A 68,768-nucleotide genomic window follows, 5' to 3' on the forward strand; every position below is an offset into this window, starting at 1 on the left:
ATTGCCACCTGATGGAGGCTTAATGGAGAAGCCTTTGCAGCTAACCAATGTGGAGGGAGTGGATGACCAATATGTTCTTCCCAGTACTGTGAAAAGGCATTTTCAACTTGAGCACCCTGAAATTTCATAGGGGAGAAATAACAAACAAATATAAGAAAGATAGTAGGGTTTGTTTCATAAAGACGTGGGTGTTCTGAATTTATATAGAGGGAAAAGGAGAGAGGGTTCGTTAAGGGAAACTTGTCCCTTCTGTTAATTAGTACGTTAAATGGCTAAATGTGTCTTTTTGTAATTTCCCAATTTTCCCAATGAATAAAAAATGAATAACTTCTGGTTTATGATACCCCATTAAGTCTTAAAGCAAACTTCCAACTTCCCTATACAGCCGAACTAGTTTTTGCCTTCATGGAGCTGTAAGCCTGTAATGTAGTTATTCCAATGGTTGCATAATGGAGTATGGTTTGGATTGATCGCTTGTCAAATTTCGAAGACATTGAATTTCAAAATTCTTGGTAACAGCATTTTCCTTTCTATTCTTAGCAATCCATTTGTTTTAATTAGCTAAAAAAAAGACTTTGTAAGCATTTAAAGCCATTTTAGTCATGCGGTCATCAAATCCAATAGGCCTTGAACTTGAATTGAATTAAGGGACCTTCACCCCTACCTGCCCACAAATATTGCCTTTAATTGATTTGTCACATGAAAAATATTTGGATGATGGAGGAACATATTATTCTGAAAAGGCTGTTCAATTGCAACATAAATTTTATGGACTTGGTCTTCACACGATCATCCTCTCATTGCAAGGGTTGACAATTCAACTTTGACAGATGTCGGGCAATCATTGAAAATGCAAGGATAGAAACCTTATCAAGGTGGACTACACAATAGAAATGGAGTCTGAAATTTAATTATCTTTACATGTGTCTTATCCAAAGTTGGACCTTCCTGTCCACACACAATCTCAATAGAGGAGCCCTCTACGTGGTAGATATATAGTGGATTTGACTAAAGCGACCACAAAATTTTTATTTTCATTAATGCAATTGGGTATAAGTCGATTGGATTTGCACTTGTTTTGTATGACCTTTAATCATGTGAGACGTTAATTTTTGTGATAGGTAGGCACAGGTATGGTTGGGTAATTGTCTTACCTTTCTCCACTCAACTCTATGTCCAACTCTAACCAATAATAATATTCACATAACTTCAACTACTAGGGCCCCTATGCACCCAAGAAAGGTCATTAATGTCTAAAGAGGTTGCTAACGAAGATATAGATATTGATCAAATTATTAAATTCTTTTTTAAAATTACACCCATTTAATAAACTTTTTCGTTTATAGAAGTACTTTCCAACTAAAACAAGGAAATATTGCAACTATATAAGAAAAGTCTGCTAAACGAAAGAGACCAAACGTTGCCTTAAAAGTTTATGGATCACTTATTTCCTCTTACATTCCGAACTTGCCAAAAATTTAGTGTTCGAAATTTTCTAAAACAAAAACAAGAAAAAGTTGATGTCATGATGTTTTATTTAATTAAGATTTTTTCTTTTTAATTTTTGCCAAGAACCTAAGCCATAGATTTTTGGGGTCAGAATTACCTCCCATATGGTTGGTCTGACTCTTGGAAATTTTGAAATTGTCTGTTTAGGAACCAATTTTTTGACCTTCGGGTCAAAGGGAAACTGGAAATTTAGAAAGTTAAGCATGGCAAGAATTGGGAAGAACAATTTATATGTAGAAAAGATAGCACAGTTGTTATTCAAGAAAATTTTGCCGGTAGTTAGTTAAGATATGCCTAATAGAGCAATAAGCCAAATTTTCTACTTTTAGAAGCTTTTACAGCAAAAGTTTTTTGATTCACAAGCTTTGGAGGGAAGTTTTAGAGTGGCACCAAGTTTTAGAACATGGAAGGGTGATGTGACAGTTTCAACTATATTGATATTTAGAAAATGGTTTAAGGGTTACTAGACACATGTCAAATTTTAAATTTGGATTCAAGCATATACCCTCCTATTAGTCAGAGGATATGAGTTTTCCATTAATTACAATTAGTTCACATTTAATAAAATGCAGCATTAATGAAATCATCTTTTAAGTTTTTGGAGTGGTGGGCAGTATGTTAATTTAAACAAGACTACTCTAAGAGTAGATTACTCTAAAGAGTGGCATAAATATACATTCATGGGCATGGTTCTGAAACTCAGATTGGATCGGTCAATAATGACTGGATCAAAATGGTATCCGATCCTGACCTTTTCAATCTTGATACACATGTGTGGTCTAAGAGTAAAATTATAATAAAAATGATTTTTTTATTTATTTTTTTTTATTTTAAGAAAAACAGAGTAGATCTGTCCAATATGGTATGATTTAGATCGATCCAGATTGGTATCAAAATGATATCTGCCTTGACCGATCCCATTACCATTACCAAGTTTTATAGCATTGTTCATGGGTGTTTTAATTCTCTCCCGAATTCCTCAATTTTGACCACTAGTTTTCCCAACACCATCTGTCGGTAGCACCTCTTCCTTCTATTTTTTCTTCTTCTTCATGCCTATTTCCACTATGTTTATGTGAGTTCTGAAAATTAAATACCCTGGATTCAACAATTAAATCTAACCATAATTTTCTTCAGTTTTTTCCAATTTGTGTTGTTCAAGCTCATGTTGCACTCCAAAATTTTCAATTCCTATTCCCATCTAGATAGAATAGAATTTCATAGATAGAACAAAGTGTTTTTACTATCAGTGCCAAGCTCCAAATCCTTGAATTATATAAGATGAAAACCTAGGTAACATCTAGTAGATGTAAAGATCTTTACAACTGTTGCTAGGTATACATGTTAAACAAATTGTAATTGTAAATCATGTGTTAGTCTAAAGGTAATTATGTAATTGTATCTGATACTTTCTTTCTTTTTTAATACAATCTTATTTTCTAGCAGAAAAAAAAGTATACATATTGCACATGCACAAATTGAAACCCAACCTTTATGCGGTGCCCTGCTAGATATATATATATATATATATACTAGAAAAAATACACGTGCATTTGCACGTGTGGACAAACAAATATTTTGTTCTTTCTAGATTATAATTAATTGAATAGACATTTTAAGTGGTGTAAGTTCCAAGCCTTGCCTTGTTCCGACAGTTGTATGGTGAGGAACTTAAATTGTGTTTTTTTTTTCTCCTAATATTGCCAGGACGTTAAGAAGACTGTAATTGTAAATAACCTTTTTTTTTTTTTTTTTTTTTTTTTTTTAATGTAAGTCAAACAACTTTACATCTCATCAGCTAGAATGCAATTGCCCAATTAGGAAACGATTGAACAAACGTTGGAACTTTCTAGCTATTAATGATACACTCATGCATTATGAAAAATCATGGAAAATTATTAGCCAAAAGTCAATGGGACTAATAATGTCGTAAATCTTTGAAATATCAAATATAAACATAAAAGTAGCTCTTCAAAATGTTGACAAAGGAAAGTTCATGAGCCATTTTTTTTTTTTTTTTTTTGATAACTCATCATATCAACCATTCCCATGATCATCTTTAAGTCGACACTTGTAGCAAACAAGATTACCACCCAAAACTCATCCATCATAAGAGTGGTTGTAATGAAATAAAACTACCCTAAAATGTCTCGAAATTTCTCTAAAATATAATACAACTATCAGTTCCTTCTTCTCTATGTCCTTTGTTATCCAATTAGCATTGACTAAAAAACCCAACATACGATACAGATACCATAGAAAATAAGCACTCAAACGTCAAAATCTCACACAGAGCTATCCAACATACAACACAATAAGACCAACAACAACAAAAACAGTAGTAAAGCCTTATTCCAACTTAATGGGTTCAGCACAATAAACCTAATGACCGAACATGTAACAAATAAAAACAAAACAAAGAAAAAAGTGGTTTAGGAAATTGGATGTAGAATACAAGTAGCAAAATGAGTGACCGAATACATTAGAAATGGATCCAAATATAGACTGAAATCGAAGCGTTCATATCCAACCTTGCTCTTCTGGAGAGGCACACACATGTACAATTTTACATGAGTACCATCTTCAAAGTATGGAATAGAGTCCATTAACAGAAATAGCAAACCTATATCAACATGTTCTACAACAAGATTTTCCGATAGAGAAATACAAAAAGATAAAACAAAGTAGAATATGGACCTATCTAGCTTTGTAAGAGAGAGATTAACGAAGGCATCGATGATCGAGACTGTTTTGCAAGAGGGGTTCACTTCCATGGTGGTAGGTGCCCTAGCAGGTGTCCAAATACGGCACCTGGTTGTAAACACTGAGGGAGTGATCTCTGAATGGACGGCTGAGGAGTGGTGTCCTGCCTTAAGAGGAGCTTGTAGGATACCAGCGGTTTGGGCGGTGTCTCTGCAATCAAGGAAGAGACTCGGGAGAGGAAGAGGCTGTAAGTAGTGTTACCATAGGAAAAGATGAATGCTTTTTTCTTTTTTTTCTTTTTGTTTTGGAGAGACCATTCTTCTGGTTTACTCTTTAGATCGGTTGTATGCCCCCTCCCTTTTCTTTTTAACCCTTAACGTGTAGATGAATACCTCTTTTGTGGTGCCTTCTCCCATTATCATAGTCCAGATTCTGGAGGCGGAAGATGCAGGGATGTGGGGCAAGAGTTGCATGAGTGGAGAGAGAGAGAGTGGGGATCTTGTTAGAAGGGGCGGAAAGTTCCAGAGAGGAGTGCGTTGCTTGGGCTTCATGTGGGGACTACGGTGAGATGTAAGAGAACGTTTTGAACCATGAAGAAGTTTTAGTATGCTGGGAGGGGTAAATAGATGCATGCTGGGTAGGAGGAAGTGAGTTATGTTTGAGAGACGGTGGAGATTGAGAGAGAGGAAAGGCTGAAAGGTTTAGAGGTTCCCTGGTTTCTGGCGCGTGAGAGAGAGAGAGAGAGAGAGAGAGAGAGAGAGAGAGAGAGAGAGAGAGAGAGAGATTAACATGATTATGTGAGGTTGTTAGGGCATTCGGCGAAGGAACTAAACAGCATCCGATGGCAAGAGAAGGCGAGGCAGAGCAATCCGGCATAATGAGCGTCGTTAGGTGTGCATTTTGCAAGAGAGAAAAAGGGCAAAGTGACAGTGAAGGATCATAAGCAGGAGAATCGAGAGAGGTCATGTGTTCTCTTTGATAGAACGTGGAAACCATGGAATGGTGACCAATCAGTAACAGATATCATGAAACGATATGAAATTTTGCCGTTTCATCCGAATTTAGAATCTGATCACGGCACTTGAACCCAAGGGATGCAACTTTTGAGATTCTGGGACATAATTCTTTATATTAGGGGTATTATTGTTCAATAAAAAAGTATATCAAAGATCTAATTTTAATAGTAGTAAGCGATGAATTTTTTTTTTTTTTTTTTTTCTTTTCATCTTCCATTTAGAGGGGTAAGATAATTATGGAGAGTGGGAAGGGAGTGAATAATTATGGAGAGCTTACAATGGTAAATATGGAGAGAGAGAGAGAGAGAAACATGTGAGGATGAGAGATTTTTTTTACAATAATTATGGAGAGATTTAAATATGGAGGGGGAGAGAGAAATTTAAGGAGGGGTAAGTTATTATTATTATTATTTTTGGAGGAGTCAGTTATTTTTTTTTTCATCTTCCATTTGGAGGGATTTTTTGATCATTTGAAAAGTTTTTTTTTATAGATGTCAATGGTCTTTTTGTCTTTTTGAAAAAGAATACCAAAGAAGGTGAGTACTTACTTTTATATAGTAGTATGATAGTATGATAGTATGATATGGGCACGAAATTATTGCCTGGTCACGTAGCCCTTGCATTAGTGCGAGAACCAATGAAAGCATGTGCAAGGGTATCAACACGGATATGATTTTTTATTTCAAAGGAGGTGGGATAGTAATTTCATACGTCCCTATATCTGGCGTAAGGGCTTTGTGACTAGGCAACTTTGTTTTTCTTTTTTCCTATATAAATTTAGAGAAAGGAACCTTGTCCAACTAGCGTAAAAAATGCCCAGAGACAAGGTGTGTGAAACTACCACGCTGCCCTAATGCCCAAGGCATTGAAGATATTGGCACATGTCCTTTAATTGGTTCTGCTAGCTGGTGTTCCTTGTGCCAGCAGGATATGGTTCCTTTGCCCTATTTATATATAGAAAAAAAGCTCTGAGCCTAAGGCCTACAACAACACCTCATCACATAGATTATTATATGATTTTTATTTTCATATTTCAGATAATGTTCTTCGCTTGAGAAAAGAAAAAAAAAAAAAAAAAAAAAAAAAAAAAAAGGTGGCCTACACTAGCGCTTTTGTGTCCGTCTTTAATTGGAAATTAAGGACAACCCCTAAAACACGGGTTCCGAATTAAGGATATAGACCCACCGCTTTCTACTTCTCAGGGAGTACAAGCGATTCGAAAGGACATTGACCACAACTTTCCTATTTCTCAGGAAGTCCGCGCATTTGTACAATCACCTGGTCGTATGTGTAAGCATACAACACCTATCCCTTCTGCTTCTAAATATACCCCTCTACACCCTTATAGTGGCAACAAAAGGCACAAGTGTTGTATGCATGCAGCAGATCCAAACTCCTAACCGGACTGCCACTTCCATTTTCTATTGCTCAAGAAGTCGGGAGTTAAAATAATAGGAGGCAAAGTCATACACACCCGTTTCCTTTGTAACTTAGAAGTACTCCCTCTGCTCACCGATAGCTCATCCAGGCGCTTTTGCCATGGTCAAACTTTTTTGAAGAAGTGCAAGAAAAAATTTAAGCGTTTGCCATCCAGATTCCAGAATCAGGGAATAGTTTGAAGCTTCTTCATGAAGGTGCGCCTCTCTCTCTCTCTCACATGTGATCCGATATTGTGTGATTCATGCTTTCCTTCAGTTCCCTTGAGCAGGGTTGAGGTTTTGTGACATTTACTAAGCTAGGTGCATGTAAAGCTTAAGACTAGGGTTGTGATTAAACACGACGGCGTGTTGACTATAAAAAAGTCGAAACTTCAGGAATGAGAGTGAAATCATGAATCAACAGTCACGCAATTCCCCTGACCACTTTTCAGTTGTTTCTTAGGCTAGGATCGTTACCTGGTCACATGGCCATTGTGCCAGTTCGAGGACCAGTCATGGGAGACGCACATGAGTCCAATAAGGGGCAGGGTGGTCTTTTTGAGATCGAATTTCTCTGTAGCATTACATGACGTGTAGTGCACATCCAATGACCAAGAACATTCATCTGTACAACCCAAGGCGTTCCTGATAGTTGGATGTGTGCTACAGGACATGGAATGCCACAGACGATGTCACCCTAATGTCTAGCATAGGAAGCACTAAGTGGCAATCTTTTTCCTAATTTTCTGAAAAAAAGAACCCAGTCCTACTAGTGTAAGAAACGTCCAAAGACAAGCACAAAGAGGCCACACTGCCCGGAATGAAAGACCCTCTAATTGGTCTCACGGCTGGTGTTTACTGTGCAAGCACAGAGTTCTTTAGCCCAATTTTAATACCTTTTTTTTGTCATCTGGTATAACTTCTCGTAGAACTTAACAATCTCAAATCAATGCAATGTTTATTACAAAAAAAAAAAAAATCAATGCACTGTTTTGCTTTTACTTTTTCTTTTTTATTATGTCCTGAACTTATCTGAGAGATTTACAAGTGTTGTGCTGTGCCACCATCGGTTCATGCTAAGAAAAAACTTTTGGAAAAGACTGAACAGTGAGATTTTCAAATATTATCCTCTTGCCTTGGGCTTGCATTCATGAACATAATTCTTAAAAATGGAACGAAACGGAAAGGTCAGTTTCTGTTGGATCAGAATGATATTGGTGTTGATTGATCCCCATCTTGACTGTTTTAAATGTATGGTATAAGGGTACAATCGTAATAAAAAATTGATTTTCAAAAAGAAAAAGGGGCAAAATCTGTCTGATACGGCTCGATCCAGTCTGTTCTAGAATGGTTTTAGAACGGCAATAGCCTTGACCATATCTGTGATTGTTCTCGAGTTTTAGAACCTTGCTCAATACAGTTTCTCTCATGCAACTCTTGCTATTTTTCTCATCTTTCTTCTCTATAGATGAATGAAGGGAAAAGTGCTCTATAACCTATTTATCACCAATTTTTTTATTTTTTTTTCTTTTTTCTTTTTGCCCTTTGGTCTTATCTCCAAAATGCATTTTATATTTACTATCATTCAACCTTTTTTTGTTGAACATGATGAGGAAACATATTGTTAGGGTTGAGTATGTCTTGTATTATGTAGTTGTCCACACAATAATTGTCGGGTTTGTATTCGTAATTGGGTCGAATTTTGGGTCTATTACATATACAAAATTAATTATACTTGTATGAGAATTAGGACTTTTAGGTTCCTTATATAGTCTCTCTGTGGAAAAAAAAAGCAAATGGAAGGTCACTTTGTGAAGTGGAGAATAGAGAATTTTACAAAGTTAATGAAAAATCTTTGGTTTTCTCGAATGGATATAGGCCTTTGTGCCGAACTACATTAAATTCTCTATATTACGTGATTTTTTTCTTAATTTCTTCCTCGTGGTTGCGCATTCATCCTCAACACATAAGATGGGTCAAGAGTTAAAGACCAAAAAAAAAAAAATAGAGACGCTACTAAAAAAAGTTTCCAAATTTGAAAATAGTTTCGAGTGCCTTATTCTTGCCCCTGGTTAAAACCCACTACTACATACACTAATTAAGATGCAAAGCTCTAACTTCACATGAATGAGTCGTACGGATTAGTTGTCAGCCATCCCCTATTTAATGGTGTTCCCGATGCCAAAAAAATATTGTATCACGTGTTTGTATTTGAAATGTGAGCGTCTTACCTCACATATTATTGTCAGTTGGGTGTAAGTTTGGTGCTATCGGCCCAAACTCTCCTTGACTCTGAGCAGGGCATGAACTGAGATTTTTTACTTTAAGGTGGGATTAGGGTTGAAAGTCTTTGATCTTGAGCTAGGTTTGAACTGAGCCGAGCTGAGCAGGGTTGAGGCCTTGAGTTGTGCCAGCTTGACCATGACTTTATATAAAGATTATATTGTTGACCATTTGACCAATTAATGTATATGACCTCAGATCTCACTTTAGCAATTCATGGTTTTTGGATAACCCTAGAGTCTCTCACCCCTGAAGTCTCTCTCCCATCCTCACGGTTTTGTCTTGAAAACCCTAGACTCTCTCACCCCTGAAATCTCATTCCCTATCCCTCGGATCCAGATCCTCCCCAGGGGTTGGGCTGTCCAAAGAGGCATCCAACGACAGGGAATATCCAGGCATGCACCCCAATCTGATTAGCATATAAAACAAATGAATGTGTATTGATTATAAGAATGGATTGAAACGAGTCACTAAATTGAGTGTGATTAGTTGCAGTATTGTGTCACTAGGATTTCTTCCTCACATATGAGATCTTCATGTTGCCATCAATGGTCTCGCAAGGTTTCTTGTAGTCTAGCTATGCTGTAAATCAACGTTTTACAGTGTTATGCATTGGTTAATTACGTTACTGACATTATTTCTATGGTTACATTTTTTTGGTACTTCGTTTATGGATTTGATATTTTGGAAGTACAATTTTTCATTTTCTTTTTATTTTTCTAAGGCCTCATTTATTTTCTTATGATATGAAGTTTGTGCCTTGGATTTCACTCCAATATGTCAATTTAAAATATTAATTTTCATCTCATATTACTAAGTTTTTATTCTCTTTATTGATGTTCTTAATTAAACAAGGACTAAATCATATATAATTGCACATTCTTCCATTCTTATTTCCATGAAAAATATGCCAACTCTCTTGCTTTTCATATATTTTCAAATGTTTTATGTTCTATCTATTCTGAATAGGTTCAACGACATCTAAATGTGACATTGAGAATCCAGTAATGAGCTAAGTCTTTTTCGAGAACATAAGATGGAAATGGTTGGTATTTAGATGCTCGAGTTTCAACAACATTTTTGCAAATGGGCTCGCATTAATTCAAATGTGGTAAAGATAACATGGTTTGTATTGGACCTGCTTGAGATAAGTCACCAAATTAAAAAAATTAATTAAAGAAAGAAAATTTACACAAATGGATGCTTTTGAAGAATCAAAAAATGATATGGATATCTGGATTTTATTTTCGCAACCTTCTACAATCATGAAAAATTTTCATGCACGGGTTCTGCTTCTTCACTCCTAATTTTGTTCTCAGTTTTATCTAGTCCTGGGCTTACAAGGGACACACAATGCCTACCCTTAAAAATTCAAAGCCAGTGTTAAGAATACATACTCTTTATATTGTCTTTCTGTAATATTTCTCTATATATGTTAAATTACTTCTTCGGGTATAGACATGATTGACGTCATCTGAAGTGTTTTCCCAGTTATATTTTGCATTATAAACACTCATATGGTTTGTGATCTCTATTTACTTGCACATTCAATTTTCTCATTCAAGTGATCATAGGGTCCCCATTTTTAATTAGCAATATGTGGGACTTCTAGTTCATAATGTCTTGTTCCTATTTTGTTATACGTCTTGGTTAATATTGGAAACATTCATCATTGCCATTCCTATTGTGGGTCTCTGATGTTTTATCCCTTATTTTTGGACTGATCTTTTGTTATGTTGGGTTGTTTGTCAAGGTACGAGAAGAAGAAGATCATCTCTTGGAGCCTCTTTTAAAAATTAGCTCCAATCGAAACAACAATAACAATGGAAAAGAGTCCAGTGTTAGTGGAGAGAGTGTAACTCCTTATGCAGATGCCAATCTTCTTAGTACTTTTACTTTCTCTTGGATGGGCCCTTTGCTTGCACTCGGGTATAATAAAACACTAGACCTTGAAGATGTTCCTCAAATTGACAATTGTGATAGGGCCAATGTGGTGTTTGATCGTTTTAGAAATAAACTTGAATCTGATGATAATGGTGGTCAAGCAAACAAACTCAAGCTAGTGAAGGCATTAGTTATGTCAACATGGGAACAAATTCTATGTACAACTTTATTCGCCATTGTATGCACATTGGCTTCTTTTGTTGCACCATATCTTATTGGCGCCTTTGTTCAGTATCTCAACAGTAGTGACCAAATAAAATATAAAGGTTATGTGCTAGTGTTTATCTTCTTTCTATCAAAGCTGATAAGGTGCGTCTCAGAGAGACATTTGTTCTTTCAATTACGAAAGATGTCAATTAGAGTCCGTGCAGCCTTGTTCGCAATAATCTATAAGAAGGGTTTAAGGCTTTCAAGCCAATCAAAGCAAGGGCACACTAGTGGAAAGAATGTTAATTTGATGAGTATTGATGTTGAGAGGATTGGGCTTTTCAGTTGGTACTTGCACGATATATGGAGGGTGCCTATTCAGGTTGTCCTAGCATTATTGATATTGTATAAGTCCTTTGGGCTCGCTTCACTTGTAACTTTGGTTCCCACAATGATTTTGTTGTTAGCTAATGTACCAATAGGAAAACTACAAGAGAAATTTCAAGGAGAATTGATGGATTCAAAGGATCGGCGGATGAAGTTGACATCTGAGGCTTTGAGGAATATGAGGATTCTCAAGCTCCAGGGTTGGGAGATGAAGTTTTTGGATAAGATAATTGAGCTTAGGAACTTTGAAACTAGATGGTTAAGAAAATTACTTTATTCATCAACTATGATTTCCTTTATCTACTTGTCTTCTCCTATGTTTGTGTCTATAGTTACTTTTGGGTTTTGTGTTCTTATAGGAATCCCCTTAGATTCGGAGAAGATTCTAACTGCCCTTGCTACATTTGAGATATTGCAAGAGCCCATTTATATTATCCCAGACCTAATCTCTATGGTGGTTCAGACTAAAGTTTCCCTCGATAGAATAGCATCATTCCTCTGTCTTGATGTTCTTCATCCGAATATAATACAGAAGCTTCCAAGAGACGATGCTAAGGCTGCAGTTGAAATTGTCAAGGGGAATTTCTCTTGGGACCTTTATTCCAATAATTTCACATTAAAAGATCTTAATTTTCAAGTGTACCATGGTATGAGAGTAGCTGTTTGTGGTTCTGTTGGGTCAGGAAAGTCAAGCCTACTTTCATGTATTTTGGGAGAAATGCTAAAGGAATCTGGAGCCATTAAGTTGAATGGGACAAAGGCCTATGTTGCACAATCACCTTGGATACAGAGTGGTAAGATACAAGACAATATACTATTTGGTAAAGAGATGGAAAATAAAAAGTACAGGATGATCATTGAAGCATGTTCATTAAGAAAAGACCTAGAATTGTTTGCCTTTGGGGACCAGACTATCATAGGGGAGAGGGGGATAAACTTGAGTGGTGGGCAGAAGCAAAGAATACAGCTTGCACGTGCTTTGTACCATGATGCTGATATTTATCTACTTGATGATCCTTTTAGTGCTGTGGATGCGCATACAGGAACAACACGTAGATAAAAAACTCAAGCAAAAAGGAAGATCGCATCCCTGACCCCCACCTTCGGCATTGCCATCAGCAGGGGAGAAGGAAGCGCGTTAATCAAATCTAAAGTTGGGTTTGCCCTCAACATCTCTTCTAATAAGATCCTTTATGTGGGCAGGGAAGTCAATATTTGAGGCTGAAATCTCTGTCTTTGCTGCATCTCTAGCTAGATAATCGGCGATCGAGTTTGCTTCCCTTAATTTGTGAGTAATTTTCCATGTTATACCCTCCAAATATGGCTGTAGGAAGATCCATCTCTGTAAGGCAAACCATGGAATCTTCTTTTGCTGGAAAGAGATCGCTACTGCACTAGAATCTGTCTCCACCCACAAACATGTAATACCCAGCTCTCGAGCTCGCATCAGACCCACCATGAGGCCTTTGACTTCAGCTTGGAAGACTCCCGAGACTCCCATAAATATTTTATAGGAATCAAGGATGCCTCCCCTATGGTCATGAAAAATTCCACCTGCACCTGCGCGACCCGGGTTACCCCTTGAGCTTCCATCAAAATTCAGTTTAACCAATTTACCTCAGGCTTGCACTAGAAAACCTCTAAGATCGACTGAGAGGGCGGACTCTGAATCGGTAGTCCAAGCTTCCTGCAGCAAATAAGGTCAGCAGTTGTCGTAACTTCGCCTTTGGTGCTTGGGTTAGCTGATTTTATCTCCTCTAATATCATTTGCTTTACAAACCTTGTCTGTCTTGCCTTGCCATCATGCCTTCTATTACTTCTTTCGTGCCAAATTTGATCAGCCACTGTTAGTAGCCCCATATTCCATGCCTCTTTGCAGCAAACAAATTTTTTGCTTTCTTCTCCACCATTGAAAGAAATCAGACATAGTGCTAGCTTTCTTCCATGCCACATTGAAGCACCCACAGAAAAAGAGCCATATATCCTCCGAGAAAGAGCATTGAAGGAATAGATGAGCCGTTGACTCAGTCTCCATTCCACATAAGCTACATCTAGAGACAAGGGCTATGCCCCTCTTCTGAGTAGCCTCATCCGTAGGTAGTTTGTCATGCACCATTCTCCAACCAAAAATAGACACTCTTGGCTGCATCTTTTTACCCCAAATCAGAGAGAATCATGGAACTTTTGGATTGCGGATCTGATATCCTCCCAGGCAGAATTAGAATTGAAAATCCCGTCAGAAGATAGATTCCACAAACACATATCTTCACAAGTATGAGTGGGAATTTTAATATTCCGAACTTTCTCAAAAATACCATGCAGCAAAGGGGAGTTAACATTTGGCAATTTCCATTGGTAATTGTCAATGAAGTGGCTAACCTTTCCCTTATAGAGAAGATCCGGCTCTCCCGAGAGACTAACCAGCTCTAGGATGGATTGTTCACCCCAACCATTTATCTGACTAGAAATTAATGCTTTTCCCATTTCCAATCATCCAGGCTTCTTTAGAGGACATGAACTCCCACATCTTTCTAAAACCAGCCAAATCGAGGATAGCTTATTAGCTTTTTTGAAAGATCCATCACCCCTCAGGAATCTCGCCCTTAAGAATTTGCATGCTGAGGATTTCTCATGTTTGACCCTCCATACCATATTATAGAGCATGGCTTTGTTAATGTCTCTGAGTCTTCGCAGCCCCAAACATCCTTCATCCTTAGGCCTACAACACACTTCCCATCTGACTGATATTTTTTTTGCAGTATCAATCTCACCTTTCCAAATGAAGTTCTTCATCCATCTCTCCATTGTTGCAATAAGAGATGAGTGCCACCAATATACGACTGAACTATTGTTCATCATGCCCATGATAACAGAGCGGACCAACAGGATTTATAAAATGCTCCAAGAAACCCATCTGGTCCAGGAGCACTATCTGGATCAAGATCCCACACCGCCCCCTTGATTTCAGTGTCAGAGGGCATACCATCTAACCAGCCTCTATCCCAGTCTTCCAAAACATTTGGAATGCATTGTAGTAAATCCATGTGATCGGTCAGGGGAATACCTTTGTGAAAAAGCTCATAATATCCGGTGATGTACTCCTTGATCTGCTCTTTATCAGAGATTAGGGTCCCATCATCCATCTTCAGAGCTTTAATGGAGTTCTTCATTCTCCTCATCTTCACAGAAATGTGAAAAATCTTCGAGAATCTATCTCCTTGTTCCCTCCACCTGGAACAAGATTTCTCAGCCCACAATTTTTTATAATTTTCTATGGCCTTCAAGTACCTAGTCTTGGCATCAGCTTCTTTGGCATAAACTGAGTCACTTATCCCATCCCTGTCAATTTTGGCCTGGACCTCCTCCATACATTTTTTTGCCTCCATCAGGTCCAAATTAAAGTTTGGAAAATTTTCTTTCATCCAGGAACGTAGGAAAACCTTCAATCTTTTTAATTTCTGAGCCACCACTAACATTGGTGATTCAGCAATGTCAGTCTCGCAAGTTCTCTTGACTGAATTTAGGAAGCCATCGTGGTCCATCCAGAACCTCTGAAATCGGAAAGGCCAGTTTTTTGGTCTTTCAAAACCTTCAGACACCACCAGGATAGAAGCATGATCTGACGCCACTAGTTGTAGGACAAATTGGTGACAATCCTGAAAAAGCGAAATCCTGGAGTCATTGGAAAAACTTCTGTCGAGCACTGCCGACACATGCCCCCTTCTCCTATTATTGGTCCTGATGAATTTCCTTCCTTGCGAAGGCACTTGAATCAGCGAGCACATATCCACCATTGCACCAAAATCTCCAGCTGACCCTAAATTGAAAGTTCCTGGACCCCTTTTTTTAGAGGAGAGAAGAGTCGCATTGAAGTCGCCAAAGATCATCCAAGGAATATTCGATCCAGGATGGGTTGCCACCAGGTCAGCCCACAACTCTCTTTTAGCAACTCTTAGACATTTGGCATTCACCAATGATAAGATAAAAGTTTCCTGAACCCATTGCATAGAGACAGAAATGTGTTGTTCAGAGGATGACAGCACCATTGGCCTTGCCACACCTCTTTGCCAAAGCAGCCATAAATTTGAGACGCAGCCGACTCACTCATTATGGGTGAAATCACAGTCAAAACCCAACTTGCTAAAGAATAACATAGGAAAGGCATCGGAAGGAATCATAGGCTCGGTAACGCAAAGGAAATCAGGCCTTTTTTCTCTTAAAATATTTCTCAAAGCTAACCTTGCGGCAGCCTTCTTTATCCCTCAAATATTCCAATAGAGGGCTTTCATTTACTATTTTTTGATGAAGCAATATGGTCAGACTTTCACGAAGTCTGCTCTATATTGACCAGATGTTTCCCCTTTCCCTGTCTCCCAGGCAGCTCTTCAAGAACTTCCCTCTCACAGAGAGTTCTATCTATCTGCTCCACCTCCTTATGACTAACCACCATCGTACTACCATTCACCTCAAGAGGATTGAAGGACGAGATGATGTTGTTGTACCATTGCACTAGTTGGCTCCTACCAGACCCATGTTGAGTGCCACGACCACTCGGAGCCATCACTTGACCACCTCTTCCATGTCCAGTGTAAACTGGACTTGATGTTTCCCTCTCGTGCGTGGCCCTAGTTGTGTCATTAGCAGCCTCTAGAGAAGATGAGGCATTATTTCCTCTGGTCAGAGAAGAGGAACGCTGGTACATAAGGGCCCCGTATCCACCATCAGACCCATTATCCGAATCTGCCTCAGAGTCCGACCCATCATCCAAGTCATTCTCCCCTTCAGCGACCTGTTCAAAGGCACTCCCATCTGGAATATTCCCTTCCTTATTCCACTCATCTCCTAATAGAAGACAGATTTGAATATCTCCATTCAAATTGTTATTAACAAAATTGCCTTCAATGTTCCTTAAAGTGTGCGATCCAGATAAGGAAAGAGATCACTCCTTCGAAAGGGAAGAAATCCTTCCCAGATTGGACACTCTAGCCATCGGATTTCGCTCGTCCCGGTGGCCACTGCTCTCCTTTCGATGACCATTGCTCTAGGCACCACCATCTTCATCTGCATAGATCGCCCCTAGGACGGTCTCCTTACGTTGCATCTCCTTCCTAGCCTCTACTTCCTTCCTCGCCCTACATACATGGACGGAGTGTCCCTTTTTTTGCAAAACCCACATCTGATCAAGGCATCTTCATAACAATATTATATTTGAACCAGAATATCTCGTTGGTTCCTGGTTGCCTTCGTTCTACCTGGATTTCTCACCAATCTCGACCTCTACCTGGATCCTCGCAAAGGTGCCCATTGCCGTAGATCGAGTGCATCTATCCAATGCCATGGGTCTCCCTGCCGCTTTAGCCACTGTTAGCAGGATCTTCTCGTGCTAGTATTCAAGTGGCAGGTCAGGGAGTCTGATCCAAACCAACTTGGTTTTGACGTTCTTAGCATGAACATCAAAATCGGCCTTCCAAGGCTGGAATCTGATCACCTGACCTTGGACTCGTGTAAGACTTCGTCTCCACATAGCTGCCATATCTCCCTCTCCTTTGAATTAGAATAAAATGTACCCCTTCCCCATAGGTGCCATCTTCACCCCGCCTGTTCAATTCCAATTCTCTCTTGCCTCCTTCCGTATGTCGTCCATTGAGAGGTACCTAAATTTCACCCTCCCTATCAGTGTGAACTTGAACTGTAACAGTCATTCCTCATTGGCGTCTTGAGGAATGACGATTCTTGTGAAAGCTCTAGAGTGAATGGGGTCTGGCAGGGTCTCCACCTCTGGCAAAACACGTCCCACCACCATAGAATAGGATCGTCGCACCTCCTCCCTATTTCCTTCTGCAGCCCTGATGTGATCATCGTCGCCGCCTTCTACGGATCTATCATCATTTGCAGCAAAGGCCTATCCACCATCCTTCCTTGAAGTTTAAGGTCTCAGAAAATCAGTAATCAAGGCCTGTCTACCACAATCCGGTGGCCAACTATCCATTGTCTCATGTCCGATACCTGCATCCTTACTCGACCCAGAGCTTCTTTCTCCTGAATCTGGGGCTAGTGGGTACACATAAAAAAGCTTTGTCAGTCCTTAATTCATACAAATCTGGGGCTGTTATGGATAATTTAATTGCTAGTGAGGAAGACGGTAGTATGCTTTGTAATGAGAAACTTATTCAAGAAGATGTGGAAAGGGATCCTAAAAATGTCAAAACAGAAAAATTGGTTCAGTCAGATGGACAGCTTGTCCAAGAAGAAAAGAGAGAAAAGGGTGAAGTTAGTCTTTCAATCTATTGGATGTATGTTACTGCTGTGTATAAAGGGGCTTTTGTACCATTGATATTGCTGGCACAAATTCTTTTTCAAGTCCTCTTAATAATCAGTAGTTATTGGATGGCATGGGCTACTCCTGTTTCAGAGGATGTTCGACCTCGTGTTAGAGGATCAACCCTTATCTTTGTTTATGTTGTTTTGATCCTTGGAAGCTCTATTTGTGTATTTATAAGGTCCATGCTCATCGTAACTATTGGATACAAGACGGCCACTTTGCTTTTTAACAAAATGCATTTGAGCATTTTTCGTGCTCCCATGTCATTTTTTGATTCTACTCCAAGTGGAAGGATTCTAAATCGGGTTAGTAAATATAATTAGTCACTCATGAAGTCAAAATGATTTTGTTTAATTATCATAAGTTTATATACTTTCAAATTCTAAATAAACTCTATTTTCATATACAGGCATCCATAGACCAAAGTGCACTTGATACCTCTATCCCACATCATATTGAAGATCTTCTCATGTCAGTCGTAGGACTCCTGGGGACTATTGGAGTAATGTCACAGGTTGAATGGAGAATGTTAATAGCTTTTATTCCAATGATTGTGACATGCATCTGGTATCAGGTAATTCTATAGCCACTTCCACTTTTTATGAATAATTTTTCAAATCAAGGTCAACCATATTTTCTCGTGGTTAATAGGTTATAATACAAGTTTGTTCAAACTTTGTTGATCAGTAAATTTTGAATTTACTTCGTTCACACCAACATTGATTTAGTGGTGCATGCATACATGTTTGGGTGCGAAAGTGGAGATTTAAACCTTAATATTCTTCTTGGGTTTATAAATAATATACACAAGAAATCCAATATCCCAATTACATATTTTTTTGTGAATTAATACAACTCTGTAGTCATTCACATAGAAAATGTTTTGATATTAAAGGAACAAAAAAGACCAATGTCATCAAACTGTAAAGTACACCTAAAACAAAATGGTTGTGCTTTCTTTTTGCTAGAAGATCAGATTGTATTAAAGTAATGGAAAAAGGGAAAAAATAGAGTACAAAAGCCCGGAATGAGCTTCCACCTTCGGCAATGCCATCAGCAGAGGCTCACAACAGCTATCTCAAAATAGACAAAAATCTAAAGCGCGGACAGCCATCAATATCCGATTGCAACTCATTGGCAATGTGAAGGGGGAGATGCACATCAGTACTGTCAATCCCTGACTTTGCTGTTGCCTTATCTAAGAAGTCTGCAATTGGGTTTGCTTCTCTAAAGCAGTGGGAGATCTTCCACTCAGTGGAATTTAAATAGTCGAGGATGTGAGACCATTCTTGCAGCACAGACCAAGGGATTAGCCTATGTTGGAAAATAAAAACTGCAACAGAGGAATCAGACTTGATCCAAAGGTGCCTTATGTCCATCTCGCGAGCAAGTTTCAATCCCTGATAATACTCCAAATCTCTGCTGAAAAATTAGAAGAAATGCTAGGGTAGAAATTGAAGCAGAGCAGCTTTCTACCCTCATGATCCCGGAAAATCCCTCCACCTCTTGCTCGACCCGGGTTCCCAAGGGAGCATCCATCTATGTTGAGCTTCACCCAGGATCTCATTGGTTTGCACCAATGCATGTCTAGAGTGGATTGAGAAATTTGGGAAGATAAAGCTAAGTTCAGACGTCTGCATATGATCAAATCTTTAGCAGTTTTGGGAACAATTTTCAATCTGCTACAGATAAAACTCATCTCCCCTTTGATGCTGTGGATAATCATAGTTGGATTCCACGAGACTCCTTCAAACTGCCTCTGATTTCTTTCAAACCATATAGCATCAATCACAGAGAACGATCCAATCTCCCATGCGTCTTTCAGAGACCACCCTTTCCCTTTATTTCTCCACCAAGCAATAACCTCTGGCACAAAGTTAAAACTCCCCCAAACCACGCTAAACAGCTCCAAGGCACCATTCCAAATCACAGAAGAGAAACAACATTCAAAGAATAGGTGAAGAAAGGATTCAGAAGCCGAACCACAGAGGTCACACTTCGAAGAAAGCTGAATCCCTCTAATCTGAATTAGATCATCTGTTGGTAGCTTCCCATGAATCCAACGCCAACCCAAAAGAAAGAGCCTAGGAGGGAGGTTCTTATTCCAAATCAGCCCAGCCCAAGGAACCGTCGAGCTCTAAGCTCTGAGACCATCCCAAGCTGATTTCACAGAGAACTGACCCATCGGTTCAAGGCCCCATGAACACCCGTCCTCCATATCAGAGGAGGGGAGATTGATGGACTTAATAGTTGTAAAATCATCATGTAACAAGGCAGACTCGACCTGGGGCAGTGCCCAATGACCCTACTCAATGAATTCAGCAATAGAGTGATTGAGGTTAAAAATACCACAGCGCTCAGACCAGATATCTCAGAAATGGACTTAGGACCCCACCAGTTGCCTCTCCAAAAATCAATACTCCTTCCATCACCAACAAACCATCTTTCATTTTTTGTCACAAACTGCCATAATCTCCTCACCCCAGGCCAGATAGAGGAGCTTTTATGACCTCTTTTAAGCACACCAGAGACAGAGAGGAATCTCGCTCTAATAATCCTACTCGGTTGAGTGTCTTCATGCTTAATCTTCCAGGATAATTTAGTAAGAAGGGCCTTATTCACATCCCGAAGTCTTCTCATACCAAGTCCTCCCTCCTTCTTAGGTTTGCAAGCCTGATCCCATCTCACAGTAATGGATTTTGTCAAGTCAATCCCCCTTGTCCAGATGAAATTTCGTATCCACTTTTCCAGGCATTTGATCAGAGTGGCAGGCCACCAATAAACTGAGAAACTACAAAGTGGCATCCCAGATATAATAGATTTGACAAGCTCTACTCAACCAACCATAGATAGAAGCTTTCCTATCTAGCTGGCAAGCTTGGACTTAATTTTATCCAACACCAAGAGAAGGGGTCCCTTTCTACTCTTCCATGAAAAATTTCCACACCCAAATATTTGGTAGGGAAATTGCAAGTAGGGATAGCTAATTCCTCAGCTAACCACTATTTTCTAACTGGAGGAATCTTCCCCAAAAATAACTTGCTCTTTTCAAGATGAAAAACTGGCCTGAACAACTTTGGTATAATGTAAGAAAATTTTTCAAATTTCTAACATAACTTTTGGATGCATTCATGAATATGAACTCGTCGTCAGCAAAGAACAGATGAGTAGGGACTTCAACACCTCGAGGACCAGCAATAGACTTGATAAAGCCTTTAAACTCTCTGAGACCGTGGCATAGAACTTCCTCGGCAATAATAAATAAGATATGGGAAACGGGGTCTCCTTGCCTTAGGCTTCTACTAACATCAAAAAATCCCATTGCTCCTCCATTGAGAAGAACCAAAATCCTGGCAGACTGTAAGATAGTACGGATCCATCCAATCATGATGTCCGAGAAGCCAAACCTTCTTAGAACTTGAAATAAGAAGTCCTAGGAGAGCGTATCAAAAGCTTTTCTAATGTCAATCTTCAGCCCAAGGCCGCCGCCCCTGGACGAGTTTCCCATCAGATTTGTAAGCTCAGAAGCTAACCCAATATTAGTCTGAATAAATTTCCCTTTCTGAAAACCCCTTGCTCTGGAGAGATTATTCTAGGGAGAACACCAGCAATACTGTTGGCCATAATTTTGCAGAAAAAATTCCCCATACACAATGGGTGAAATTTCTCAAGAGATTTGGCCCCTCTATCATAGGGATAAGAAGCAAGAAATTATTATTAATGCCTTTAGGGAAAATACCTGAAGAGAAGAAACCCTTTGCTGCCCTGCACACATCAATGCCAATGACTTCCCAACAGCCCCTGAAGAATGCTCTCGAATACCCATCTGGACCTGGCGAGCTATCAAAACCCAACTCCTAGACAGCTCGTTTTATCTCTTCATCTGAGGGAATGGAGTCCAAGGTCTGCCGGTTAGAGTCTTGAAGGACCCTGGGAATGCAATTGAATAGCTGAGGGTGACTATCCAGGTCTACATGCCTACGAAAGCTCTCATAAAACTCAGAATTTTAGGTGCCCAATTGCTCTTGATCTGAAATCTCATCTCCATTTTCTAGAACAATATTCCTAATGGAATTTTTAGCTCTTTTTACTCTGGTCATAACATGGAAAAAGAGCGAACATCTATCACCTTCGCACAGCCATCTGGTTCTGGCCTTCTGGGCACGCAACTTCTCTTGATTTTCAGTAGCTTTCCAAAGTTTGGTCTTGGCATCAGCCTCCAAAAAGGTGCTCTAAAAAACCCTCCTCCTCCATATGAAGCTGAATGGCATCAAGAGCAGCCTGCAAGGAGGTCACCTCATGGTCCAGGTTAGGGAATGCCCCTCGCGGCTAGGATCTCATAGCAAACTTCAGCCTCTTTAACTTCTGAGCAAGAATAAATGTGTAGGATCCAGTGATTTGGGACTCCTAGTTCTCTCGGACCATGTCAAGGAAGCCTGGGTGGTCCATCCAAAATTTATTAAACCTAAAGGGGCAGTTCTTTGGCTTGTTGGAAGAGCCAGATCACTCAAACACAGGGGCATGATCCAAAGCAACATGGAGGAGGACCTGTTGCATGCAATCAGCAAAAGTGTTCTGCCATTCTTCATTCACAAAGGTCCTGTCAAGAATGGCAGTCACATTCCCTCTTCTTTTATTATTACTCCAAGTGAACTTTTTGCCCGATGAAGGAATCTGGATCATTGAAGTCGCATCTACCATGGCCCAAATTCAGTGTCAGTGCCTGTACAAAACCTACCTCTTCTCTCATGGTCAAATAAGATTGAATTGAAGTCCCCTATGATCATCCTTGGCTGCCCTAAAGGGCTAGTCGTGAGCTGCATCCACAGGGCTCTGCTGTCAACCCTTAAGCATTTGGCATGCACCACTGACAGGTCAAGGAGAATACCCTTCTAGGCAACTTGCAGGGAAATATATTGATCAGACATGGATGAAACCATAGGAGCCTATAAAGACTGCTTCCACATCACCCATAAATTTGGGTGCATGTTAGATCTTTCATTCGAGATAAAATCTGCTGCAAAACCAAGTTTATTAAAAAATAACCTTGGAAACTTCGAGACAGGAATCATTGGTTCAGCAATACAAATCATATCTGGGTTGTTAACTCGAACAATCTAGCCCAAGGTTGCCTTGACAGCGGCCTTCTTCAAACCACGGCTGTTCCAGAAGAGAACCCGCATGATCACATGTGTTGATTTAGGTGATCAGTCCGATGTTCGGACTGATCCTCCACTCGAACTTGCTTGCCTTTCTTCTTCTTCATTCTGGTCCACCCTGTCTGACCTTCCTCTCTCTGCAGAGCTGCATTGTCAACCCTTGTCACTCCATCCCTTGCGCTAGGCCTACAAGTCGGCCTCTAAGTGCCAATACTGACAGCAACATGACTGCCACAGGTGACATGCCGCAGGCTTCTACGCACACCATCCCCCACCAGTCCCACCGCCTGAGAATTTGGCCCTTCATCAGATACCAAGTTGGTATCAGTGTCTGGGATTAGTTGGTGCTGGATCTCCCCATGCGCCTGACCTAGTCCCACATGGGTCGACCCATCACTAAGCCCCAAAACCACCTCCAATCCATCATTCGTTTGAAAATTTGAAACGTCCTCTACTCTGGCCGAATTTTGAATTTTTGAATATTTGAAATAGAGTCCACAATTAGATTGGCAGCTCTATTATTAGATAAAATATCCACTTGGTTCCCAAACGGAGAAGGTCTCCTTGATTGGGGTGTAACCGACTCCAAGGTATTATCAATTGAATCAGAATCTGATTCGCCTTCCATATTGGGAATATCCTCCCTTTGATTCTCACCAGCATCCATGGACGGTTCCTCCACCACTCGAGGTACCTCCACCTCCATACACGGCCTGATTTGCCCCTTGAAAGGTAAGGCCGCCATCCTCCTGGCAAGGCCTGCCCGAGGAGAAGTTGGTCGCTGGAACCACCGACCCCCTTGGAGAATTATCTACATAAATGGTACCAGGAATGCCACCATCATCCACCTGGGGAGCTTCCTCAAGTTGGCAGCCTTCTTCTCCCTGTAGTCACCAATGATGTGCCCCACCTTTTTACAAAATCCGCACTTCCCCAAAGCATCTTCGTATATTAATGGTTGTTTGAACCGGAAGAGGGTAGAGGTGCCCAGCTGCCTACGCTCAACCTGGATCTCCTCTGGACGCAAACCCCCCACTTCCATTTCCACAAGAACATGAGCGTAATTCCCAAACACAATGTTTTTTGTACGTTGATCAAGAGCAATAGGTCGACCTGCAGCCTTGGCCATTGTTAGAAGTACCTTTTAACGCCAATATTCCAGAGGCAGACCAAGGAAGCGCACCCAAACGAGACCCTTGTTGATAAATTTTCCATTGACATTGAAATTGGGGTGCCATCTCTGAAAGCGATGAAGCTGCCTTCCTACTTTCACAGGGCTTCTCCTCCACATGGAAGCCATGTCCCCCTCAAATTCAAACTGAAAAATAGTGAAGCCTTTACCCATCGGTACCATCTTCACATTACCCTTAAGGTTCCAGTTCTCCCAAGCCTCCTTACGCACATCATCAAGAGAAAGAAATCTAAAGTTGAGCCTACCGATTAATGTATAACGATACATGGCTAATCGTTCTTCATACCCATCCTGAGGAATGATAACTTTAGTAAGATTCCTAGCGTGAACAGGATCAGGGAGGTCGTTCACCTTAGGGATCGGACTACTCACTACTCTTGCATATGATTTCTTAGGGGCCAGAATCTCCAAAATTGCTGCCACTGATTCATCCTCTGAAGGTAGCGCCGCCCTCTATAAGGGAGGAGCTCCGCCTCCATCTGGATCTTGACCATCGCCCAAAATCCTAGCCTCCTCGGCATTCCTATCACACTCACCTTCACCTATGCTCTCCATCTCTCCCCTCTGGTTGTGCTTTTAAAATACATAAAATATCTTAAAATATTTGAAAAAAAAAATATAAATTTTCTATAGGCTCTATTGTAGCTCCATCAGTTGGAGCTCATTCTAAATATTAACATAATCATTAGCAAAAGTTAGCAAATATTAAATTAGTTAATAATTTCTCAATTTTACATTGAAAAGTCGCTAAATCAGATAATAATTATGAAATAAATCAGTATATAATTTTAAAATTATAAATTGGTAAAAATTTAAATTAATAAATATTCTTAAGAACTAAATGTTTAGGATTAAAGGAAAATGTCCATTGCCAAGCCTTTTCTTAGTTATCCAATAATTTTGGATCATGTGGATGGATTCTTTTGTCAAACCAACCATTGAATGTTCCCTGTTGGGATTAATCATTGTCAAGTTTTGACCCAATCTCCAACATAGGGCATAACATGTTTGGACTTCTAACCTTCTATTTTCAATTCTGATCTAGTTACCAAAGTTGTGAAAGTTGAATTCTTAACCGATTAGGTCTCAAATTTGATAGATGGTGTAGGATCGAATGGTAACACCCCAATCAGTGGAATTCAGTGACTAATTACTTTTTTTTTCCTTCTAGAAATTAGCAAAGGTATATTATTAAAAATAATGAATGAAATACAGATTATGCGAATAAATAACACAAATGGAAATCTGATGCTTATCCATCTTCGGCATAGCCATCAATAGATAAACAACCCAAAACAAAGAAAATCAAAAAGGAACAGCCTCAAGTAAATATGTATCTAGGCCTAGACTAAGCATCCCAATTAATATCAGTACTTACTTGGTTACTGACATTTCTTGCAAAATGTAGCAAACAAATAAAACAAGTAGTGCAAGAACAAATAAAGATTGCAGAGGACGCAATATCACGTCCAAGGTTTAGTTTTCGTTAGGTGTTGGCTGTTTTTCCTGCTAAGGCAATGCCGAAGGTGGGGTTAATGGCCTTCTTAACGATTGGGTATGATTTGTTTCTTGGGTATTTATTTTTTTTGTGCGTTCATGTCTTTTTCTTCATTTTCCCTATTTTTATGGAATCAGGATCTTTGAGAGAGAGAGAGAGAGAGAGAGAGAGAGTGACATTGGCAATAACACAAATGATTTTGAGTGGTTTGGATCCCCTTGATCCTACGTCCACCACTACCCTGGCCACCCAGACTAAGCATTTCCACTATCCAACGACCACTTTTCCAATGGCAGGAGTCAAGCCTTACATAATCAAATTAGTCCATCGGATTGAACACCCGGGTCTCTCATACTAAGGATTTCCACCCAAATCACATAGTCTAGAGATTGCATTCAGACAATAGAAAACATCCGCTCACAACTCAGCAGGATAACACTGCTGTTCAGTAGAACACATTCATTCAAAGTACAAGAAGTACAAGAAAAGCTACACAAGCTCAAACAGCAAAATGGCTTTTCACTTAATCCTGAAAACCAGTTAAGCTCAAACTGATTCTCACAAATCCTTTCGATGATATTATCATTTTTGTTCAAGTTCTTGTATCTTTAGATCTCAAGTGACTCGGGCTCTATATAGGCAAAAACCTAGCCGTCGTTGGGGTCAACAAAACTAGCTGTTAGAGTCAAGCATAGTTATCCTCAAAATTATTGAAAACATTAAGTTCATTTTGAAATCATTTTGTTCTCCCAAAAACCAACTTTGTTTACCAAGAAAAACTAGTTGTTCTAGGTCCTCAATATCAGTGAACACATTAGAAGACTAGTCAGGCCAAAGGTCTGGATACCCGTCATTAGCAAAAAAAAAAAAAAAAAAAACACATTAGAGTTCTAACTCAGCTGGTTAGAGTCCAAATGGTGTCATTTAAGATAGTCAACATGTTCAAATCCACAACCGCAGAACATTAACTACTCCTCACATGCTGAAGTCTGTGGAATAGGGATTGAGGAACATCAGTTTTCATGGATGCATATCACAGAAGTCTGTCAAGACCACTGTTAGTAAAAACGCGTTTAAAACTCCGTTTTAAACACGTTCTCTTTTTTTACCGTTTAAAACATGTTTTCCCGTATGCTTCTCAAAGATAGTTAAAAAAACAGCAAACGGCAACCATTTCTGTTCTACCGTTTTTTGGCGTTTTTTAAGACTCAACTTGTTGAACATAATGTCCACTTAATTGACCATATCTTTCTCTCCCAAACTCTGATCCACTTGATTCTTTCGTCAACTTGGAGCTAACTTAATAGCCTATATTTCTCATGATATCACCTTTAAGGGCAGGGTCAAAAAAGAATCGATTTTGCCTATTCTAGAAAGGGCAAAGGATCAATTAGAGGGCTGGAAGGGAAGACTTTTATCGATGGCAGGAAGGGTGGAATTAGTGCGCTCTGTGATCCTTAGCATCCCAACTCACAGTTTTGCGGTTTACTGGTGGCCAAATTCTCTCATTGATACTCTTGAAAGATGGATGAGAAATTTTGTCTGGACAGGGGAAGCGGACAATGCAAAAAAAATTGTGGTCAATTGGGACCGATGCTGTAAGCCTAAGGAGGAAGGGGGTCTTGGATTGAGGAGATTGAGGGACATAAACAAGACAATGCTATGTAAATCTGCCTGAAGAATTAAGACTGAAGAGTCTATGGCGAGTTCTTTTCTGAGGGCTAGATTCCTTGATAGGGAGGGTCTCCCTAAGAAAGGATTCAGAAAATCCTCTATTTGGCCAGGTCTGAGGAAAATATGGGATTATATATCTTCAAAAGAGAGATGGGTGGTGGGAGATGGAAAAAAAAAAAAAGTTTCTGGAAGCATATCTGGGTAGGGCAAGGCGCCCTTAAAGAGAGTGAGATGCTGGAAGGCAGTGATATATCTGTGCTGGATGGGAATGTTAGCCGATTCATTGTGAATTCCAACTGGAATTTTCCTTAGATGAATTCTAATTTTATGAGGAACATAATAAACGAGGTGAAGAAAATTAACATCCCTGCTTATAAATGTGAAGATAGGAGTATTTGGTCCCTTTCTCATGATGGGGAATTTTGCTTCAAATCAGCTTGGGAGGATATAAGGGTGAAAAAATCAACAGTTTCCTGGGCTTCTATCATATGGGGTAAAAAGCAGCAGCCTCGGGTCTCCACTCTAGCGTGGAGGGTGATTAATGGAAAGGTCCCTACTGATGATGTGATAAAAAAGAAAGCGGTCCCCCTGGCGTCTAGATGTGTCCTATGTATTTCAGATGAGGAAGTTTTAGAGCATCTCTTCATAAGATGCCCTTTCTCTGCGGAGATCTGGAGGCTTCTTTGTGATGCTTTCAATGTGCATTGGGGCAACCAGGGCTCTCTGCTCGAGCTTGCTCAATGGTGGAAGAGAAAGTTGAAACTGGTTTGCTGCAAGGAGGCGTGAATATGAGTTTAGCCATTGTGTTGGATCACTTATGGAGGGAGAGAAATGCAACGGTTTTTGAAAATAAATATCGGTCAAGCAGGTACGTACTAATGATGGTTCTTGAGGACATAAGACGAAACAAACCAAGATCTAGAGGCGAGATTAATTCCATAGCAGATTTGCAGTGCAGCAGGCGCCTAGGCATTCAGATACAGGGAGTGGGGCACAGAGAAATATTGGAGGTCTTCTGGTGTAAACCTCCAATGTTCTGGATAAAACTAAACTTTGATGGCAGCTCTATGGGAAATCCTGGTCGGGCTGGAGCGGGAGGTATATTTCGGGACCATCAGGGCAGGGTCATGGGTTCTTATAAAAAATATATGGGTACTACTGGAGTATTTGAAGTGGAGGTGGGGGGTCTGATGGAGGGGTTGCTGCGAGCAAAGGCCATGAACATCACTTGCTTATGGGTGGAGTCAGACTCTAGCTCGGTTGTGCTAGCGATTCAACAAAGGAAAATTCCCTGGTATGCTCTCCAACGATGGATGCATCTTAAGCCTTTCTTGACAGTATCAGATGGAAGATATCTCATAATTTCAGGGAAGGGAATTCCATAGCTGATTACTTGGCCAGAGATGTGGCGAAGATAGGAATTTCGGGTGATAATGTGGTCCTTCCCTCCCATATTCTTGATCTCTTGCAAAGGGATTCAGATGGGAGGCCTCATTTTCGGTTTTATTAGTGCTTCTTTTTCCTCCTGCTGATGGCCATGCCGAAGGTGGGAGGGTAGAGTTAGCTAGGTTCTTTTGTTTGAATCTGTTATCTTGTATGGCTTTTATTTTCTTTTCTTTGATCATTTAATGAAATAATCTTTTAGAAAAAAAAATGTATGGATCCCGAAATTGAGATACAAACTGATGCATTTGCTGAAAAATGTTTCTAAAGTGATGACTCCTAACCCAAACTGAACATACATTACTCCAAGAGTGTGTTGACTATGTTGACAACAATGAACAACATCATAGCCAAGCCACATTGCTTAACAAAACTTGGACATGTGTGGTGTATGAATTTAGAATTGGTAGTGGATGATCTTCAATTATATATCATAAAACTTATAATGAGACACGGAGATATATATGCATTAGTGTTGGATACTGTAGTTATATTGAACATGAGATGCAAGTATTCATTTAATAATTCCTTAATTTATATGAGCATAGTACCCCTTTTTTGGTCCCATTTGTTTAAAATCTACACGTTTAAAACCCGTACCGTCCGTTTTCCATTTTTGCCATTCTCTGTTTTTTTTGACAGTTTATTTAACCGTATCATTCAAAATATTTTACTGTTTAAAACCCATACTGTCCGTTTATGTTTTTTCACCGTTCCCGGTTTTGCTAACAAGGGTCAAGACATCTGTGGATGCAAAAATATTAAGATGATTGTCCATCTGAAATTACTTAGTCAGACTTTGTATTTCTCTTTTATTTTGGATGTCCAACAATAACTCACGGATATCAGTGAATTTTTTTTTTCGCTAAAGATCAGGAATTTTATTGAAGAAAAAGAGAAAAAATACAGCTCAAAAAATGCAGCTTAAAAAAAAAAACAATTTATAGACCCCCACCTTCGGCATGGCCATCAACAGGGGAGAATAAATTGAAAAACGATATAGACATTAGATAAACCGAAACCTAGGTCGCGATTCTGCATCGTGGGCAATCTCCAACCGAATGTGAGATGGAAAAGATATATTAACATCCGAATTCCTTGATTTTGCTACCGCCTTTGCAAGAAAATCTGCTACGCAATTAGCTTCCCAAAAACAGTGAGTTATCTTCCAGCTAATGGAATTCAGATAATCCTTCACAGACAACCAATCCTGCAAAGCAAACCAAGAAATTGATTTGGATTGAAGTGCTACCACCACTGCTACTGAATCCGTTTCAATCCAAAGGGCATCCACCTGTAATTCTTTGGCTTTAAGAATTCCTTCCATTAGAGCTGTGAACTCAGCATAGTAATTTGTGTGGACTCCTAAGAACTTCTTAAAAGAACCCACCACCAAGCCCCTATGGTTACGGAATACACCTCCTGCTCCAGAGTTTCCTGAGTTACCCAGAAAACAGCCATCCACGTTTAATTTTATCCAACTAAAATCAGGCCTACACCGAAAAACTTCTAATATCGACAAAGGCTTTCCTGGAAGAGCTGATACCCCTAACCTGTGGCAACATGTCAAATCATTGGGACTCTTGATCACACCGACTAAGGAACCACAAGCCTCTTGCACCTCTCTTCTAATCTTCTCATAGAGAATTGGACTGAATTTTGACACCCCTTCATAACGCCTTTCATTCCTCTCTCACCAAATGTTATCAGTCACAATAATAAAGCCCACTGAACATGGATCACACACTGTAATCACCCTACGCTTCCTAATCCACCATTGTGCCAGCTGGGAAACATTATCAATATTTGGCCAAGAGATACCAAAACAGTCCATAGATAATTTCCATAAGGCCAGAGAGAAGCTACAATTTGTGAAAATATGATTAAAGGTCTCAGCATCAGAACCACATAGGGAGCACTTTGAAACAAGAGGCACACCCTTTCCACATATAATATCATCTGTTGGAAGCTTCCTGTGCAAAAGGCGCCATCCAAAAGTGGATTGCCTTGGCTGCAACTTTTTGTTCTAGACCATAGAGAACCATGGGACTTTAGGATTCCTTCTTCTTATCTCATTCCACACAAAAAAGGAGGAAAAAATCCAAAAAGGAGTTCCACTCCACATACACCTATCCTCTGAATCAAATTGAGGCAGTCTTATCAAACTGACAACAGCGAAAACATCTTTTAGAGTATCAGAGCTAACATCAAGAAGAGCCCAGTTATAGTCTTGAATAATAGAAGACACATTCAAGGAAGAGCTAATCAAAGTATTCAACATATTACCACATAAATCCATAATGGATTTTTCTCCGACCCAAGTATCCCTCCAAAGATTAACACTTTTACCATTCCCCACAATCCATCTTTCCTTACTGGAGACGAAGGACCACATCTTGCGAATACCTGGCCATATCGAAGATGATTTATATGATTTTTTGGGAGTACCATTGGAGAGAAACCTGGCCTTAAAGAATCTACTCATGACTGAATTCCCATGTTTGATGTTCCAAACCTGCTTGCAGAGAAGAGACTTGTTAATGTCACGAAGTTTGCGAATGCCCAGCCCTCCTTCTTCTTTTGGTTTACACACTAGGTCCCACTTCACTGTCACAGACTTCATTGTGTCAATGTCTCCTGACCAGATGAAATTCCTCATCCATTTTTCCATCTGATTAATCAATGAAGATGGCCACCAGTACACAGAAAAATTGTGGATAGGCATACCCAAAATAACTGAGCGAACTAATTGCACTCTACCAGCCATAGAAAGCAATTTGCCTTTCCAACCCGATAGCCTCTCTCTAATCTTGTCCATGACTGGCAACAAGTACTAATTTTTGACTCTTCCTTTAAATATTTGCACCCCAAGATACTTGGTCGAGAAATTACAAGGGTTTATTCCCATAAAATCAGAGATGGTCTGCTTTCTTAAAGGAGTAACTTTACCCATGAACAACTTACTTTTGTCTAGATTCACATGCTGGCCAGAAAATTCCTGATAATTGTGCAAGAAATCATGGAGATTTCTAACATAGTTTACAGAAGCATTCATAAATATGAATATATCATCAGCAAAAAGCAAGTGAATCGGAACCAACTCACCTCTTGGACCTTGCAGAGCATTGATTTTTTTCTCTTGATGCAACTTCTTCAAACCTCTACATAGAACTTCCTCAGCCAATATGAATAATAGAGGAGAAATAGGATCCCCTTGACAAAGCCCTCGCTCCACACCAAAATATCCACTTTTCTGTGAACCCAAATCTTCTCAACACATGCAAAATAAAACTCCAAGAAATGGTATCAAATGCCTTTTGAATGTCTATCTTAGCACCCATTCCACCTCCTCTAGTTGAAGAATATAAGAGGTTAGCCAACTCAGAAGCAAGGGCAATGTTGTTGTGAATGACCTTCCCATGCTGAAATGCACTCTGCTCTTCAGAGATTAGACGGGGGAGAAGAAATGATAATCTTGTTGCCAATATTTTTGAAATCACCTTGCAAAGAAAATTCCCCATGCATAGAGGCCTGAATTTATCCAGGGAGTTTGCACCATCCACCTTTGGAATAAGAGCCAAAAATGAGTTATTTATCCCTACTGGCATGATACCAGAACTGAAGAAACACCTAACAGCATAGATGAAATCCTCAGAAACCACCTCCCAGCAATGACGAAAAAAGGAAGTTGGAAATCCATCAGGACCAGGGGAGCTGTCTGGATCAAGGTCCCAAACTGCTCGCTTAATTTCTACCATTCCAGGGATAGCAACCAGACTTAAAATATCCACTTCATCTATCAAGTAGGGAATAGCATCAAGTAACTCTAAATGATCCACTGTAGGGACACATTTATGGAATTCTTCATAAAAATTCACCATATAATCCGCAATGCTAGCTCTATCAGAGACAAAAGAGCCATCCCCTTTCTTTACTCTACGGATTGTATTTTTAGCTCTTCTAATTTTTGTGTAGAGGTGAAAAAACTTGGAGTTCCTGTCCCCTTCCTTCAACCATCTAATTCTAGCTTTCTCAGCCCACAATTTCTTATGATTTTTTAAAGCTAACAGATACTTAGTCTTAGCGTTAGCTTCTTTCCTAGACAAGTCATCATCTAGCCCCTGAGAATCAATCTGGTCCTGGATCTGAGAAAGAGCCTCTCTAGTTTTGACCAACTCAGCTTCAAAGTTAGGGAAAGAAATCCTGGCCCAAGAACGAATAAGAGGCTTTAATCTTTTCAACTTTTAAGTAAACACATACAAAGGGGAGCCAACAATCCTCTGATCCCATGCATTAGCAACCATCCCTAAGAAAGAATCATTTTCCGTGCAAAATTTATGGAAGCGGAATGGACAGTTAGGAGGTTTGGGGCAAGCTTCAGAGACTATTAATAATGGACAATGATCAGAAAAATCTCTTTGAAGAACAAATTGGGCACAGTCTTGAAAATAAGACAGCCATGCCGCATTACAAAAACCCCTGTCCAGAACAGTTGACACATTTCCTCTCCTTCTATTGTTTGTCCAAGTGAATTTCACACCCTGGGAAGGCAATTGAATCAGATGGCAAACATCAACCATGGCAGCAAACTCTGCCGAAGACCCCAAATTAAATGCACTAGGACCTCGCTTCTCATGCGAGGCCAACAAAGCATTAAAATCACCCACCATCATCCAAGGATCAGTTGGAGAATACACAATAGCTAAATCAGTCCACAACTCCCTATGATTTGCTCTGAAACAACTAGCGTGAATCACAGAGATCCTCAATTCTATCTCCTAGAAGATTACTCATTGCTTCAGGGAAGCCAATCTCATTGCAGATTACCTTGCAAAATCAGCTGCAAAAACAGGATTATCTTGAACCATGGAGGAATTTCCTACTCATATAATTGAGGAGATTAGATGTGATTCTTTCTCCAAACCAAGATTTAGATTCTGCAGATAGCTTTGGAGGATCCTGCTGATGGCAATGCCGAAGGTGGGGTCCTTTCTTTAGCTTCGGATCTTTTGATGTACCTTTAAATCTTTTTCTCTTCTACATTTTAATACAATTTTGATTTCTAGCAAAAAAAAAATCACAGAGATCCTAACTATCTTATTTCTCCAATTTACACTCATAGATATTTGTTGTTCCGAGCCTGAAACAATAGTAGGCTTTAGAATCCCTTTTCTCCAAACCAGCCATAGGTTTGAATCTTTCCCAACCCTTGAATTGCATATAAAATCTGTTTCAAAACCCATCTTACCAAATAATCTAACTAGGAAAACCGATGAATCAATCATGGGTTCAGCTAGACATAGAAAATCTGGATTTTTATCCCTTACAAAATTTTTTAGGGCCATACGAGCTGAGGTTTTTTTAAAACCTCTCACATTCCAAAAAAAGAACTTCATACCTTACTTCTTTGCGGTGGCTATACGGTTAGACCTTCTCGTCTGCTCCGTATTGGCCAAAGTCTTCTCCTTCCTGCGCCTACCATCCTCAGTATGGGTTTTCTCAGCTGTGTTAATCAGAGCGTCCGCAGCTGCAATTTCTTCATGATGAAGCACTATCGCACCTTCATGAAGCGAGCTCGGAGAGATGGAAGAAATAACATGTTCAGCGCCATTCTCATCTTCACAGTCACTCCCTGCTAAGAAAGGACGCCTTGATGAATCAGAGTCCAAATCAATTTCCTCCCTACAGCCAGAATTTTGGATACGAGACCGGGCTTTAGATGACCCGGGTCCATGTCCAACGTTTTGAGTTGTATGAAAACCTTCCTGGGTTGGGTGTACATCAGTTTCCTTATTTAAAGGAACCACCACATGAATTTGACCCGAGCCTTGGCTTGGTAAAAACGGATTTGAAATCCTTCCCTCCATAAAGGACTCTCTCTGATTGGCTGGCTAGTAACACCCAAATTCCCTTCCAAGAATAGCGTACCGGAATCTCTCCCTGCCTCATTTGGATTTCCACCATGGCCACCACTCCCCTGACCACCGCCTGGCCTGAAAACGCCCAAAGATGGCCTGAAAACTGCATTAGCTTCATCAATAATACGAGCAGCCCCATCATCGCAAGCCTCTTCCCTTGTTTCATCCGCATATACAGGTCCAGGAACTTGAGGATGGTTCCTTACTTCAGCAGTTTTTCTAAATTTACAGGCAGAAATATTATGCCCCGATCATTTACAGTACCCGCAGATTCCCAGAGAGTCTTCATAGACTATGGCCTGCTTGAACCAAAACAAATCAGAAGAGCCCGGTTGTCTCCGTTCGACCTGAATTTCCTCTAAACGTTTTCCTCCTAATTCCATCTCAACCTGCACGCGAGCAAAGCTCCCCATAGTTGCATTGTGAGTGCGTCGATCAATGGCCACCGGCCGTCCTGCAGCTTTCGCCATCGTTACGAGAATTTTATCATGCCAATACTCAAGTGGAAGATTTGGAAAACGAATCCAAACCATCTTGGTACTGACATGCTTGTCATGGATGCTGAAGTCCTGTCTCCAGCGCTGAAAGCGAATAACTTGCCCATCAACTTTTATGAAATTCCTTCTCCATATCAAGGCCATGTCTGCCTCAGTTTCAAATTGAAAGAGGATAAAACCTTTGCCCATAGGCGCCAAAACCACCCTACCCTTCAGATTCCAGGACTCTCTCGCCTCCTTGCGAATGGCATCCATGGAGACAAACCTCAAATTAGTTCTCCCAATAAGAGCAAATCAAAAGCTTTCTAATCGCTCCTTATATGCCTCTTGCAGAACAATGATCTTGGTCAAGAACCCAACATGAATTGGATCAGGTAGATCATCCACGTCAGGAAGTCCTCTTCCCACAACAGTCGAGAAGGAAGGTTTAGGGAGATGAGGATCTCTACCGCCACCGTTATCCACAATCTTCTCCCTATTATCAGGATCCGAAACTGTTTGCAAGAACTCAGTAATCAGCTGTTGCCGCCCTCGAGAGAGGGAAGGAGCACCATCCGGATCTTGCCCATCTCCAAGGGCGTTAGCCTCTTCCTCACGGCAAGTCTCTCCTGTCATTTTTTCCTATTCACAGCAATCCCTTCCAATCTAAAAAAAATATATGACAAAAAAGTTCTTTAGATCTCTACTGTTGTAAACAATAAGTGAAATGAACGATTGATTCGACCACAGTGGGAGAATAGTACACTTGGACATTTCTCCACCGCCACCGTCAGTGAATAGTACACTTGGACATTTTTCTAAGTCAAACATCCTAGTTCCTTGGGTTTGTTCATTTAGGTCTTCATATGGCTTTTACTTGGGATTTTTCATCTTATTGACATCAACATTAAGATTATATGAATTAGAAATATAAAGTGTATCCCATGTTTTGAAAAATTCTTCAAATTGATGCAGCTTTAAGTTCTTCAACCTTTCACATCACGAAAGTTTGTAGCTTTATCACGGACAACAGTCATTTTTTCAATCAACATGTCGCTTCTTCCATTAATGGTTCCACCTCAAAGACTTGGGTTTCAACATTCTCTTACCACATGATCAAAAATGTTAGAAAATCCAAACAATCACACAAGGTTTTCATATCCAAAACGTATTATATGTTTAGAACCTATTAGAACCTATTAGATTCAAAAGATGAATAGGTGGAGATTTAGACATCCTAAATTGAACCCCAGTGGAACTGCCATGTGACGATATTTTGGCATTCAAGGGAAATTTCTTGATGGACCTCTTGGGAGTTGATTAGTTTACAATTTTCAATGGAAGAATCTTCTTTTCCTCCGTTTTCATCTTTCTTTTACAGTTAGTTCCCTTTGTTTCTCCATATCCTTTACATTCCTCTTTCTTCTCTAAGTGAATAGTGTAGCCTTTGCTTTATGCTAAGTATGCAAAGCATTGCAAATAGCCTAAGTGAAGTACCTAGGCTGCATGCTGCATTGTTAGCTAATTTCACATTCATGTTCTTTTTGGGTGACAATGAATAAGGCTATACTAGTCTGCCATTAGCAAATTTATATTTGGTAAAATTATTAGGTATATACATATGCAGATAGTAACTGAATTTGAATAGAATGATTATAAAATTGGTGGGAAAGAAAAAGAAAGGATGCCATAAAATTTCAGATTCTGTAACATTCATGTTCAAAACACTTCTAAGAATTTCGGGATAAAACTTTTGGGATATGAAAGTCGACATACAAAAATTACATAATTCATTCAACAACTAATAAAGATAGAAAGTAGTACTCATTCAAAAGAGAACAGAAGTAAATAAAATTAAGTTAGTTAAATATAGTTTCTTCCACGATGATGATGTCACTATCACGCATCTAAATGCAAGCAGCTCAAGCTAAGAAATCATTTACAAGAAAACCTAATATCATTTTCTCTACCTTAAATCATTTTCTCACTTACTATGCATTCATTACACAATATATTTTAATATTGTTCCTAATTTTCTTTTTTTATTAACCTTGTCTTATAGAAATACTACATACCTACAGCACGAGAACTATCGCGGTTAGGAGGAGTATGTCAGGCTCCAATTGTACAACATTTTTCTGAATCCATGTTAGGTTCAACCACAATCAGATGTTTTGATCAAGAAGAAAGGTTTATGAATACAAACCTTCAGCTAGTGGATGTGTATTCCAGGCCTAAATTTCATTTCTCGGGTGCAATGGAGTGGTTATGCTTCCGCATGGATATGTTGGCATCCATCACATATGTCATCTTTTTGGTTTTCTTGATTTCAGTGCCTAAGGAAATACTTAGTCCTGGTAAAAAGTTGAACTTGAGATCTCATAAAATCATCTTCTAAGGAAATCATATCTTATTGCTCATGTGAAAGCATGATTTTGAATTTTTTTTTTTTTTTCTTTTCTCTATGAAGGTATTGCGGGTTTTGCAGTCACTTATGGTATTGGTTTCAGTATGCATGTGGTCATATGGGCTCTTTCTAACCTCGAAAATAAAATCATATCCGTTGAGAGGATACTACAGTACGCCTGCATCACTAGTGAACCCCCTCTGTTGGTAAAAGAAAATAGGCTAAGTCATGATTGGCCATTACAAGGGAATGTTGAAATTGTTGATCTTCAGGTAATTCCCAATATAGATTCCCAAGTTTTAATCTCATTACTGCCTCATTTTATATAACAAAACCTTTGAAGCTTAATGTTGTTGGACAATTCTTTTTGCTCTTATGTAATTTGTTAAGTGTCATAATTTGATTATTTTTAATATGTATGTAGGTCCAGTATGCCCCCCATCTTCCTCTTGTTTTGAGAGGTGTCACTTGCACTTTGCTTGGAGGGACGAAAATTGGTATCGTTGGGCGAACAGGAAGTGGTAAATCAACTCTCGTACAAGCTCTCTTCCATATGATTGAACCAACAGCTGGTTACATTTTCATAGATGGTATCGACATCTCTAAGATCGGCCTTCATGATTTGCGGTCAAGATTGAGCATCATCCCACAGGACCCCACAATGTTTGAGGGGACTTTAAGACACAATCTTGACCCACTTGAAGAGTACACTGATGAACAAATTTGGGAGGTGAGAATTTTTTTCCTAATGAACAATCTCTAACCAGTGACAAATATAGGATGGACATATCTTTTGCTTACTGATTATTCACATACAAAGTAGACCCACTAAAGTGATCGATTGGGAAATATATCTCAACAAACTCCTTTGTCATGATATTCTTTCTATTTTTTTTGCTCAATTTTATACATCTTTTACGTTGAAATATTGAAATGATTTCATTGGATTTAACGGATAATCTTTGGGAAAAGTTTCCCCTAAGAAATTCTCTTATTTACGACTTGGGAAGTGCAGTATTTTTACTGCCTTCTTGTTCATTTCCAATTAACACACCTTGCTTGCTGATTTCCTCTTTTGCTTGGCTCATCTTTTAACGCTAAATTTTATGTCAGCTTAAACAATCAAGCAAGAAGGTAAGTTGACATAGATTTTTTGTTCTTTTAGGCTTTAGAGACATGCCATCTCAGTGATAAAGTTAGAAAAAAGGAAGGAAAGCTTGATTCTCTAGGTTCGTTTTTCTCCCTTTTCACTCTATATAAAATTTCAACATTAATTTATCCAGCACTGAAGTCTGATGCAATGTATAATTGCATTAAAGTATGATATATCAAACTTCCAGTGCACAACCCAACCTCCCTTTCCTCCAACAGTTTTTTGCCAAGAAGTAAAGGAAGAAAAGTTAATGAAAATGTGATCCTAAATAACTAACTTATTTTCATATCATGGTTGTTATAGTAACTGAGAATGGAGAGAATTGGAGTGTGGGTCAAAGGCAGCTAGTTTGTTTAGCGCGGATATTACTCAAGAGGAGCAAAGTGTTAGTACTCGATGAAGCTACTGCATCAGTGGATACTATGACTGACAATCTAATTCAGCAGACACTTGGTCAACAATTCTCAGGGTCTACTGTCATCACAATCGCACATAGGATAACATCAATTCTTAATGCAGATAAGGTCCTCCTTCTCGATAATGGTTAGTTGCTAGTAATTAGTACATCGCAATCAAATAGGTTCATTTGAATTTGGTAATATGAATTCTCATAATTTTTTGCGCGTGCCTAATCAGATTGACATGTTTCTTATCTTAAGCAGGTCGTGTATCGGAATACGATTCCCCAGCCAAATTGTTAGAGATGAAGTCCTCGTCATTTGCAAAGCTTGTTAAGGAGTATACTCGAAGATTTAGTTCATAGATTTTGAAAGGCTAAATAAACAAGTTTTGAATATTCAAAGTAAGGAAGTTGCATTAGGGTGAACTACATTTCTACTGAATATGACAAAAATTTGTTGGGAGATCGAGGCTGCCTATAATTATTTGTATCGCATCGGCATTCAGTTAAAGTATGTGGTAGAAAGAATATGAAATGAAAAAAAAAAAAAAAAAAAAATTGTTCATGCATGTATGTCTATGAACCTTGGTAGATGTTTTAGTAATACAGTGGCCTCATTAGACTGCCATAAATATCTTTCACTTGGTACATTAATAGAGCTGAAATATTGTCGACAAGTACAGCCCAACATCCTATGCTCACCTGTTTAGTTTTAGCCAAAATAAGTTGGTCAAGTGGAAAAATAAATCTTTAAAAATCCATTAATGAAATGGACAACTGAATACAAGTGAATCCTATACATGGGAGAGTATATGCGTGAATCAGAGTCTAAATGTTGACATGCAACCAACCCTAGACCCTTTTTAAAATATCAGTATAGTTGACACTGCCACATCATCCTTCAATTGGCTAAAATTTGGTCCCAATCTAGAAAATGCTAGTAGAGCCTACCTGTCAAAAATGTTTTGTAATAAAGCTTCTAGAACATAAAATTCGGCATGTTACTCCACATAGGCATATCTTAATTTTGTATTGCAAAAAAATTCTTGATTATTGTGTTATCTTTTCTATGCCCAATTATTCTTGTCAATTGTTGCTATACTTAAAATTTTAAATTCCACTTCCTCAAAAAAATTTCCATCCATGGTCATGAATTTTGACCTAAAAGTCTAAAATATGTTCATAAAGCTGAAATTGAATTGTTCCTAGAGCCAACTATTTGGGAGATTTTCTAACATAAAAAACATATGGCATAGATTCTGAGAAGAGGGAAACATATTTCAGTGAACCAATTTGACTTTACGTCTGGTAGATCCATGACATAAGCTATCTAATTTTTTAGGAGGCTAATAGAAAGATAGCAAAAGGGATCTTCGTATGGTCTTTATTGACCTGGAAAAAGCCTATGACAGAGTCCCTGGAGACTTAATCTGGCATGTTCTAATGAAGAGAGGGGTGTCGAGTAAGTATGTGGATGTAATCAAAGATATGCATGTCGGCGTGGTTACTAGTAGAGATTTGTTGGAGATCAGGATAAGGAATTCCCGATTACAATTGAGTTGCATCAGGAACCAGCCCTAATCCCATATCTTTTCATGTTGATCATAGATGAGCTAACCAAGAGCATTCAAGATGAGTCCCGTGGTGTATGTTCTTCGGTATTGATATCATTTTAGTGGATGAGACAAAGGCAGTGACTAATGATAAGTTAGAGTTATGGAGATCAACCTTGGAAATAAGAGGCTCAAAGATTAGTAGGATGAAGAAAGAGTATATGATCTGTAATTTTGGTCATACCATGATAGATAATGATGTGATGAAAATTGAGGAGAGAGAGATGACTATTTTAAATATTTGAGATCGATTATAGGTAAAGAAGGTGATATAAAGGATGATGTTTCACAAACAATTAAATTAGGATGGATGAAGTGGAGAGGTGCGATCGGAGTACTATGTGACCGTCGCATCCCATTAAAGCTTAGGAAAGTACAATAGGACTGTTGTACGGCTAGTTATGATATATGGGGTGAAATGTTGGAATGTTAAGAAGTGTTATATTGTGAAGCTATGTGTAGCAGAGATGAGGATGTTAAGATGGATAAAGCACTAAATGAAAGTATTAGAGCTGATTTGGGAATTGCACTGATCAATGATAAGATTCGAGAAAGTTGTTTGAGGAGTAATGATTTCGATTGAGGGAACTTATAGAGCTAGGGGTAGGTCTAAAATGACCATAGGAGAAGTTGTGAGGAATGACATTCATAGTTTAGGTATTGTACAGGGTATGACTGCAGATAGACCCTATTGGAGACCAAGGATCCATGAAGCCGACCCCATTTAGCTGGGATTCTCCTATCCTTCTGGGCTGTCCTCTTACCTCTTACTTTCATCTTTCATTTTCTTTTTATATTTTTCATTTTTTTCTTTTAACCCTCCTTTTCTGTTTAGACCCCAGTTGTTACCTACTTTGTTTAGTCTGGATCTATGCAGCTGACCCTATTAAGTTGGGATAAGACTGAGTTTGTTGTTGTCGTATAGGTTCTTCATAATAAATAAATCTATCTTAATTATATAATACATCAGCACATTATATTCATTAGCATGTTTTTGTTTTAGAAAATTTCTAACGTCAATTTTTTGGTAAAAAAGAGGAAATAAAGTTGTCCACAAGCTTTTAAGGAGGAAGGTTTGGTTCCCTTTCATTGAACATACTTTTCTTGTTCATTTATATTTAACTTTTTGAACAGGAAATACCTGTTGAGTCTTTTCTTGTTTTCATTTGCAATTACCTTTTTGAACAGCAAATTCTTGGGGACAGTCTGGAGACTATATACATAAATACATATATATACACTATTTTTAGAAGTCTACCATATTACACATTAAGTAAAGGTGAAATATTGTGGACAAATAGAGCCCAACGTTTCATGATCACATGTCAAGTCTTAGCCAAAATAGAGTTGGCCAAGTGGAAAAAAAAATTTCCTAAGCCATATTTCAGATTTGATGGCAAGGGATGACGCTTCTAGGCCTTATTACAGGTTTCATTAGAGGGCGGCTTGGGATCCTACTGATAACAATGCCGAAGGTGAGATCATGTGCTCGCTCTAGTAGTGGCGATTGTATTTTGTGTCTTGCAGATTTTATTTTTTCTAACAAAAAAAAAAAGGTGAAAAAATAAAATTTAAAAATCAAATAAAAATGTAATTTTTTTAAGAAATAAATGGACAGCTGAAGATATAAATTGAATTTTCCAACACATGAGATGGTATATGCTTAGTTCTGAGTATAAATGCTTACATTTGGCCACCCTAAATCATTTTTAAATATCAATACAGTTGAAACTACAACATCACTCTCTCATGTGCTAAAACTTCGTGACGATCAAGAATAGTCCTCTAGAGCTTGCTATTCGAAAAAAAAAAAAAATCCATAAAACTTATAAAACACATAATTTGGCATGTTGTGCCATTAGGCATATTTTAATGCAGCAAGTTTTCATTATACAATGGTGAATCCATTCACCGCATGGCTTTCGGATGCACATGAAAGGGAATTGGGAGGGTATAAAGGAGAACATGCTAAAACTTTATAGGTGTTTGTGAACTCTAGGATGGTGGTTGATCCTTCACCATGCGGTGAAGGAAAAGTTTCTCCTATTTTCTGATTTTTTATTTTCAAAAGTTCATTGAATAACAAATTTGATATCTTTCTTTCTTTCTTTCTTTCTTTCTTTTTTTTTTTTTTTTTTTTTTTTTTTTTTTTTTTCTTATAGCAATTCTCGCTATGATTAAATTTCAGAATTTCCCCTCCTTTCAAAGTTTTCCATCAATGGCCATGCATTTTGACCTAAAAGTCTCAAAATTGGTTTCAAGAGTGGCAATTTAATTTATTCCTAGAACCAACCATATGGGAGGTTATTCAAACATAAGAAGAAAAAAATGCATGGCTTAGGTATTCACTCACAAAATAATATCCTCTTAATTATATAAATCATCAGGGACATCAAGTTTTTCATTCTTGTGTTTTGTTTCATAAATTTTCTAGTATCCAATTTTTGGTAAGTTAGGATTGTCATAGGAATTAAATGATCTATAACATTGTAAAAGGGGAAGGTATGTGTCCTTTTCGTTTAACACTCTTTTCTTAGTCTTCTTCCTTTATTTTCATTTGCAACTAACATTTTGAACTGAAAAAACTTCTTCAGTTCAAGACATTTTGGATTATATATGTCATACTCACTATTCTAATGGGTGTATTTGTAAAAGAGAATTTAATAATTTAGATATTATATGTATCTTTCGAAGCAACCTTTTTGGACAGATGGACCATTGGGGCACTGGTGGCTGGAGTAACATGTGAATTTGGTTATAGGTAGAGTTGGTATGTGAATCTTATCATAGGTAAAATTGGACGTAGAGTTGAGTTGAGAAGGATAAGGCGATTAGTAGACCTTGCCAATATGTATAGCGAGGCCTACCTTACCCAAAAAAAAAAAAAAAATAGTAATGCCTACCTATCACAAAAATTTAGACCTTACTTAATTGGTAGGTCATATAAAAAAAAAACAAAAGTTGCAAGGCCAATGAATTTATACCCAATTGCCATTTATGAAAAGAAATTTTTTTTGGATCGCTTAGTCAAAGACACTAAATATCTACATCTTGGAGGGTCTCTCTATTGAAATTTGAAGACAGGTCCCATTTTGGATTCGACACATGTAAAAATAATTCAGCCATCACCTTTATTATATGGTCCACCATGATGTCTTGTATTTCGTCGCAGTTTAACTCAGGGAGTATTGATGCAAGTCCCCCGACAGAACAACGGTCCCACTTAAGGTTTTATACTTTCCGGTATTATGGTTTTTTGCTATATATTTGTAGCATGTTTGCTTTCTCTGTAATCAATTTTGAGAGGTGTGAGGACGAGTATTGTAACCATATTCTCCATCAATAGTGAAGCAGAATCTCATCTCACCAAGGACGTATGAAATCTTGCCCAACCTCATAAACCTGCATGCATTGTTTATTCTTGTTTTTCCATTACCTTCTACATTGCTTTTAGGGTTGCATTTCTACAAGCTGGTATCAGAGCAAACATTCTTATTGGTTGCCCCAAATCCATCAAAGTTGAATTGTCAACCAATTTGTGACATATAAGAATATAGATAGAGAGAGAGAGAGAGAGAGAGAGAGAAGCATGTTCTTATAACGTATTAAATTGGGTGGAGGTGTTCCTCCACCCCCCCCCACCCTTTTTTACTTCTACATGTGCAAACCAAATCAAGAGCATGAAGAGAAAATGTAACTATTCCAAGGGAAAGAAAAGACATATGGGCACTTTTTTTTTTTTTTTTTTTTTTTTTTTGCCATGTATCAGAAGAAAGACAATGAATTATTATAATGGGATGTACAGAATTAATGTCCAAGCATATTCAAACGAAAAAAACAGATGAAAAATAGAGTAAGCTTTGAATCCCACCTTCGGCATTGCCATCAGTAAAGTTCAAAAAACCATCAATCAGTGTATGCAATGATTTAATATCCTCAAGCATCACCTTCGAAACAATTAATGGATGATTTGCAGTAGGGTTGAATTATGAACAAAGGGAATCTGTTCTCAACACAACTGATATGCTGCAACTTGGAGTACTCAGGACCTAAACGAGTGGGTTTTCTCTCCATCTATATGAGTGAAAGGGCATTAGAATTCTTTGGCATTGGATTTAGTGGTAACTCTTATTGAATTTAGGGGGGACGTCGTCATGTACTTATGTATACATTTTCGACCCAAAAAAAAAGTACTTATGTATACCATTAATAATGACTAAGTTCTTGAAGCTTTATTTCATTAAAAACCGTTAATCTTTACACTAATTGAGGAGTATTTTAAATTTGGAAAATGACCTGTCTCGTAGCATAGAGTATACTATAGTGCTTCTTATGTTTATTTCTCTCCTCCTCAATGAAATGATATATCTGCCCTCTATTGAGAGAGAGAGGGGGTTGAAAATTTTCTTCGAGCCTTTTAACTGTATTATCAAAGAGAAGTTTTTCACTTTTTCATATGCAAAATGAGATATTACAAAGTACTTTTAACCATTTAGGGTACTGATAAAAACTGCCCCTATTTCTAATTGTTGGTACTACAAAATTTTCCTCTATATAAATTCAAACTCTCCCTCCTCATGCAAAAAAAAAAAATCCAACTCATTCAAAGGCATAAACCCAACTCATTCTGTTATCGGTTTCTGATCAACCATGAAACACCCCATTCTGTTGCTTGGAGTTCTGATTGTAGCATACTTTTGTGTAAGAAAAACAAAATTCTTTCATTATGTATTCATTTCAACATGGTTATTACTTTTTTCCATTATTTTTTTTTATTTATTATTTTTTTTTCCCCATGAATTACAGGGTTCTCAAGCTGAAACTGCCTTCTCACAGTACTGGGAAGAGCATATTGGTCTTCCACTACCTCCACATTGGTTAACTACAAAGGCTTCTCCATTAAGCCTCCATCAAGTGGCAATGTTTATGAAACTTATAGAGAAAAATGAATTATCTTTCCACCTGCATTCATTCTGTAAGCAGGCTAATGTTGCTTGTTCTACGAATACATCTGTGAATAAAACAACAGAAGAGACAACCCTGCCACAAATACCCCAGTGGAATATTGCCATAATAGTTTATGAACCCTCTCCAAAAGACACACCCCTATTGGTTTCCGGCGAAGAGGGATTGCCATTTTTCCGGGAGTCAATGGTGAAAGAGGGAAGTTTCATGTCTATCCCCGATCTAAGAGACCCAATGTCATATATTTCATTCTTACCCCGACCTCTGGCATCAAAAATCCCATTTTCCTTTGCCCAAATTGAAGAATTAAAGAAGCTTTTTGATGTGGTAGATGAATCAAACATGGATGAGTATATTCAAGACACCCTAGAGACATGTGAAAAGGGCAGCAAGTACAGCATCTGTGTGACTTCTGCCGAGGATCTCATCGATTTTGTTGTCGAAAAATTAGGGCGTCATGTACATATATGGAGTACTGAAAGTGTTGAAGGATCTTGTGAGAATGTCACAATTGGAGCTGTGAAACTTTTATATGGAAACCTCTCTGAACCACCAGCCTTATGTCATAGTCAGCCATTCCCATTTCAGGTCTATTATTGCCATGTTTTACAGAAAGTAAAAGTATATGCAGTTGATATACATGCTAGGAAGAAAGTGAATCATGCAGTCATGGCATGCCACTATGACACATCAACTTGGAATCCAAATCATCAAGCTTTTAAGCTATTGGGTTTTGGCCCTGGACAAATTGAAGTCTGTCATTGGATAAACAAGAATGGAATGATCTGGACAAGAACACTAGGTTGAGCAGCATTTGAAAATAGGATTATCTTTCAGTTCTCTTATTTGTCCTATATGTTACCCCTTCTTCTTCTTCCTCCATTTTCTTTCCTTTTAAGTGTTATATGTTACTTCTTATGCTATTTAGAGAATAAATAATGGCCTGTTTTGGCTTTGCTTATTCTGTCAAAGTTACAATATAATTTCGTTCTCCAATTTTGCAGCATAATAGATGACAACTTGTAGAAGAAAAAAACTCAGCCCAACCCAACTCTATTGCACCTTTACATGTACACCAGTCAACTCACTTGCATGAGCGGGTTTCCAAAAAAAAAATGGAAGGGTTATGCTGCATCCTATCCATATGGTTGAAACTGATGCATTTTATCTGTGTTAAAACTTGGTGCCAGTCTAGAAATACCCTCTAGAGCCTATCAATCAAAAAACTCTTGCCATAAAGCTTCTAAAACAGAAATTTTGGCATGTTGCTTCATTAGGCATTTCTTAATTATCTACTGCCTTGTTTTCTTTGAATAATAATGGTGCTATCATCAATCCCCCACCCCCCCCCCCAAAAAAAAATGTGGTATCTTTTCTCCGGCTAAACTGTTCTTACCAATTCCTACTGTGACAAAATTTCTAAATTTTCCCTCCTCTCCAACTTTTCCTTCCATGGTCATGCAGACTTGAAAGTCTCAAAATTGGTTCTTAGAGCTGCAATTTGAAGGTTCCTAGGTCCAATCATATGGGAGGTTATTATGACTTAAAAAAGGTATGTGGAAGGTTATTCACACAGAAGTTAGATACGGTTGCTCGCTGGGAAATCAAGGCCTCTCAGGATCTAGTGGCATTTTTAGAGACAGCCGGGGTGGAAAGCTTGTATGTTTTGCAAATTATCAAAACTTTATAGCAGAATTTGCAGCTTTTTTCATTAGAATTCGGAAGGCAATGGCATTGAACATAAAAAACTCTGGGTTGAATGTGATTCTCATTTTGTGGTACTTTGCATTCGTAACCATAACATCCGTTGGCTACTACCACAGCAATGTGGTATTGTAAAGCCTTCTTGGATAGCTTGACATGGTCTGTGACACACTGTTTCCGCTAGGCTAATTTTGTTGCTGAAAAGTTAGCAAAGCTTTCCGCTGCAACCATGTCCACTGCTACCTAGGACACTCCTCCATTTATTGTTCAAGATCCGATTTGGGATGCTCAACAGAGGCCTATATTCAGATTCTTATAATTTTTCTATGTTTTCTTTTTGCTTGATTTGTTCATTCTGCTGATGGCGATGCCAAAGGTGGAATAACAGCTCAATGAGGATGTAATCTCAAATTCTTTCATTCCTTTTAATAAATTTAGTTGCTGATTCTTAGTAAAAAAAGAAAAAAAAAAAACATAGAAGTGAAGGGCAATTACTATCACTCCCCTTTTTTGGCTAGAAATTCATAAACTTTATTAAAAAAGAGTGAAAGATCCATCAATGTGATATTGCTTTGTATATTCTTTTTTCTCCTTCTTTTAATACAATGAATTTTTAGCGAAAAAAGTGAAAGATCCATCAAGACAAAATCAAGGAGATGCGATATTTCCTCACGTTCGGCAGTGCCTTCAGCAAGGAACTCATACACTCTCAAAAAATGAATTAAACAGGATCAATGAACTCCACCTACGGCATTGCCATCAGTAGAGAATAAAAATCCTCTTATCTGAATCAATATCTTGGTCTTGATGCCGCATCATGGCAATCTATTTTCTTATGTAAGCTGGTAGTGTTATGTTATATCCAGACAAACCAGATTTTGCAGGTTCCTTGGCAAGAAAGTCAGCTCTTTGAAACAATGGGAGATTTTTCCACATTTTTGAGCTCATCCTTTGATGCAAGGCACGCCAGTCTTGCATTGCATACCGTAGAATCATGTTGGCTTGAACCGAAATCGTAACTGCTATTAAGTCGGTTTCAATCCATAACGAATCCCATCCCTTCTGATTTTCCATTTTTATACCTTCCGTGAGCACACAAAATTCAGCATAGTAATTTGTTTGATTTCCCAGAAACAAGCTGTGGGTTGACGTTTCAATCCATTGCGAAAGTTGAATTCTTAACCAAGTAGGACTCAAATTTGATAGATGGATATGTCGAGATTTAGAAACCTAAATTGAGCCCTAATGGACCTCTTATGAATAGATTAGTTTACCATTTTCAATGGCTTTCAATCTACAATCACTTGTATCCCTCTTCTTTGGCCCTGATTGATAACAATTCCTCTCCCTGCTTTTGAATGAAAAAGCATCAGAATTCTTTGCCATGGATTTTGGGGTAGCTTTTATTGATTTTAAAGGGCTATCGTCATGGTAGTTGTCGACAATGGATTGGGAACTCACCCATAATTTCTGGTCTTGTATTCATGTATATCATTAATGAATTAGTTCTTGAAGCTTTTATCTGAATAAGACAGTTAAGCTTTACACCAATTGGTATTTGTGGTCATCCCCACTCCTATTTGTTGATACCATAAAAATTTCCCAGTCTAGATCCTCTTTCACATGGGGTGTCACCCCACGAGGGAGGGCCAATGAAATTGAATCTCCATCCATCTAACCCTGTGTCAGATGTAATGGAGATTCCACTTGATTGGTTCTTAAGAATCCGGACTCAAATATTCATCTATATGTATTCAAACTCTTCTCTCAATGCAACAAACCTAACCCATTCAAAGCCATAGACCCAACTCATTCTGTTCTCTGTTTTAGATCCACCGTGACAAATCCCATTCTGATGCTTGGATTTCTGATAGTATCATTCTTTTGTGCAAGAAAAATGTTTTTTTTTTTTTTTTCAACATTTTTAGTGGTTGTTATTTTATAATCTTTCTTATTTTGTTCATATTTTTTCCCAATGAATTTTCAGGTTTCTCAGGTTTCTCAGGCTGAAAATGCCTTCTCACAGTACTGGGAAGAGCATATTGGTCTTCCACTCCCTCCACATTGGTTAGCTACAAAGGCTTCTCCATTAAGCCTACATCAAGTGGCAGTGTTTATGAAACTTATAGAGAAAAATGAATTAGCTTCCCACCTGCGTTTGTTCTGTAAGCAGGCTAATGTTGTTTGTTCTACAAATACACTAGTGAGTAACACAATGGAACATATAACGCTACCACAATTACCTCAGTGGAATATTGCCATAAAGATTTATGAAACCTCTCCAAAAGACACACGCCTATCAATTTCGGGCAAAGATGGATTGCCATTTTTTGGGGAATCAATGGTGAAAGAGAGAAGTTTCATGTCTATCCCTAATCTAAGAGACCCAATGCCATATATATCATTCTTACCGCAACCTCTGGCATTAAAAATCCCATTTTCCTTTGCCCAGATTGATGAAGTAAAGAAGCTTTTTGATGTGGTAGATGAATCAAACATGGATGAATATATTCAAGACACCCTAGAGACATGTTAAAAGAGCACCTGCGTGACTTCCGCCAAGGATCTCATCGATTTTGTTGTCGAAAAATTAGGGCATCACGTACGTATATGGAGTACTGAGAGTATTGAAGGATCTTGTGAGAATGTCACAATTGGAGCTGTGAAACTCATATATGGAAACTTCTATGAACCACCAACCTTATGTCATAGTCAACCATTCCCATTTCAGGTCTGTTATTGTCATGTTTTACAGAAAGTAAAAGTATATGCAATTGATATATATGTTAAGAAAAAAGTGAATCATGTGATCATGGCATGCCACTATGACACATCAACCTGGAACCCAAACCATCAACCTTTTAAGCTACTGGGTTTTGGACCTGGTCAAATTGAAGTCTGTCATTGGATAAACAAGAATGGAATGGTCTGGACAAAAAAATTAGGTTGAGCAGCATTTGAAGATAGGATTATCTTTCAGTTCTCTTGTTTGTGCTATCTGTTACTAATTATGATATTTGAAGGATAAATAATGACCTAGTTTGGCTCGATTATTTTGTCATTCATGTTCCAATGAAATTGTGTTCTTCCATTTTACACATAATAGATAACAACTAGAAAAAAGAAAAAAAGAAAACTCAGCCCAACCCAGCTATTGCACACCCCTTATCATTGGTGAACAATTCTATAATACAAAAGGAAGCTAGAATGATCATCTAGTATTGTTGAATAAGTGCCTAGCGCACTTGATAGCATGTGGTGCCTGGAAGTCCATTGCCACTAGGAGGTATTGGGTTAAAGGGCTCCTAATATTATGTTTGGTTAGAATGGAAGGGAAGAGGAAGTCAACTGCGATGTCATCTTCATCGTGAGCCAATACGGAAAATGAATAACTTCCCATTATTTGATATATAAGAAATGGCCTGGGTTGATCACTTGTTAAATTTTTTCTCCACAAATTTAGTCACTTATAACAAGTACCACACCATTTAAAGTACTGACCAAGCCCAATCGTTTAAAAACTGCACTGACTTGATCATTTATTAAGGCCTTGATTTTTATGACTCCTAATTCTTGATTCCGGTAAATTTTGTTTCACAAGAGCAGATTGGGAGTAGAATTCTGCTTGGTTATACCAATCTGATTTCATGCTCCCAGAAATCAGACGGACCCCAAAACAAGGGAAATTCCATTCTAGAGTCCAGATTCTCTTCCCACATAGGGTCCTCCCAGATAGGTAGTTACCAATGAAACAGAATCTCCCTTGTTTATAGCTATGTCTATCAAGAGGGAAATTCTGCTTCATTGGCAACTACCCATGTGGGTGAATCCAGGCCCAATATTTCACCAGTTGTTATATATAATAATCTACTCTATTCTATTCACATAACCAATACCCAGATCATGATCAGCTCATGCATGTATCACAGTTAGGTCTCTGGTTTCTTCATGTGTAGTTATCACTGAGAATTGACTGAGCTTAGAAGATAATTTTATGCGGAGTGGTTTCTTTGTGTGGTTCTTTATTTGAGAGATCTGTTTCTAATGAGGTAAGGTTATGCCCTATTCCTGACATTGACGAAATAAATAGGGCCACTTCCCACATAGGGTTTCTACCTGTGAGTAACGCAATTCATACCCTTACCCCAAGGGTAATGACCATCCATGTAAGTGTACGGACAAGGCCATTACCAACCCTACACCACCTGTTTGCATCCCTAATTTCCTCAATTTGTCAAGGCCCCAAGTTCAACAGAGGTGGTGTTAGCTATGGCATGTAATTTTTCAGCATTCGAGGTCCCCTGAGTCTTGAATGATACAGCAGACATGAGAAAACCATAAAACTTAAGATTGGTATGAGCTTGTATTTGAACCATATAATACATGTTGACTTTGAAAAGTCTATTCAGAGAGTGCAATGGTCTTTGAGGACCTGCCTAGCAAGATCAAAGGCACCACTTTGCTTGTATATCAAGTGCAAATTGTATGCAGCCTCTCTGCGAAGGTCACAATAACCTGGCTTCTGAATTTCTGTAAGGCTTGATTCCTCATTAGGAAGCTTTGGGATAGGGTAATCCTTCTCACGAATTGCCAGCACTTTCTCATAATATGACACAGCAAGTGTAACAAGTCCAACGTGATGACATGCTCGAGCAATGTTATACAAGGCTTCCTGCAAATCAACCCAGAAGTAAGTTCAATACAAAAGATCAAGGATTACTTGCACTTCCTACCCCAAATTCTTCATGCCAGAATCTAAAATTTTAATATTTTATGAAGACAACTTAGATGTGTCTCAAAACGGAAAAAGAATAGCTTTGATTTCCTGTTTGACATTGATCAGAAAGTGAATTTCAAACATTCTTCTTTAACCACCACTAAATAAGTGGATGCTTCAATTTCCATGAGCCATTGAAAATACTTGATTGTGGTTGGTATATGGATGGATGTAAACAGTAAATCTAAGCATGTATCCTCAAATGCTGGGAGTGGTAACTCCTATGACTGACGCGAAAAGAAAATAGAAATGAAGTGATGGAGAACATATGCATAGCAAAAACCTTGTAACAGGCAAGACGGGGAAATCTGGACATCAAATGGACCCAAAAGACAAGCTTGGAGAGGTCCTAAGAGGTGTGGCATCTTTTAGACTGCTTCCTCTAGGGTGTGATACAAGCAAACCCAGATGCTATTGGGTTCTAAGAGTGGAATGCTCGAGGGGTTACATTAAGCACGGCAATCATCTCTGGTTCTGAAAAGATGCGATGATTCATTGGTAAGAGTTCCTCTGAAGTTAGTTCTTGTTGATTGTTATAATTGTTTCTTTATCTTTGATATATTTTACGAGTGTTCTATCCATAATTTATTTTTTGTTTGGGGGGCTCCGTTGTGGTGTCCCAAGGAAGGGTGTTGGAGGCCTTTTCTTGCATCTCTCCTTCCCATCTCCAATAAAATTGTCCCTGTCACTGATCTAAGGAAAAGAAAAGAAAACAGTTTAACATCCTTCTGCATTGTGACTTCGTAATCACTCTTAATTGTGAAATTCTGTTTAAAGTATAATCCAGTCTGAGGAAAGACTAATTGGCCTATCTTCTAGATGTTTTTCTTCATTATCAAGAAAGGCCAAGTTCCTCTTGATATCCTTTGTTTCTTTAGTTCTGGTCCTATTATCTGGGATTGTTTTTCCCAAATATGAGATTTATTTGCTCTTATCTGCTTTTATTTTGCTTCTACCAAACCATAATCTGTCCTATTTTCCATTGGACCCCCGCAAAATTCTTTGTTTCTTTCAAAGTAGCACCTATTGAAACCCAATTTGGTAGTCCATTTGTATGCAACCTATATACATCTAATCTTTTAACCCAGAGTCCAGCCTATAAAGTTCAGTCATAGAGCAGGCTCTCTGTCTAGGTCATTCTAAAATCTATAGCATAAATAGAGGGACTGGAATAATTAGTTCCATTTTCAAGCTTTAGACAGTCTGAAGAAAAAAAAAATATGATCTTCGGACCAATGTCAAATTAAAGTTCATGATAGAAGTCCAAGATAGAAGTACTAAAATAATGACATTGATTTTGTCTACTGCTGCTGACCTTCTGGACAAAGACTTTAGAGTAGGCAATCAGAAGCAACCGGAAGAGGTAGAGTCTTGATTATCGGTTCACCATCCACTTGCTTGGTCCAATTATTTTGGTAAGTCCATCAGAAATGAAAATTAAAGTCTGGAGATGTGAACCAACTGATTATAGTGATAGAGCACAGAAATGGTCTACCAGGGTTCATTTTGACAATGAGACTTTTCAGGAAAAGAGGACAGGGATATAATTGGAGAACATGTATCGGAAACTATACCAGATATGGACGATAAGGATCCATCTACAACTTGAACTTTGTCCTTACCCGAACAAGGTATGAACAAAACAGGTCAGAGGCTCCTGAATCAAGGAGCCAGGAAGGACTAGAACTCAAAGAGTCATGGAAAATACCTGACTGAGCAAGGTGAGAGGCAGATGCAGAGGAAGAAGCTGAAAAAGAGGAAGCTGTGCCAACTTTTTTCAATTTTTTTGTGAAATCTTGATTGCTTAGTTTTGTTCTTTTATGGTGCGTCACATTGCAGCTTATTATAAATTGAAGGCGCCAAATTAGAAAAACAGTAAAACTAAATGGTTACAATTGAAAACATGAGTTTAAACTAAGCCTTAAATCATAGTTATTGGAGAAAACTAATACGTCCTTGATCTTTTTATTGCTTGTCTCCATGAGTGAATCATCATTGATTGATTGGTGCATGTTTGAAGTCTCTGCTTTTTTTTTTGCTAAAGCTGTGAATATTATTAAAAGCAAAATGAGAGTACAAAGAAAATAAAAAGGGCAAGCCCAAGACCCCTAGAGCCACTTGAGACCTCCACCTTGGCATGGCCATCAGCAGAGGAGGCAAGCTTAACCCTAGAAGAAGCGGTACCTGTGCCTACCCAACACATCATCCTCTAAATCGACATTAATATGATTCGGTAAAGGCACTGCGCAAGCAGAGACACCTGACTTGGATGCCTTCTTCGCCAGATAGTCCGCAGCAGTGTTCACTTCTCTATAGCAGTGGGTGATCTTCCATGGAGTAGATTCTAAGAAAGGAAGGGTGCAAATCCACTTTTGAAGGATAAACCAAGGAATTTGATTTTTTTGTATCGCAGTCACCACAGTTGTCGAATCTGACTCGATCCAGAGACCTCTGACATTCATATTTTGAGCGAGCGTGATTCCTTCCAGGACCGCTTCAAATTCTGCTTCATAGGTCTTCTTGATACCCAAGAAGGAACTGAAGGAGTTACAAACGCGCCCCTCACTATCTCTGGAGATGCCTTCTGCCCCTGCTCTACCTGGGTTGCCCAGAGAGCTGCCATCCACATTTATTTTGATCCAATTTATCGGAGGTTTACACCAATGCACTTCAAGAGGAGGCGTATCCTTTTGGTTTTCTACAGATAGACCCAATTTCCTGCAGCAAATTAAATCAGGAGTTGATTTAATCTCACCCTTGGAGCGGCCTACACAGAGACAAATTTCATGTCGAATATATTCATAGGAGTAGTTCACATTCCTAGCTGTGCCCTCATATCGTCTTCTGTTACGTTCCCACCAGATATGGGTAGCTATAATAGTAAACCCCATCAGCCAAGGAGACTTCAGATTGATAGATCTCGCTTTCCTCTTCCACCACATTATCAAACATGTCACTGAGTTGTGATCTGCCCAGCGGACACCAAAGCAATTTGTAAAATTCTCCCAAATGGCCATCGCATATTGGCAGTGTAGAAAAATATGGTTGGTGATTTCTTCCGCCTGGTTGCAGAGAGAACATCGAGACACCATTTGGACTCCTTTCTTTCTTGTAATCTCATCTGTTGGGAGCCTCTCATGGGCAAGACGCCATCCCAAAGTAGAGTATTTGGGAGGGAGACCTTTATGCCAAATCAAGGAATTCCAGCTCACTTTTGGTGATTTTCTTCTTATACTTTCCCAAGCAGAAGCGGTAGAGAAAGATCCCAGCGGAGTCAGTTGCCAAATGCATACGTCCTCTACTTGATACGTGGGGATTTTAACCTCTTTAATTGCTTTAAAAATATACCGTAGTAGGTCTGAGTTCACGTCTGGAAGGGTCCATTTGCCATTTCAAATAAAATCACCTACTTTGGCATCAGAGTCCAGGAGAGAGATATCCGCATCCTGAATCTCGTCCATGATGGCCTTGGGTCCCCACCACTTATCTTTCCAGAATCTTGCTAGGCCCCCATTACCAATGATCCACCTTTCATTCAGATCCACAAACTTCCACACCTTTCTGATGCCCAAGGAGATAGAGGAGTGCCTGCAGTCCATATTATGAGCTCCATTTTTCTTGACAAATCTTGCCCTGAGAAAAGAACTGGCGGCATGCTTCCCATGCTTGAAGTGGCACACCATCTTACTGAGCATAGCCATATTTGTATCTCTAAGTCTTCTAATCCCCAAGCCCCCCTCCTCCTTTGGCTTGCAAACAAAGTCCCATCTGACCGTGATCGCCTTAGAAGAATCCACCTCGCCAGTCCAAATAAAGTTTCTCATCCATCTCTCCATTGTTTCAAGGAGAGATGATGGCCACCAATAAACAGCAAAGCTATGATTTGGAATGGCAGAGACAACCGATCGAACCAATTCTATCCTTGCTGCCATTGACAGAAGCTTTCCTTTCCAGCCAGCTAAATGGCCTTTAACTCTGTCCATCACAGGCATCAGTGCCTCCTTCTTTACCCTTCCCTTAAAAATTTTCACACCAAGATAGCGAGTAGGAAAGCTACAAATAGGAATTTCCAGGGTCTCAGAGATTGTTTGTCTACGATCAGGAGCAACTTTACCCAGAAAAAGCTTGCTCTTCTCAAGATTGATACATTGCCCAAAGAATTCTTGGTAATTCATTAGAAAGTCTTTCAGATTGCGAACATACCTCAGATTAGCATTCGAGAAGATGAAAATGTCGTCTGCAAAAAGAATATGCCCTGGAGTAGGAGTGCCTCTGGGGCCCTGGATTGACTGTATCATCTTGCTCTGGACCAGTCTTGACAAGCCTCTTGACAAAACTTCTTCTGCTATGATGAAGAGCATGGGAGAAATAGGGTCTCCCTGTCTCAATCCTCTCTCCACCCCAAAAAAACCTTGTGGACCTCCGTTATCCAGGACAGATATTTTTGTAGATGACAAGATTTGATGGAGACGTTTAATCCATATCTCAAAAAAGCCAAAGCGCCGCATTACTTGGAATAGGAAGCTCCAAGAGATGGTGTCATATGCTTTACTGATGTCTATTTTTAGACCCAGACCACCTCCTTTTGTAGAAGAAAACATCAAGTTTGCTAGTTCTGAAGCAACAGAGATATTGTCATGGATCATCTTACCCTTTTGAAAAGCCCCCTGTTCTTCTAAAATAAGTCTGGGAAGGAGAGGTTCAAGATGAAGGGCCATCACTTTTGAAATTATTTTGTAGAAAAAATTGCCCATACACAGCGGGCGGAATTTATCAAGGGTCTCCGCTCCTTCCATCTTGGGAATCAGAACTAAAAAATTATTATTGACTCCAGGGGGCATATACTTTTTCCTAAAGAAAAATCTCACAGCATTGCAGACCTCTCTATCCACTATGCTCCAGCATCTCCTAAAGAAAGCACCAGAAAAACCATCAGGGCTAGGCGAACTGTCTGGATCCAACTCCCACATTGCTGTTCTAATTTCTGCATCACCTGGGAGCGAATCGAGCCAAAAATTATCAATTTCCTGGAGAGTTTTCGGAATACTTTCCAAGAGATCTAAATGGTCTAGCGTTGGAATGGACCTGTGGAAGTTTTCATAAAAGTCAACAATATATTCCCCCAATTGAGGCTGCTCTTCCACATAGGATCTGTCAATCTTCTTTAAAGCTCTGATTGTATTTCTATTTCTTCTCATTTTTGCAAATAAATAGAAGAATTTTGAATTTCTATCTCCATATTTCATCCACCTAATTCTCGCCTTCTCAGCCCATATCTTCTCATGATTTTTTAGAGCCTTGGCTAGACCCATTTTAGCATCTGCCTCCAGTGCAAACAGCTGGTCGTTCATCCCATTGCCATCAATCTGATCCTGCACTTGAACTAATTGCTGTTTTGCCTCCTCCAGAGCTCGTTCAAAGTTTGGGAATGTAGATTTCGCCCAACAGCTAAGGACTCCTTTGAGGCGCTTTAGCTTCAGCATAAGAGCAAGGATCGACGAGCCTGAGACCCATTCCGCCCACGATTCTGCCACAACCTGCTCAAAGTCACCATGATCCATCCAAAACTGGTGGAATCGGAAGGGGCAATTATGAGGACGCTGGTTAGTATTGGAGATCAGCACCAAAGGAGTGTGGTCAGATGCTATCCGCGGAAGGACTAGCTGAGAGCAATCTTGAAAGCAAGTGATCCATTCTTCATTGCAGAAGCTTCTGTCCAAAACAGCGCATACATTCCCCCTACGTCGATTATTGGACCAGGTAAATTTTCTGCCTGTTGAAGGTATCTGAGACATAGAACATGCATCTACCATGGCCCCATACTCTGCAGCTGAGCCCAAACTGAAGCTTCCAGGACCGCGCTTTTCATGAGAGTACAGGGTCGCATTAAAGTCTCCTATAATCGCCCAAGGGGTGGGGGGCTGAGGTGAATCATGCATTAAGTCCAACCATAGCATTCTTCTATCCACTCTGAAGCAGCTCGCATGAATAAATGAAATATGAATCTGTTGTAGGCCCCAATTCATGGCTATCGTCACGTGTTGCTCAGACTCAGAGATAGCCACAGGAGTATTTAAATTTCTCCTCCACAAAATCCATACATTTGAATTTCTATCACCACGGTTATTATAAATGAAATCAGAATGAAATCCCAATTTGTTAAAGAATAAGCTTGGAAAGTCGCTTACATTCACCATCGGCTCCACGAGACACAGAAGATCAGGGTTCTTCTACTTGACTAAGTCGCTCAAGGCTCTCTTTCCAATTGCCTTCTTGATACCTCTAATGTTCCAGAAGAGGATTTTCATAAAGTCACTTCTTGGAGGCAGCTTGACGGTCAGACGTTGAGGTCTGCCCCGATTCTGTGACACCTTTCTCCTTCCTCCTTTTATCTGCCTCTGCCTGGCAGATGGCTTGGTCAATTGCTGCGACCTCTTGGTGTTGTATAACCACCCTACCACCTATAACCTGAGTTTCAAAAACTTCTGAGATGACGTGGTCATGGCTGCCCCACTCTTTTCCTAGTCCATCTTTGCCTGCTTTAGTAAGCCTGCGACCTCCACGAGAAACAACATATGCTATTCGGTTTTTACGTGGATAAAGTGTACAAGGAACCGACATGCTCTCTGCAACAACTATCACCCCTTAGGTATCAGTCTCTGCATCGCCCTCGGAGGATTCCTCCCTGTGGTCAGAATCACTCTCGGACAAGGAATTGTCATGGCCCGATGGGTCTGACTGATGACAATTGTTACCCAGCGGGTTTTCAATAGTGTTTTGAAAATTCAAATTTCCTTGGATGTGATCTGTGGGGAGTAAAATTTCCAATTGACCAAGACCTGTTTTGTTGCCATTCCCATTTAATTCAGCCAACGAATCCTCCCTCAATTGCAAATCATGATCTATATGGTATGTTTCCATAAACAGAGGATTGGATCTCTCTCTTTCCATCGGTAAGTTTATGCCGCTGCTATGATCGCCGGTCTCCTCAGCCACTCCCTCTCTTGGGTTTTTTGATCTGCTATGGCCTTCCTCACTATCATCTTCCTCTTCTCTCACCTCTTCATTCCTCCGTGCAGCCCCCATTTTGATTTTGCATTCGACAGTAGAGTGTCCCAATTTCTTGCAAAAATTACATCTCTTTATTTCATCTTCGTATGTAATGCACTGCGTGAACCAAAACAAAATATCCTTGCCTGGCTGCTTCCGCTCCACCTGAATTTCCTCAAGGCGGCTACTTTTTACTTTAATCTCCATGAGAACTCGAGCGTAGTCTCCCATCGAGCCAGTCATCGTGCGATGATCAATCGCCACGGGTCTACCTGAGGCCTTAGCCATAGATAGCAGAATTCGCTCATGCCAATACTCCATTGGAAGACCAGGGTATCGAATCCACACCAACTTGGTCTGGATTTGGTCCTCATTAATGTTGAATTCTGGACGCCATCTTTGAAAACGAATGGTTTGTCCTCGTACCTTGACCGGGCCTCTCTTCCACATGGACGTCATATCCCGTTCTAGTTCAAATCGAAATAGAATGTATCCTTTGCCTAAGGGTGCAAGATTGACTTTTCCTTTAAGCTTCCAAGCTTCCTTGGAATCGTGTCTCACATCGTTCATGGAGACATATATGAAGTTCACCTTACCGATTAAAGCATAATTAAAAGTTTGCAATTTTTCTTCATATGCCTCTTGTGGGATAATCACTTTAGTAAGGGAGCCAGTGTGGATAGGCTCGGGCAAATCCTCGACGTCTGGTAGGGCACGACGGGCAATCGTAGCATAAGAGGGTCTTCTAACTCCTTCTCTATCGTTTGCAGCTGTCATCTCATCCACATATTGATCGTCCTCCTTAGCCTCCGAGGCCTCAGGGGTGGCTGTTTTTCCAGTACCCAGGTCTGCAGCAGGGATTAGGGGCACCTGCAAGGAGTGAGTAGGGCTCCAAAAATCCGTGATGCATTTTTGTTTTCCACGATCCGGGGGCCAACCACCATGACTAGTGTGATCGCCGCCCAAAGGTTGAGTCATCTCCGCCTCAGAGTTTCTCACCCAACCCTCCTTCAAATACGTTAGAAGAGTCGATTCACTCCCCTGTCAAAAAAAAATCGACAGACGTGTCTGAGTTCCCCTTACTCTCTCTATCTTCTTTTTAAGGGAAAAAGAACCCTGCCCACTTATATTCTCCAATTCCAAACATAGGGGTGTCAATTTCAGGCTCGACCTGATCGAGACTACCTGATTAAAGCCCGACTGAGACTCACCCGATTAATTAGTTGATAATTAACATAGTTGTCAAAGCGTCATCTAGGCGTGTCCAGGCACCTTGGTCACCTAGGCAACGCCTTGATGTCTTGTTGGTGTCACCTTCATTTTTTCCCCTCTTCAACGCTTAGGATCGCTAGAAACCATGAGAACTTTCCCTTAGGATCAACTAGACTTATATTAGCAAAAATTGGTGAGTATATTAGTAAATAACGAATATAACATAACCTGGAAGGTCCTAAAATAAACCCTATTTTATGCATGCCTTGAAAAACAAGACATCGCACCCTCACCTAGGTGATCAACTCATTGGCTCCTTGAAAACTATGATGACAAGTTCAAATAAAGTGAACAGAAAATTCATATTTTACTAGAGAAAAATCATCAAGAAAAAAAGCTACGTAGCAACATGGTTCGAGAACTCGAGCGAAACATGTGAAATAAGGAAATACCCCCTATTTGAATCCAATAAAAATAGTTTAAAAATCAAATTCTTAAAGGATAAAAAGTCAACCCCCAGTCCAAGAACAAAAATTGGATTTTGGTTATAAGGGCAATTTTCAACTTTTAAATGATGGGGTTTTTCTCAATTATGAAAATTTTATTAATCCTATAATGTTTTTTTCACTAAAAAGTCATGTATATTAAAGGAAGAAAAGGAAAAAATATAGTACATCAGATGAGGGAGGGAGAAATACCCAACTCTCACAAAAAGAAGAGAGGGAGAAGCATTAATTCCACCTTCGGCAATGCCATCAACAGAATTAAGCAACTACCCAACTCCACCAAAACAAAAAATCTAGAAAAATTCCTAGGTGAATCTGGACCTAGGCCGACCCGATGCATCCATGTCTAATTCCATCTGGACCAGAGTTGGCCAAATTGAAATCGGCTCTGACACTTCAAAACGAGCAGCTGACTTTGATAAAAAATCCGCCACTGAATTTGCTTCCCTATAGCAATGGGTTATTTCCCATTCCACATCCTCCAAATAAGAAATACAATTAATCCATCTTTGCCGAGCTATCCACGGACTTTGCCGCTTCTGAAAAATAGTCACAACTGCAACTGAATCACATTCTATCCATAGCCGTTTCACATTGTGCTGCTTAGCTAATTCAATCCCTATCATAAGCGCCAGAAATTCAGCCTCGAAATTTGTGCGAGTTCCTAGAAAATTTCTGAAATTTGCCACTACCTCCGCCTTTTCATTGCGAAGGATTCCCCCTGCTCCATACTTCCCTGGATTACCAATAGAGCAACTGTCCGAATTGAGTTTTATCCAATCTGGAGGGCACCAGAAAATATTGAAGATTTCCCGAGGCCTTCTCTGCACCCCTGAAATACCCAAGCTTCTTGCAGTGACAATATCGAAATTGAGATGGCTGCCCTTGAATGAACCAGCTCTTGGCAGCTAATTTAGCTCTTCACTTGGCCAAAACAGTGCTCTTTTGATTTTGAGGTTTCTTCGAATTTTCTTCCATTCCTCTCCAACCAAGTGAAATAAGGGATTAGAACAAAACCCTTCAGCCACACCCCTTTAAAGTTGGTCTTCTTTGCCTGATCTTTCCACCAAGCTATCAATCTTTCAACTCCTTCAAATCCAGGCCACCTAAACCGAAAACAGCAATAAAATTTCTGCCACATGAAATATGCAAAAGAGCATTCATACATGGTATGATTTATAGACTCTTCCGCTATGCCGCAGAGAGTGCACTGTGATGGCAATGGAACCCCTCTCTTTTTCACATTATCATCAATAGCTAGCTTGTTTTTCAACATTCTCCATCCAAAAACCGATTGGCGAGGTTGGAGATGAGAATTCCAAATCAATGAATACCACCCCACCTTTGGCGATTCCCGTCTTACTTTTTCCCAAGCCGATTTTATTGTAAAGACTCCAGAGGAATTTAATTCCCAATGACAAAAATCATCCAGATCGGAAATTCTTATATCCTTGGCCTGATCAAAGATATTTTGAAAAAATTCAGAACTCACCTGGGGAAAATTCCACTCATCTTGGCAAATGAAATTGGAAACCTTTGCTTACATCGAATCAATGAGACCTAACTGCAGGCCATACAACTCCTCAATAGGCTACTTTCCTAGCCAACTATCTTTCCAAAAATTTATCCTCTAACCATTTCCAACAGTCCATTGCTCATGAGACTCTACCCACCCCCACACCTTTTTAAGACCAGGCCATATCGAAGAGGAAAGGTAGGTAGTTTTCAGCGAACCATCAACCTTCAAAAAACGAGCACGAAAGAAAACGCTCATAAAAGAATTTTTATGTTTAATTTGCCATGCTAATTTGCACAGGCAAGCAAAATTAACGTCTTCCAACCTCCTAATGCCAAGACATCCCTCCCTGGTAGGTTTACATACCTCATCCCACTTCACCACTATCTTCTTCCCTGTCTCCATGTCACCAGACCATATGAAGTTTCGCATCCACTTTTCTACTAATTTTATAGAGCTTCCTGGCCACCAATAAATCCCGAAATTATGAATTGGGATGCTTGAAATCACTGATTTAACCAACTCCACCCTACCAGCCATCGAGAGAAGCCGACCCTTCCATCCTGACAGCCTCTTCTTGATTTTATCCATCAGCAGTAACATGCGGTCCCGTTTAACTCTCCCCTTGAAGAGCTCCACACCTAAATATTTAGTAGGCAGCCTTGCAGATTGGATTCCCATAAAATTACTTATAAACTGTTTCTTGTGTGGGGCAACCTTTCCAAAGAACAAACTACTTTTTTCTAGATTAAATATTTGGCCGGAGAAAGCCTGATATTTATCAAGAAAGACCTTAATATTTTTGACTAACTGAGCAGATACATTTATGAAAATGAAAATGTCGTCAGCGAACAATAAATGGGAGGGAGTTAGCACACCTCGAGGCCCAGGAAGAGATTTTATCAAACCATCCTTTACCAGGCTTCTAAGACCTCTACAGAGAACCTCTTTTGCCAGAATAAATAAGAAGGGAGACAAAGGATCTCCTTGCCGGAGACCTCTACCAACCCCAAAGAACCCCACCAGGCCACCATTCACCAAGATCAATTTTCTGGAAGATAGTAGAAGGTTGTGAATCCAAGAAATCCACCTAGAGGAGAACCCAACTTTGCACAGAACTGCAAAGAGGAATTCCCAAGATAGAGAGTCATACGCCTTTTGAACATCAAGCTTCAGCCCCATTCCACCACCCCTAACCGAAGAGTGCATCAAATTTGACAGTTCTGATGCGAGGCTGATATTTTCCGAAATAATTTTACTCTGCTGGAAAGCGCCTTGCTCTTCTGTAGGTGGATTTCTTGGATTTCCGACGATCCAAGTAGCAAAACTGAGACCGACTATTTGTAAACGGGCCGGGCTGAAGCCCGACACGTTTAATAAATGGTCCAGGCCGGGCCGATCTATATAAGGTCGGTCCCGGTCGGTTTAGTCGGGTCGGGCCACGAATTGACACCCCTAGATAGTACAACTGATCATCTAATCCAACAAACGCTTCTTCAACAATTCTCAGCGTCTACTATCATTACAATCACACATAGGATAACTTCAATTCTTGATATTGACCTAGTCATGTTTCTCGACAATGGTAACTAGTAATTAGTACATAACAATCAAATGGGTTAAATTGAGTTTGGTAATATGTCTTCTCATCTTTTCTAATGCTTACCTAATCAGATTAAAATTTTTTCTTGTCTTGATTATGCATGTCATATATTGGAATATGATTCCCCAGCCAAATTGCTAGAGATCAAGACCTCTTCATTTGCATAGCTTGTTAAGGAGTATACTCAAAGATTTAGTTCTTAGTATTTGAAAGGCTAAATAGGTAAGTTAGAAGTTTCAAAGTAAGGAGGCTGCATTAAAGGGAGGTGTATTTCTATTGGCAAAAAGTTTTGGAAGATCAGAACTGTTTGTAATCATTTGAGTTGGCTTGGGCATTCATATGAAATATATCCACAAAAATGGGGACCATTTTCACTTATTTTCAATATGAACTACTGTTTTGCCCATCAAGTTAACCATGTGCTCATTAAAGAAAGACAATGAAATCAATTTTAATTTCAAAATTGAAACAACTCCTTAATTATTTCAGAATATCCATTCCACTTGATTTCTCTTTCATTGAAATAAGGTTATCAAAATAAACAAATTTCGAATATAAATCACCCCATGAAATTGAAATTGAAATAGAAATAGAAATAGGAATCATACCAAATCGGGTCTAAATTATAAGACGTCACTACAAAAGTTTCAGCAATATTTTAAATAAAATGATATAAAATATATTTTCCCTATTTTTACTTCATTTTATAGTACTATAGAATTGGTCTAACAACAACTGCCTAGCATAGTTGGTGAGTTATGATGTGCAAAAAGCTACAGTATGGCAGATTGGACTGGGTTTTATTTTTTGCAAGCTGTCATCTAGTATGCTGTAAAATTACAGAACAAAATTCCATTGAAACTTAAATGACATAATAAGCAGACATGGCCTCCCAAAAATTTAACCAAACAAGAAGGGAAGATTAAATTACCTTTAGCCTCGCTATCATCACACCTCTAGCCTTTCAATAAGGGTCTTCTTTTTTTTTTAATCAATCACGATAGCAACTACCATTGAATGTTGATCGTTCCATCAGTATCGACTCGTTCCACGGTTCAAATTAAATTCTCAATCTGCAGTGAGTGGTGAGTGGTAGTGAGAATCCAACGGCGTCACTGCCACTCACTGTCTCACCACAAATGATTTTTATACCCTTAGTTTTACACAAACACCAACCAATATATGTCATACACTCACAAACGTGGAGAGGAGGGAAAGGCAAATCGAGGAGAGACAGGGATTTTTTATTGCCTAAATTCCTTTTTTTTGGTAACAACCCAAATTCATATCTCAATATCTTAAGAAATTAGAATTATATTGAGATGTCAATAGACAATCTTGTCAATCAATTGAAAATCCTTCAATCATGCCTTATGAGATCCCATCTCGTATATTGCATAAGCTCTCACTACGTTGGCTCTTTCTCCCTTAGTTAATATGATACATATCAACTTTATTGTATCACGGATTTTTTTTTTTTTTTTTTGGGTGGGTGGGGGTGGTGGTGTGGGTGTGGGTGTGTTAAACAATGGCTCATGATTTTCTTTTGATAAAATGTTTTATGATTTCATTCTTATTAAAATCCCATATTAATTGTCAATCAAGATACTAAGCTACCATAATAGGTTAGACAATGAATAGGAAGGGTAGAATCCTATTGGAATTATGCTTACCATGCCACATAAGGGTGTCAATCGGTCCAGAACCAGGTATTCAGTCCAGTTTTGGTTTTGGTTCCAAGGAGTGTTAGCGTGATAGATCCAGAACTGGATCAGGCCCCACCTTGGTTCTAAAAATCGGTACTCGAACTGAACCTATCTTGTTCTGGTACGGTTTTGGTTCCTATTCGAGTTTTGTATTCGGTTCTTATTTGGTTCCAATATCCAGTTTTAAATTTCGTTTTGCTATGCAAAAGATAAAACATAAATGCTCATTTACTAGGTTGGTCTTCCCCAACAAAAGAGAGTTCTAAACTTAGACTATAACTATAACTCTATAAGACAATAACAATTTAAGTGATTAATTACGTTAGGTTTCTATTTAAGTTACGTCAAGTGTTTAGTTTTTTTTAAAAAGGAAAAAGTTACATCAAGTTATTTGATTGGGTTTAGGTTAGAACCACCGGTTCTTGACATAGATCTAGATCTGGACCGAACCAAATTATAAACACTCATTTCCGATCCAAGATGTAACCATATTGTAATCAGTTTAGTTTGGTTCAAGGTATTCAGTCTGGAACTGGATTCGGTTTTTGATTTTGGTACCAATTTTACAACCTTAATGCCACATGATAGGCAGAAGGGGTCAATGCCATATTCTACGAAAAACAAGTGTAACCAAAATCTCTAAAATTAAGTAATTAATTATGCATCATCTAGTCCCTCCATAATATAATATCACATAATAAACTATAGAGTATATATAAATTTATTGTCATAACTCTACTCCATCAAAAATGCAATTTCAAATTCCCGTAATTCCAATTAGATCATAAAAACATTTCAAAAAGATTATGAAAATAAATATTAATAAAATCAAAAAGTTTTATGTATGACTGTGTACATGATCGTGCTTTCAACCGTTGGATGGGGAGATGTGTTATTATAGTTCTACTCCCCCATCCAAGGATTGAAAGGCAAGACCTACACGACCATGCATAAAAATTAGGTCCCAATAGATAATATTAATATTTTAAAATTGCAAAAAAAAAAAAAAAAATTGTGAAAGTGCCATCGAATACAGATTTATGTCCATTTAATTACCGACATTCTCTTTTTTTTTTTTAATTCTCCCAATTAATGCAGTGGATTCCGTATTATGTGTCTTTGTTTAATATGGCCAAACATTGGGAATTCTTGGTGAGAAAGAAACAAATATATATATATATATATATTATTATTTTTTTTTAATGAAAAGAATGAAACAAATATCAACACAAGGGAGGAAATTAAAAAATTAGGTACTTTAACAAATGCAAACACATTCAGATGCAACTTGTGATTATTCATCCCAATAGAATGCATCCATCAATAAGCTTATTTCAAAACACATAATTTTATGGAAAGCAGATTTTGGATGCTCCAAACAAAGAAAAATGCCTTTTAAAGATACTTCCTTCAATGTCATTTATATGTACCCTATTCATTTCTAAATGTTTCCTATGGAAGGGAAGAAAATGATGGCCAGGGGACGATCAGTATATGGTCAACTTCTGATATGAATAAACAAGTTCAAAATTACATAAACATCCTTGATGTATTTACAAAAGTTCAGAATTTATAAATGTTTCCCATCAATTTACCTTTAATCAGAATTACACAAAAAAAAATAAAAAAATCATCCCAAGTTCATTGTTCTAAGTACAGTAAATTGCCCAATTTATTGGTATATTAGTACAGAGAAGTTATCATATTTCTAGAAATTCAGAAAATTTTCAGATAACATGGGACAACTCAAAATAATGGTCCAAGTAGACTTTCATCAGTGCCAATTGAGAGAAGTTCCCATAAGAACATAGAATCTAAAATATCCACATTTTTAGCAATTCAATCATAGATTTAAAATACCTAATATATCCACTAATTCAATCTAAAATATCCACATTTTTCAGCAATTCAATCATAAGTGCTGATTCTAGAGATGGCTACATTAGTTTCCTTAACAGAAAAGCATCAAGTTGTTCAATCTCAGATGAACAGAAATTTCTTGGTTGTTTCGGTAACACCAAGCAAGCATCAATTACAGTAAATAGTTTATCCTAAGCATGCAAACACATCCAGACAACCATTTGGAGAAATCGAACTTCCTAGGGCACGTTGCCTTCTCATAATAGTAAAAAGAAACCCAAATTCAGAACGCATTTGGAGAAGTCGAAATTCCTAGGGCATACATTTCCATATGCATTCGGTTAGAAATTATCTCAACTTGCAGGTTCTCTCGCGGGGCTGGAGATAATACAGATTGAAGAGCAGGGGGTATCACCGTCGACCGTCGCCTGAGAACACCAATTTGGAGAAAAACAGATAAGTTTATTCAAGATGGATCCAGAGATATAATCTCCTGAGAAAACTTCGTCTGTAGAGAACCCTTCGAAAGAAACTGTCGCTTGAGATATGAGAAGAAATAATTGCCGGAGATAGGTCGCTTGAGAACCAAGTAGTTTAGAGATACAATTGCCTGCTTAAAACCCTTCGAAAGACGTTGCATTTCTCTACTTTTAATAGTAGTATGATCCTCAAGATGTTAGATTTTTTGGTTTAAATGTAATAAACGAATTTTGAGCGAGGTGGAAGTAATATAGGCAAACACGAGGGGAGGTAGATGTAAATTTCTCTACTTTTAATAGTAGTATGATATGATATGATATATGAAAGTGTTTCCGGTGGGGGAGTGCATTTTCTGCACATGTGTGAGGGCCAATGGGACAAAACTCAAATGCGTAACTGCATTGATAAGGACCTCTTAGGTCAAAAGGACCGACTGTACACTATTAAGGATAATTCCATTTCAAATCAACTTAAAGGAATGCACCAGCAAAATTATCTTAGTATCTGGTTCAATGTGCATTTGCACTTATGCCTTGGAATCTCCATTCCTCGGTGCATGTACCATATGAATGAGATGTCTAGTTCCATCTGTAGCTAGTCGTGAACATAATTAGGTTGAAACCTAAGACTTATCCAAGCCCTTTAATTTTTTTTTTTTTATTTTAAGAAAAACAGAGTAGATCTGTCCAATATGGTCTGATTTAGATCGATCCAGATTGGTATCAAA

At 38.9% G+C, this 68,768-nt stretch overlaps 3 protein-coding genes across 3 annotated transcripts; 2 read left to right on the forward strand and 1 right to left on the reverse strand.

The window, feature by feature from the left end:
- Positions 1-10,780: 10,780 nt before the first annotated feature.
- LOC122074316 (ABC transporter C family member 6-like) lies at positions 10,781-39,412 on the forward strand. The gene is made up of 9 exons (XM_042639143.1): positions 10,781-12,459; positions 17,463-18,034; positions 18,139-18,303; positions 37,152-37,446; positions 37,560-37,768; positions 37,921-38,226; positions 38,662-38,725; positions 38,953-39,192; positions 39,312-39,412. The coding sequence occupies exons 1-9, from the start codon at positions 10,836-10,838 to the stop codon at positions 39,410-39,412; spliced, it is 3,576 nt and encodes a 1,191-aa protein (XP_042495077.1). The 5' UTR covers positions 10,781-10,835.
- A 5,842-nt stretch (positions 39,413-45,254) lies between these two features.
- On the forward strand, positions 45,255-46,588 carry LOC122074814 (polygalacturonase-1 non-catalytic subunit beta-like). The gene is made up of 2 exons (XM_042639782.1): positions 45,255-45,363; positions 45,469-46,588. Exons 1-2 carry the CDS (start codon positions 45,313-45,315, stop codon positions 46,432-46,434), a joined length of 1,017 nt encoding a protein of 338 aa, XP_042495716.1. The 5' UTR covers positions 45,255-45,312; the 3' UTR covers positions 46,435-46,588.
- Positions 46,589-51,736: 5,148 nt separating this feature from the next.
- Positions 51,737-58,305, reverse strand: LOC122074317. Its single transcript, XM_042639144.1, has 7 exons — positions 57,359-58,305; positions 55,519-57,193; positions 54,925-54,980; positions 54,558-54,826; positions 54,303-54,452; positions 54,061-54,152; positions 51,737-52,003 (listed from the first exon to the last, which is right to left on the reverse strand). Exons 1-7 carry the CDS (start codon positions 58,303-58,305, stop codon positions 51,737-51,739), a joined length of 3,456 nt encoding a protein of 1,151 aa, XP_042495078.1.
- Positions 58,306-68,768: the final 10,463 nt, after the last annotated feature.

The sequence above is a fragment of the Macadamia integrifolia genome, chromosome 3, assembly GCF_013358625.1.
Source record: "Macadamia integrifolia cultivar HAES 741 chromosome 3, SCU_Mint_v3, whole genome shotgun sequence".
NCBI classification, from domain to species: Eukaryota; Viridiplantae; Streptophyta; class Magnoliopsida; order Proteales; family Proteaceae; genus Macadamia; species Macadamia integrifolia.

Coding starts and splice junctions, on each gene's coding strand:
- LOC122074317 (XM_042639144.1), bottom strand. CDS start 58,305: ATGGTGAATGTAAGCGACTTTCCAAGCTTATTCTTTAACAAATTGGGA. Junction 57,194..57,358: donor GCTGAGAAGGCGAGAATTAG/GTGGATGAAATA, acceptor AAACTTCCACAG/GTCCATTCCAACGCTAGACC. Junction 54,981..55,518: donor TCCTGGACTCTGATGCCAAA/GTAGGTGATTTT, acceptor TTACTATTATAG/CTACCCATATCTGGTGGGAA.
- LOC122074316 (XM_042639143.1), top strand. CDS start 10,836: ATGGGCCCTTTGCTTGCACTCGGGTATAATAAAACACTAGACCTTGAA. Junction 18,304..37,151: donor TGACATGCATCTGGTATCAG/GTAATTCTATAG, acceptor CTTGTCTTATAG/AAATACTACATACCTACAGC. Junction 37,769..37,920: donor TTGAAATTGTTGATCTTCAG/GTAATTCCCAAT, acceptor ATATGTATGTAG/GTCCAGTATGCCCCCCATCT.
- LOC122074814 (XM_042639782.1), top strand. CDS start 45,313: ATGAAACACCCCATTCTGTTGCTTGGAGTTCTGATTGTAGCATACTTT. Junction 45,364..45,468: donor TGATTGTAGCATACTTTTGT/GTAAGAAAAACA, acceptor CATGAATTACAG/GGTTCTCAAGCTGAAACTGC.